The following is a 71145-nucleotide window of genomic DNA, read 5'->3' as shown; positions in this document are numbered from 1 at the left end:
AAACAAAAACTGTGAACATCCTGACCTTTAGGTCAGAGTCTCTTACGATAGGATAGGGCGTGTCTTTGTTGATCATGTGGTGAAAAAGCATTAAGCCCTTTTCTCTACCTTTTGAAATCTATCAGGCAAACCAAGTTGATGTTTAGAATTGATAATTAAGAAGTTTCTATCTAAATTGCTAAAATCATTACCGAGGTCATATGTCTAACGCTCTTGTATTTTGAGAGAAAGGGTATGATGTACGTATCGAGGGGAGGGGGTATCTACGGATGTGTTCCAATATATTGTCTTCTTTGGTTGATCGTCCACCACAAATCTTATATCTAGATATGTTTAAGTTATACTAATAGTATATGTAAACTTGTTGTTAGGACGGCCACCCCACGGTCCGACTACCCCACCCCATGGTCCGACTACCCCACCCCACGGTCCGACCACCCCACCCCAAAACAAGCACACACACCTCTCTTTTGTGAAGTGCCACTAAACCCTAATTAAAAACCATGCATGATTATTCATACATTGTATATCATTTGATAATATGCTGGAAAGTGTAACATACAGTTATTGTACCCCCCCCCCTTCCCCCCAAGAAAAGACCCCAATTCACACCAATGTTTCACAATTTTTATTTTACAATATCCTCGGGCTGAATAGATCTGCCAACCCACCTATATGAAACCATATCTACCCATCTTGACCCAGTAAAAAGTGCATGCACAGCAAAATGTAGTAATTATCTAAAATTACTATATAAGCCTAAGGCTCAATTATTACCAGGTGACCATTAAAGCACATTGGCCTCTCGTAGTTTAAAGAACCTTGTTTGAGTCCAGACAATCAATCTTTTAGGACTTCATAGCTCAATTTTCTCCCTACCAAACAAAACTAAAGTGATTTTTTTTTACCAAAATGCCTTCTACATTATTTCATTATAATCATCATGATAATAAATGAAAAACCTTTCCTTTGATTAATTTTAAAAAAATAATTCCATGAAAACATTTAAACCTGAACCACGATCGCTGTTATAGAGACAATTCATAATTATCTAGTAAAATGTGCGATTACACCTTTTTCAATCCCCTTAATTTTAAAGCCATTATTTTCCTTTATCTATACATTTGTAACTAGCAGGAACATTAGTGATTTTATGTTTTATTTTTTATGATCCAAAATAAGGAACTCGGTTATTAATTTTGCATAGATGTGGGAATTTATGTTTAGATAACTGCTGTTCTAAAAGTCGCGCGTTGAATCGATGTTGTAGATTATCTGATAGACACAAAATATTGGCTCATAACTTGTATCTTTAGGTAATAAATCACAGTTCACGATTAGATATACTTGACCTTTACAAGACCTGTGCATACAAACGTGCTATTAGCCGAATTTTTGAAGTCGTAAGAATGCAAAGTTGGGAATGTTGCGTTATTATTAAATCGATGCTGGACTGTTAAGGGTCATACTTTGGTCATTGACATAGACCGGTACATTGTCAGGCATTTGACGACCCAAGCTGTCGGTTTGCTTTTATGTTGACTTCCATGTTAATTGGGTTTTATACTGTCTGAATAAATATATACCAGGTATTATGATATAGTTATTGAGACCATAGATAATGATTTTAATAAAACTTTTTTTTCTGATATTTTTTTTTTTTTGGAAAAACTTATTTCTGGAAGAAATCTGTTACCATCGGCATATTATGAATTTAACCCTTTAATGGCAACCACTAAAAGATTCAGAAACATTCCATCAAAAGTAAAATGCAATTTACTAGCTTGTATTGTTACATATGTTATCTAACATATATATTTCCGTTTCGATTTTCGCTTTTTAAAAAAGGAATAAAAACAAGTTCTCTCAGTTTTAGGAGACAAATGGGCATTAGAAATTTGACGAAGTTAGCAATCTTCTTTTATTACATGTATAGAGGGACTGATTTTTTGATAATGTTTTTTTAGGTAATTTTGTGTAATGAATGTATAATTAGATTAGTACGAAAGCCCATTGAGCTCATTTTCGTAGGTAAAAAAAATATTTTTTTCGCGAATAAACGCGAAACTTTCGCGATATAACGCGTTAATTTGGCAAATAAACGCAAAATTTCGCGAATAAACGCGAAACTTTCGCGAATAAACGCAAAACTTTCGCGATATAACGCGTAACTTTCGCGAATAAACGCGTTAGTTTTGCGAATTAACGCGTAACTTTCGCGAATTAACGCGAAACTATTATATAAATACTGTCATTTCATACAGAACCCATATGAAGAAAAACGATGGAAAACAAACACATTTTAAGTTTTATATAATAAAATACTTATTATTCATTATTATATTATAATATCCGTGCTACGTTGATTTATGAAAACAAAATTATCTTTTTTGCATACAGATATTAATAAATCTGATAAAACTTTATCATTACATTTGTATATGTTATATGTCCAAAGTAGATAATAGGTTTGAGCATCATATTACGATTTTCAGTTGTTCGCCGACCCTGTGTTCGAACAGGCATTCATTGATGATCTTTTTCTTAAAAAATTGATATAAATTTAACCGTCACAAACCTTTTAAATCTTAGTATTAATTTTTAAATGACATATGTGATAAATTTGGAGGACGAATTTACGTCATCTAGATTTGAACAAAAGCTTGAAAATTTCAATTCACAGTTTGACTTATCTTTCTGATATAAAACTAGACGTTAAGTTATGTTGCAGTTTATATATATATATATATATATATATATATATATATATATATATATATATATATATATATATATATATATATATATATGTATAATATATATTATAACGTTTTAAACAATGATATCCTTTAAATTCTAAAATGATACCTAATTATACGTTTAATTCGAATTAAAATTGTTATAATTAAAATATGTTGCTGCCTCATTTACAATAATACAGCGCCCATTAGAATGTGAGAAGCGCTATGCATTATGTTCTTTGAAAATCAGTACTAAGATTTTGAAGATTTCCTAAGTTTGAATTTATGTTAATTTGTATAAGGTTAAATCTAATTCATTTACATCTTTATATAATATTATATTGTTTTATTTAAATTAATATATTTGTTTTCAGTAATTATTCTTCATAGGGTTTCTTCTATGAAATAACAATATTTATATTTAAGTTTCGCGTTTAATTGCGAAAGTTTCGCGTTAATTCGCGAAAGTTTCGCGTTTATTCGCGAAACTAACGCGTTATATCGCGAAATTTTCGCTTTTATTCGTGAAAGTTACGCGTTAAATCGCGAAAGTTTCCCGTTTATTCGCGAAACTAACGCGTTATATCGCGAAAGTTTCGCGTTTATTCGCGAAAAAAATATTTTTTTTACCTACGAAAATGAGCTCAATGGGCTTTCGTAGATTAGGAATATGTCACAAAAGGATAATTTAATTTTTTTTTTAAATAAAGTCCCGGGGGTCTATATACTTGGGGTGGGGGTGGAAGGGGGGTCAATCCTGTCCTCAAGCACCTGTGAAATATGATACGAAAAAAAAGATGTTGCAGTGCTAACTCTTTGATTATTTACTCTTTGAAATCAAAATCATTGACAATACTGAAGTACGTTCTCCTGAGGTGATGGAACCCAATTTGAAATCCTATCTTGTTGCTTCAAAAGAGCTTCGAACGCGCTTTGCTAAAACAATATTTGTGCTGTTTTGTCTTTCACTTAATTGAGACCACATCAGCAAATTAGGTGTTTTCTCGATCAGTAAGTACAAAATTAATGTATCTTTTATCTCAACAAGACAACCATATCAGATTTCATAGATGTTTCACAATCGATATCAAGAAACAATGAATAAAACATTTGATAATATTTCATACTTTCAGGTGTTTTAAGTTATTTATACGAGAGACATAAAGAGTGTATTCTACAGATACCTACCAAAAACACGTTCATATAAGCTATGCTGTGAAAAAACTGTTTGTTCGCGTAATATTATATAAATTCGTGTTTCCTGTTTACTACCTTAATCATCTTTGCCAGAAAAAGGGCGGACAATTCAGGAAGACACTATTTTCCGTTGATTTCAACACTTTTCTGTTCAGAACAAAGCGCTTGCTTATAATAATAACAAGAAACATTCGCATTATGATGAAAACAAATTTCAAAATTTTATTTTGTGGCAGAAAAGGGGGGCGGGAATGTCTGAAATGTCAAACTCACTAGAGGCTCTCTCTTTCTCTCTTTTAAAAAGTTGATTAACGAGGAAAGGGTTTATCTTTCTTCTTAATTAGTTATATTATGATAAGAATAATCTCCTTGAATATGGTCATAATGTTCAATTGTAAAATTAATTTATCAAACACAGTTCTCGACACTTACTCATATTTCAGAGCTTGTAAGAAGATACTTTCGGTTTTAGAAAACCATCAAGAACCTGTCATTTTCTGTTATAGCATCAATGGCAGGTACTTTAAATAATATTTATACAAGAATGCAAGTAAAAACAGACCTGTCTCAGTTTATTTAAGCGCGCCATGAAAAAAAGGAACACATCAAAAACCATCATTTCGACATCCTGATCAAAACATCATTTTTTTCTCCATTTATCTCAGTTTTTTCCTGGAGGCAACAATTTCTCGCTCCATAACCACATAGTGAGATTCCCCGGTACCTACACCAAAGACCGCTTACATACTATATCCTTATAGTTAGACCCTTGCTGCGATTCCATACATCAAAGAGGAGACTCATTAAAGGGCAACAGAAAAGACGACATACAACAATTAACTCCGGCGCTTGTATGAAAACTTAGAACAGCAGTGTACGATTTCACTGCAGGAAAAAAAACTCATACTTGAATCATTTTGTTTTTTCATCAAATAAGTAAGCAACTGTGATCACCAATTTGTCCTGCAGTTTGATATTGATCAAGGCAATTTTCAAACCTGACATCATATAATCTGTGTGATTAATACGATGGAAAATTAGAAGGCTGTGGAATCTTCGTCTTTGATTTTTAATACCGAATACCAGGAATCGAATAGAATAATTAGTATTGATACACAAATCCGGCATGTTTCTAATTTAGGTAATTTCATAAAGGTGTCTTGTTGCATGATCGTTAATAGTACAATAATATGTAAGGTTACATAATTCATTCAATCAACAATCTCTCTCTCTCTCTCTCTCTCTCTCTCTCTCTCTCTCTCTCTCTCTCTCTCTCAATCCATTTATGCAATATTGGGCGGTGAAGATACATCATTGATTTAAACAGAAGGTATACACTGTTCACGTTTATTATATGGTTGTGAATTGTATTTACTTCTTTTTGAATTGGCCGCTCGTGCTAAAGGCGTCATACAATTAACTACCAATTTTATATTTCTAGGTGCTTCATAATTTTTTTGAAACACCATTACCAACCACTACTGTCATATTTCTGCAGTAGAATCCACACTACTGTCGTTCAACACCTGAATTCGTATAACGAGGTTGATGGGGTGTATAGAAAATTTTCTGAAACAGCTTGAGTGATAAAATCAGTTGTTACTGTTATAGCTGAGTTAAGAACGTAGGAAAATCAATTCAAAATGATCGCATGTCTCTGTGCTCGATGAATTGTTTTGAATAAGTTTAACATCTAAAAACTAATTTTCTTTGGAACTACATTTTTGCGACTGTTTCAGGTACACCGCTTAATGTACTGAATAAACTTAAGTTAAATGAAATAAATTTTCATTTGCAGTATTTCATTTATTTAAATGAACTTTATATATACAACGTTAATTTACTTCAAACTGATGTAATTAATTCATATGGTTCATTTATGATACAGTGTAGTATTCTATGGTCTAGATGCATCTGCTCTTTGCTTCTATTAACATTGAATTCGATAGAATATAATAGAATATAAGAACAAAACTATACAGATGTTAAAACATTTTTTTTAGATAGCTGAAACACTGTAAATCAGTTTGTTAATGTATTTTAGATACATGTAAGTGTCTTTCATGTGTACATGAATAACCATATGCATGATTGTAATAACAAGGCGAAGGTATTAATCCAAAACTTTTATCACAACAATACCAAATGAGTGGATTTTCTTAAACAAATACATGATAATGATAACTTTGTTAAAAAATAGAAATAATTAACTTAGCGAATAATTACCTCATAAACATGACCACGCCCACTTTTGACATGTCCTCCTGAATCTTTTGCCAGGATTGCATAATCAACTCCTTTTGCCGCTCGGTCAGGAGTGGTATGGGAGGGGCGGGCTCCCTCACGTGCGCTGGGGACCCATTTGCCGAGTCCTCATTCGTCTTGAGATACGTTTTTCTTTTTGATGACGAAATATTCAGTCCTTGTCTTAATGCTTCCTTTCGTCTCTTTTTGGCATTTATACAACCCATAGTTATTTTATTTGCTTTCAGAGCATTTACAATTTGAATGTTTACATTTAGCAGGTGCACTTTCCAAAGGAAAAAAACTTTCTCCCCTTCTTTAACACCATGCACGGTACTGACTACTCATACTCTATCGAACCGCCTTAAAAGTTTGAGAAAAGCACGAAATTGGCCAAAGCGCCGATTTTTCAAAATCCTTGTTAACAAATATGAATATCAATTTATATTACGGGTTCACAATTATTCCATGCGTTTGGTATATTAATACTCCTAAAAACCAATTATGCTGGTAAATCAGCAAGCAACGGAATGGATTTACAGTGGTATCATGATCAATACGACGGAACATCTCCCTGTCATACTTAGCCAGCCTCGCTGTAGGAGTGGTTCCCTATTCCAATCGGATTATGGGAGGCAGCTAGAATACAAACGTATATATATTGCAAGTAGGTGTTTACAGAATTCGGTACTAAGTATTGGGTCAGGTGGCTCCAAGCTTGAGACCACGATGAACTATACGGCATTCCAATACACTCCCCCTCCCCTTCGTTTAATGAATTGTGTACGTATACCTTATGGTTGAGATAAACAAGTTTAAAGTAATCACCAGGCGGCAGAGGGATGAATATTGTGTTTAAAAATGTTCACGGTTGTTAATGAATTGCAAACTGGCAGACATGGGAAGACAGATGCAAAACTTTGTATTCAAAAGATAAGATTGACAGAATCTTCGGCTTGTTGCAGTCACGTGTCTGAAACGATTCCTCTTGCCTTGTCGTTTTACGTTAACTATAGGTCATTAGACACATATTTGAGAATTCCTCATTTTGAGAATTCCTCATTTTTGTCTGAAACACTTCCAAGCACGAATTGGGAGATTTGTCTGTCTAGGCCTGGAAGATAATAGTCTCTTTTTGACAAGAACAAATCGTTAGGTAACTGGAACAGTTTCGGCTGTATCTGTTATGTTCTGATACCCATGATTAATTGTCAGCAATTGTCATCGTTTTTCATTTTTTTCTTAAGACGCCAGTGCTGCAACAATATGCATGTTTCTTCAAGATTACGTGTTACATGAAGTAGCATTTTGAGAATTAAAATGCAATTCTTCTGTAAAATCAATCTTCATGGGGAAAACACTTTGGAGTTAAAAATGGTTAACCAATTATAATCTGCAGGGGAAGCTTAGGGTTAAAAAAAAATTTATTCACCTGGGTTATTCTAAGACGGATTAGGAGAAAAAGAAGATACCAATTCAGGATGTTTTCCGTCTAAATCGAAGAGATTTTACTCACCTAGCTGATTATTAAGGTCTTTCAACACTACTGGACCTTTATCGTGCTAAAAACTACGTAGATTTGGACAGGGGGATGCCATTTACTCTTTGTCAAGTTAAACGTGAAATGCTCTTCAATATTACGATAAGGTTCTTTAAGGGCAACTTAAACTTACACATTGAAGTAAAAACCTTTTTTCCGTTATTAAAATTCATTTTCATCCTTTTTCTTTTACCGCAATAACTGGTCACAAACAAGGCGGTTTAGGATCAATGTGCGTTAAAGCCACATTTCTTTGATATCAAGACAGCTCAACAAGCAATTAGATATTCTCATTAAAATATAAACATGCTTATTCCGCCGTCAAAATGAAAAGCGCACGTCTCACAAAAACTATAATAGTTATAAAGTGCCAAAACTGAGTAAAAATGTTTGAACTTCTGCTTGTGCAGAATGTAAATGACGTGTATTTGGAGATAAAGATTGACAAAATGCAAATGGTGGATTTGCGTCGATAAATATTTGATATTTTTCAGGAAGGATCTGGCAATCAACAAAATTCACAGTAGGTTATGAGAAAGATTCTTGCTGAGTTTATATCTACTGACATGATTGTAATATCTACCTCCAAAAAAATATGCAATGGCAATGAAAGTTGATTTTAACTGTAAAGAAACGAACACAGCCCCATCCTACCCGAGTTAAGGAAATGAAAGATTGTTTAAATCAAATACACATTGTAGTATTTTCCTCTTTTTAATTAAATTGCATACATTATCATTATATCTTATTCACCTGATATTATAGGAAATCTTCATGCACCCCCCCCCCCCCCCCCAACGTTTCTTTGCAATCGGGGTTCATTTTATTTTAAAAAGAAGTTTTGTAAAGTTGAATTGATATGACGCGACTTCACAAATTTGCTTGACATCAATTCACTAACTTCAATTCATGTACAAGTAATACTAAATGCAACAAAATAAGATTCCTGCAAGTACAAACGCCTAATCACTTTCCCCTAGTCACTAGTACGACCCCATTGTGCAATTTTACGTTGGGGGGGGGGGGTTAAAAAAAACCACCTATTTATTTTGATTGACATTTACACAGATGAGTCGTGAATGTGCTTATATTAAAAGGGTCCTATAATCCATATATTTTTTCATATTACATCGTTATGAGGCCTATGACCTGTGAACACAATGAATGTGAAATGTATAGAGACGACTGGTGATGAATTTCATTTGCTGTCAGCCTATGTACGTACATACGGTCTAAAGTATATGATATTGTGCCTCTACAAAGATAACTGTTTACTGAAGCGCAAACGCATTACTCGGAACCCATCAATGAGTGAACGAATTGTCGTGTTTTCTGGAAATATCTCACGAGATTTGCATAATGGTAATATATAACAGAAGTATGAGTAGTCCATTGTCAAAAAAAATGAAAAGTCCGAATTTGGCGATATGGATAAAGATTTTGTGATGCATAAAGTTTTATTTTACGTCGGGCTCATCTTATGAATTTAGATATTTTGTTTTTGTTTTTTTTTTTTTGTTTTTTTTTTTTTGGGGGGGGGGTAGGTGTTAATGAATTGGTGATTTTATACCACTTTGTCTTTCATAAAGATATATATACATCCTGCGTGTAATGGGAAAATTATCGGAACTAGCGCTCCGATGGAACAATCTGGTCCGACAGTATATAAATCATTGCTTGGTAATTAAGAAACGCATGGTTCAAAGAGGATATATTTATAACTTCAACACTTAGTGACATTAGTGCGAACATATATAATATTGGAATAAAGGGATCGAGTAAGAACTCGATTTTGGTAATTTTCAAAGAAACTACAAATCCAAACGATTACAAAGGATGAAAGTGACATCATGGGTCAATAACGTTTTACGTAATACGTAAATTAGAGGCATTAGGTACATTCATGTCCTAATTACAGTAGGGTTTCATGGATTCGCATTTCCAGTAAATGCCAATACTGAATATCAACCAAACATTCAGTTATAGACCAAATGCTCTTACCACCATTTTAGACATCTAGATTTTCTTATCGACCAAAAGTAAAGAATTGCATAATATGTTTATGATGACATCATGACAATCATTTCAAGTTTGTTAGTTTGTTCGTTGTTTCAAATAACTTGAGGGTATTGTAAGATCATCAGTGCAGAAGAGGTACCGGTATTTTTTCAGGCGTTTCTTTTTTGGTGTCTTTGCAACTTTAGAACGGAAGTAAACACCAATGAATCGAAAACGAAAGTTGAGCCTGTCCTTAGCCTTTCATGCAGGGCAACTTTAGGGCCTTCCTGACAATCGTGAAAAACGACTTTAAAAGTATTACACATACCGGTGCCGGCCATGACACTCGCGATTGCAATATTTTTCTGTTGGAATTGAGGCTAACCTAATTTCATCCTACGATGTCATCAAAAGTAGTCTACCTAAATTTGTAGTAAACATTTCAAATTGACGGGAATTGACTCCTTTTTGTAATTTAATATTTACCTCCGGTGACATATATACAGTTGTGGCATTTTTCAAAGCTTCGACCGAGAAGTTGTGATTTATGCAACTGAACTGAAAAAAATATGGTAAATAAAAAAGCACTGTTTTGCGCTTCATACTATCTTCTTGTGCACTTTCAATGGTTCTAGAATAGAATTTAAGTCCTAGTACTTTTAGTAAAGGCCCGGAGGTCAGTAAAATTTAAGGTACAGCGCGTTGTTTTGTCTGAGAATTTCTAGACTTACACGGTCATTATCTTGTTGCTCGAGATACCTTAAGCTACTGGGACATTGAACCTTAATATTTATGAAACAACTTTACCAAGTTTCATTGTTCTACTTGTAATGATATCGCCTTCTGTGTCATATTAAATCACAAAATACACGTACATAGATATAATTATGGACTGCAGCAGAAACAATGTTTACCAATATATCAGCTTTTTCTCCTTTCAACACAAAGCCGCGACATTTAATTCCGCTTTCTTGCATGGTTATTTCATATTACACGAGGGACTGCAAACAATAGTATGTCTTTCTATTTATCTTCATTTTTGAAAAAAAGAAAAGATTGATTAACACAACCGTACGAAAGTTCATTAATATGGATTGTTCAAGCAAAAATATTGCTTTTTTTGGTTAATTTAGTCTATTTTAAACAAAATCAAACAACCATTCCTGTGTAACCAATTTACTTCTTTTCTATTGATTATTAAAATTATTATTTAGAAAATAATGCAAAACGTTGTATTATCACGAAAAATAGGGATGGGGAGACTGTTTTTAAAATAAATATGGCAAAAATGTGCATTACGAAATCAAATTAGGGTTCTAAATTATTAAAAGAAAAAAAAAACACGATATGAAATTTTTAATGCTTTAGAAATGTGGCCACACTTAATGCATCTTCGATGGCCAAGGGTTTACGATCTTCTTCTCTCCTTAGAGAAGCGGATCGTAAACCCTTGGCTAGCGAAGAGGCACTTAATGTTACAATATAATTAAATCCTCTGACTATCTGAAGTATCTAATTTCAATGAAAAAAGGTTCACGCCTCCTTTCAACGACCACAAACACACAAATAGAGAGTGAGGTAGTAGTTTATACGTTTAACAAAAAAAGCATCAATCAATTTATGATCTATTTATGCATGAAACGAAATCTGATTTAAGAAATGTGGCGGAAGTAGGTGGGAATCAAGCGTTTGCGTGCATAGATTTTTGTCCATAATTAGTTTCGTATTTTTTTAATTAATACGAATAATTATGATTTTATTTTCATTTTTTTATTATTTTTTTTTTTTGCTTCTAAAAATGAATAAACTGTTCATCTACTTGTACATCGGTCACGATATTTAACGCATTGGCGCTCCAAACGTGCTATGATGTAGCATAATACCAGCACTTCCCGCCCCCTTAAATACTCGTCTGGTGGTATATATTTTTGTATCCTAGGATACTAATCTCGGTCGACTCATCATCACGGTTCTTTTAATTTCTTCATGGGGAGAACCTGTGAATTTTGATCACGCCGGAATCAGTGTGTCGTCTTCCGCGGTGATTTCTGGTTGTCGCAAAAAAGGGGCTTAATGATGAGAAGATGGCGAAATCCGAAATACAGAATGGGGGTTAATGGTATTGTCTCTGGAAGCCTATAAGATCCAATTATGTGGTCGCTTGGATCACGAAATGTGACCAAAATTGGTTAACATCACCGTTACAGCAACCGATTTATCACGTAGAGTATCGATGTACAGACATGTATTAAATTGCTTTTGTTAGATGCCCAAACAGTTTGAATTATGATAGAAATAATTTGATCAAACAGTTAACATACATATAGCTCTTGACTGATGATGTAAATTGAGATAAAGTGATACGAAAATTCTAAGATCACACACAATTTGGTCATCTATGGAAGTCCGTTGTTGCAACATAAGAAAAATATTCAATTTGGAGGCCTCCAGATTAATAACATGGCGGCCCATGGATGGAGTAACATGTATGTTAAAATTATTATATTTTTGGCACCAGTGGACTATCATGCGCTGGAATAGTAATTGACAAAATATGAAAATAGTAATAATGTAAAATATTGATAATTATAATATATTATTAAATATATATAATATATAATTAATTGTCTTCATTAATTTAGTTATTGATTATTAATAGATATTGTATAAAACATTTGTATGCGATAATGATGAAGTTCCAATGACAGTTGACTACAACGCCACAACTAAGATCCATAGACAGGTGGCTAAAACGCCACATCTTACTTGCCTTGAGACTTCAGCATCAAGCTATCTCTTGGATCGCCTCGGCCAAACTTATTCTTGAGTGACATTGAAATTCTTTTTTTTTTAAACTGGGTCTTCGGATTCAATACGGGCTAATTCCGATCTTTGTTACGTGGTCTTTGGATTTCGTTAGATCTCATGTCTTTGATTCACTAGTTATCATTTTCTCTAGAATTCGCTAGTCTTATTCACTATGAATCATTATTTTAATTGAACAGTAACCTAGATCAATGTCTAACTTCTTTCCATTAAGAAAATATTGAAACATGAGCATGCTTTACGATGTAAAACGAAGTCAAATTTTTAATAAAGAAAAAATTCCTATAAGGTCGCTTTAAAATAAAAAAGATAATATTCATGTATTTTTCCCAGCTGGCACCAATAAGCTTCCGTAGTCGTCTGATTATTTTTAGGTGACCAAGGGTATGTAAAAATTATTTGTTTTATAAAGTTTTCTAGGAAATTTGTACTGATTTCAATTCAGTACAAATGTATCCAATCATAAATCTTTTTCTGCGTATATGATTCCCGGAAGGGGGGGGGGGGGGTAAAACATAAGTCGGAACTTTGAAGCTATTCAGTTTAATTCTGTATTCTATTCTAAAGATCATCTCATTTTGGTATCGCTTTTAATAATTCAGTTATTTCAACGAAGGGAGAGAAGCGCCAAGATTTCATTCGCTTTCACAAATTGATGTTCTCTGATAGCACGTGACAATCAGTAGATCTGAAACCGACAAAACACCGACATGATATTCCTATAAACCGCCATTTGGAGAAATCCCGGATTTACGCCAAGACAATTCGTATTTTAGTGGACGTCTTCCAATCACCGATATAAGGGAATGTCCTATAGGTTACGGTTTAAAAGACGTGCTGCTTGAACGGAGGTTAAGAAAAAAGAACTAAGCCGATTAGCTTGCTCTTCAGGCGTAGGAAAGCCTACCCCCCCCCCCCCCCCCCAACCCTTAAAAAACAAACTAAAACACAATACGCCTCAAGCATTATGTAGATCTAATTAAAAACGCTAGGATTGTGAGAATTAAGGGAAATATAGTTTTACGAAGAAATTACCCATAGTTTTACGAAAACAATTACCCTGTAGATGCCGGAATATCAATGAAAGAGCAGCTGTAGCTAATGAGGCAATTTGATGCTCGTGAGATCCTGAAATAGTTCGTAATTTTGTCTTTTGTCATGTTGACATTAACATTCTGCTACTTGAGGCTTCTCTTTTTGTCAATGAACTAGAAATTAAAGCTCAAAGTGAATCAAGTTTTAATTTAAAATTTGACACTCTATACAGATGCTTTGCAGTTTGAATTCATCAAGTACTAGTATCACATATCGGTATATTTTTTGCTACATCCAACGTAGCAATTCTTGTTTTTAATTTTTTTTCTTCAAAATATTACGAAAATTCACGATAGATAACTTTGTTAACTTATTGTTTGTTAAGCGTACTCAAAGAATAAGGAATCATTCTTGGGGCATTTTGATGTTTTTGTCAGGCGTGATCAAATCCTATATTGGACTAAAAATATGCCAGAAAAATCATCATTCATTAAACATATATATATACTTGTTTGGACTTGTGAAACACATTCCGGGGGCCAGGATTCACGGTCGTGAATCCTACCGAATTTGGTTGATATTAACATTCCCACACTTAATTGTTGAGAATGATTTTGTCTGGATGGTCAATAAATTAACCATCAGATCTACCTAAAAAATACGTTATGATTTGTTAAGCTATAAACTTTTATTTCGTAAAGAAAACAATCACATATTTTGCCTTTTAAAATTTGGAATATTCAAATTTTTTTAAACAGAGCTCTTCATTTAGAGGAGACCAATTCAGTCTAAAAAAACAGCCATGACTGTCGAGCCCTCTTAATATACAAGTGGGTTGACAAATGTCTCTGTCGTATATATACGATTGTACAGGACGTTAACTGGATATACTTGGCATTTATGTAAAACGACACATACTGAATAAACCCATCTGTGCTAATTTTACAAGTACACTGTACCCCCCTCCCCCTCCCCTACACATAAATGAACCTTCAAAAACCAACACAAAAGATATTCGGAAAATCAATATGAGTGGCAATTTTATTCACTGTTCCTATTTCATTTGCAATCTAACCGTTAACTATAAAAGCCGTTCCTCGAAAATGTTCCAGGATTCAAAGCTCAATCAATCAAGCTACAACACAGATGCTCATCCGTGTACGTATATATGTGTGTGTGTGTGTTTGAATCATTACTACCAAATGAATATTTCGCCCAGTGAATTTTTCGAACGTGATTCTCCAATGACTAGACCTTTATTGTATCGCCTTATTATACCGGAAACATTTAGCCTTTGGACACCGTGGAGTTTTCAAATGACTGAACAAAGTGGAAAATATAAAACAGCTATAATTGGTCAAAATTTGGCACTCTCATTCTTGTAGCCTAGACTTGGATAAGACAGCAATTTAATACCAGTAAGAAAATCCCATGAAGAATAAGACATTAAGATGTTGGCTTAAGGCCGCGAGAAATGCATTTTTGCTGATTGCTAGAACGATTTCTGACAAAGTACCAAATGAACCGTTTCTTCTGTCCAATTTGTTAACTCTAAATCGGTAGAATCTGATGTATGCTAATGAACCAGTGGACAATTATGCCAGTGATAGAAGAAAGATTCGGTTAATGCCCCCCCCCCCCGCCTTCCCCACTGAAACATCGATTTAGCCCACAAGCACACCCCAACTTTATAAAACATTCCTATTATGATTACAAAAATATGATATTGCTACAGAATCAGAAACTACGGCGATAATGTATTAACATATTAAAAACATGGACATGATGGTATTGGAATTCGCTGAAGATCATTTCCTAAATGATTGCTCCCTATGAGAGAGAGAGAGAGAGAGAGAGAGAGAGAGAGAGAGAGAGAGAGAGATTTGTTTTTGTCCTCATGTGCATACTTTTTTAGCTGCAGTCTTAATACGCGCTGCAAAATACTGATTAGGCATGTCACTTAGAATTTCCATTTTGCTGGCAAAGACTTCAAGCACAGTATTTTCATAAACTGATTTTTAATCAGTAACATCGATGGTACCTTGTTGTGCTTCTGAACACTTTGTCAGTAACACCTCGAAGACATTTACGTAGGGACGAAAATTTCAAAGGTTTCCGAAGACCATCAGTTACAAACTAAACATTCGAACCTTTAATCTTGCACAAACCAATGAAACACACGCTGAAAATCCGATGGGGAGAAAGTTTTCTCAGAATATTTTTAACAAGCCACTTGAAAATCATATTGTATAAATGTTTCGTTTCCAGTTTTATTGGACTTCAGAGTGGAGAGAATCACAATAAGTACTAATGCTCTGATCTGTGAGTAATAAGGTTTCTGCTAATTTGTCTAAGAAAGGTGCTCTCTCTCTCTCTCTCTCTCTCTCTCTCTCTCTCTCTCTCTCTCTTTCTCTCTCTCTCTCTCTCTCTCTCTCTCTCTCTCTCTTTCTCTCTCTCTCGTCATACTCACACGTGGTCGGTAATCACTCAGACTAGAGCAGCATGAAATAAGAGAGATAACTGCGTTCTGTTACGGCAACTATTGAGTGTTCTTCATGTCATGTAAAATGTAACGAAGTTGAAAACCAAGTTGCGCTATTATACATCATATATCTTATACAGTTGTGACAAAGTACAGACTATTTATTGCGACACTCCTACTACATGTAGGACTACATGTATGCCATTAAATTGATTCCACAATCCAGGCACACAGCATAGTTTTTTTTAATTGGGGAGGGGGGGGGGGGGCAGACTCATCGTAAAATTTCACGGATCATCTACTCCGGGGGGCTGGGGGGGGGGGGGGGAAGGGGGGGATCCATTATAATTCAATTTTTATATGTAAATTTAGGAACAATTAAGAAAAATGTTTGCTACGAGGGACACCTTTTTTTTTATCTTTTGTTTATTCAAAGTTATGTATTTGTATGTTAATAAATGAACAGAATTTCACTGTTTTGACGTTTAAACTCCGCCCTCCAAAACCAGGCATCGTATTCGAAAATATTAATCGGGCAGACCTACCGCAACAATTTGAACAGCAATGGGAAGAGAGGGAATGTCCCATATTGTAAAAATGACCTAAAAAGGAACATTCCCTCTAATACCCCCCCCCCCCCCCCGTTACGATGTACCGTGAACCCAATCTTCTACTAATGTAACCATTTGTCCCTCTATGCAAGTCACAAAAATCCTTGCTTGATTTTCGTTCGGAACTGTTATTAATATCGAAATCTAGCAATTAAATGAATTCTAATGTTTATGACAAAAAAAAAAATGTTCAGAATATGATTTTATGATACGATTGCTATCGTGTTAATAAAAAGGCAAAAAGTAACTTTTAAAAATAGTGTTCAAAATTTAATGCATTATTATATATGATGTCGATCATGTAAAATAAAGACAAAAAGTAACTTATGAAGGTTCTTCCAGCTCCCATCCCCCGAATTAAAGTACTTAAGGAGATCGTAAAAAAATAATTACAGTGTTTAAAAAAATGTGTCTAAGATAATTGCTCTCACCAGGAATTTAATATAAATGTTTGTTTTAAATAGGTAGCCCTGCCAATTTATCTTCATTTCTTTCAGAGAGAATTACACAGTAAGCGGTTGGCACGAGGTGGTTTTTTATTTAAAACTCAAACTATTTCATTTTGGCACTAAAATTTTTGAATGATATTGCGTAGAATATCGTGTAACCGTTATACGCTCTCCTCAGTGCTCCGTTTTCTGGGCACCACACTGCTGTTTGGTAAACAAGCTTGTGGTATAGCATGCAGCTAGCGTGGCTTTCAGAGACGAAATTCCGACTGATAGTTCATAAACCCTCGGTTGTTATCGCGCAGATCCAGGAGTAATGCAATTCCGTATTGAAAACTTGTGAAAAAAAAATTTAAAACCGTTTTTTCATTAAATCGAAGTATTCGTCACAACGATGGAGACGATTTTATCGTACATTTTATTCCTGACCAGCGTCGCCGTGATTCTTGTGACCTTTTTCTTCATGAAAAACCGTGGACTCCCCAAGGGACCTTGGACTTTGCCATTCATTGGGGATAGGGCATTTTCTGATAACAAAAAGTTTATATTTTTTCTGAGAAATTTGGAAAGCAAATATGGACACATTTTTCGATTCAGGCAAGGATCCCGTCACGTGACACTGGTAGGTGGACTGGAGAATATTAAACAAGTTCTGGAGCAGAAGTCCTTGCTACCATATTGCCATTGGTCCAACTATATTACGAAAGTCCAAGCAATTCAAGGTACTACTTTACTATCTTCGTTATACTATTTTATTATATAATCTTAAATTAATAAGATATAGAAATGTTGAGCGATAAACATAACAGTCTTCCATATTTCAACGTCAAAACATTTTTTTTTACTTTATGAACATTTTTTTTGGTTAAAATTACTGATCTGGTAAGTTTGATTTTAATAGATTAATTAAATTAATAAATATTAATTAATATAAATGTACAATGTAACATTTAGGCCCCTCCTGGAACGGCGACGAACTTCTGAAAGTCCTTAGTCAGATGTCAACTCAAACTGCCGACAATTTTCTGAAAGAAAAGTCAACATTAGAAGCGACCATACTGGAGGAAGTTCGATTCCTGCAGAGGGAGCTGTCAGCTGACAAATGTCGACCAATCAGCATGCTGAATATTGTATCTGACGCTGTTTACAACATTGTATCGGCAATTACGATTGGCGAAAGGTATATACTCAGTAATTCAGTATAAATGCAAAAGGTTTAAATCATTAGATTTTTACAAGAAAAGATACGTTTTGGACCTTCAATTGTTAGTTATTATTAATGCTATCGTTTGGTTCCTTTTAAATATTTACTGTTTCTAATTCATAAACCCTCAGAAACGAATTTCAGTGTGAATTGAATATGACAGATTAAAATAAACAGACGCGGAAAACGAAAGGCCAGAAAAAATAAAGATAGCATCCATGTGCCTGATTCTAAGAGGATTGCATAATAACTGTCGGACAAAAACGGAAACATAGAAAGTTCTTTATCGAGAAAGTCATACTCCGTTCTAATCGCGACTCAGTTTCTGTCTCAAAGGCACGTAAACACGATCCATGTACATGTATTATATAACATGCAACGGCTTGCGAAATATTGCGACATCAAATACTTATATTTAGAAAACAGACTGTCTGTAAGATAAGAGAAAAGTTAATACGTACGATTAAAGACAAATCTTTAGCAATTATTTTTGTATAGATATGACCACTTAGGTTTGAAAAAAAAAAAATAATTTACTCTATTTTATGACAATTGCAAATGATTGCCATCTAGTGCTGGTGTCGAAAACAAAATGCTACTACTTGTTTTACCCCGTAATAAGAGACAATTATATATAAAAGCACAAAGTTTAGATCTGGCCCCCACCGTCTCCAAAATTTTCAAATCTTTAAACTCAAATCCTTTAAGAAAAGTTCGTGGATTTGAGGTCAGTACTCAGAGGACATTTTCGGAAAACGTAGGTAATATAAGCGCGACCGACCTTGGGTTTCCAACGATGTTCGGAGGATGAGTTTTGTTTCGAGAAACATGGTGACGGCGAGGCAAGGTTGTATATAAGTATGTAAGTTGATCCGATCAGACACCGCCTGATTTTGTAACGATCATGAAGTAATATTATATTGTAATGCAATAACGGATTACATTATTTCACGTTTTCCGATATTTACTGAGTACAAACACATAATAAGTACATTCTCCGATCAGCACATTTTAAAGTTCAACTGTCCTTTAACATGTCTAAGTACTTTGAATATAAGTTATTTCGTGTTACTAGTATAAGAATTGAAAGTTCTAACACGTGCGTGTCTGCAACATACTTAGTCTTGTTTATATAATATTAACATAAGAAAATCACGTGCAGCTTTGAAAGTAAATTTTAAAATTGGCATTTATCAAAACTTTTGAGCATTGGAAAGGCAAGGGGCAAGGTACGTGTATATACTGTAACATGTCACGTGACTGTTATTCCAGACTCGAGTTTGACAGACCATCCTGTCGGCGGTTCAAGCAGTGTCTCCAGGAAATATCAAGGAACAGCAATTTTGGTTTTTCGGAAAATGGTGTTGGTTTTTTACCCCAGGTGTCCCCCAAAAAGGTGCGCCATGTTACTCCAGTTTGAGTAGATAACTTATACCATTTGTTATATATAAGGAGGATGCTCAGCAATTTATCCATCAGATCAGCTTTAAAATTTTACATATTTTAATTATAAGCTATTATCTAGTATAGAAAATTACCTAAAACTTTAGGTTAAAAATTTGAAAAAAAAATTCTATATAGAAACCTCCCTTCTTTTAAAATACAAGATGACATTTAATTCTCATGCAGAGTTCAAAACTCCAGGATTCTGTCAAGTACGTCCAAGAATTCTTGGAACCAAGATTAACCAATCACAAAACGTCTTTGGTCAAGAAAGAAATCCCTGATTACATTGACGTGTGTTTAAATTACAATGCCAGAGAAGGGAAGATAATTAACGGTAGGTCTTAATATCAAAGGGATTAAATATCAAACATGTATATATGATAGTAATGCAAGATTTCCATGATGGAAATTTTTTTTTTTAGAAAGTCGTACAGTATTTTCTTTTGAAGCTTGAAATCCAATGGTAAATTGAAATTCTTAGGATTATTGATATAAAATGAAATCTTTACCTTTAAGATGAAGGCATCCTTCAGGGGGTGATAAATCTGTTTACGAGTGGGTGTGAGCCGACCATCAGTCTAACAATGTGGTTGTTCCTGTTGATGACGCGGTACCCGGAACTCCAAAAGAAATGTCGCCATGTTATCAGTATGCAGATACAGGTACAAAGTAACGCGGGGCTATATAGTTCGTGTTCTTTATCACCAAAAAGACAACTTGTATATACACTTGTTTGAAAAATAACGAGTGTTATAAAAAAAAATCATAATTTTTATTTCATGAGTTTTTACAACTTTTAAATCGAAATCATCAAGGAGTTTATATATACATTGTAATTTATATAGTTTTTATATGTTGCTGTGTCAGTAATTACTAGTAAATCTTGAAGGACGTTTCTAAGCTTAAAATGTCGTTATGTGAAGTAAGATGAGTCAATAACGATCAAATTCACTTTGGTCGCTATATCTGTTTCAATTTTCTGTAGAAAGATATGAATATTATTTACCACCAAGACTCCTAAAAGTTTATATTGTCATGAATTCAAGAAAAAGTTGTTCCAGTTTTCTGAATTACAATTATTTACATGAAGGCTTTTGTGTAGTTATGTGAGTTTATAATACAAAAAAGCACCCTTGTTATTTTCAAAATGTTTATGGCACCAAACGAACCTTTACAGTTTGAAAGATATCAAAAGTTCTCTCGAGATTTAAAATAAAGAATCTAATATGAGTTTTATCAACCTTATAAAAACCCGCCCATCGAAACACTGTCAGTGATTGATTAAATCCGCATATCAGATTATCAGATTGAGTTTTGTTGAATTTCGACACTAAATTTGCCATTTGGTTTTAATGCCGCTTCTAAGATTAGCTTATAACACATTCAAATTTAACCACCATCAAATCAACCCCCTCCCCGTTTCCGTACCTTCTTCGAACACGATCATCACATCTGAGTGAGGTGCATCGGATTCTCTCGGTGTTTTACGACCTTCCAAATAGGTGTTTTCTATTGTGTTTTAGATAAGGGATGATGGATGCGTCTCCTGGGGTGCCCGGGATAAACTTCCGTTCATCCTTGCGACCATACAGGAGGCGCAGAGATTCTCTAATCCTGGTATGTTATGCTCTCGGCAGGGGGCGCTCTATTACAACTAAAACAGATTTTATATTCTATTGGTTTTTTTCAGTTGTTGTTGAATTTTTATTTTGTTTTTATGTTGTGAGATTTTTTTATTTTGGTTTTATTAAAATGTTCGTGCTTTATCTCACAAATTGTACTGTTTAATATTTGTACCGTGTATATGTTAAAAAGGGTTTATTTGAAATGTGTGTAAATGTTATCACCATGATTTTTTTTCAAAATATAATCACCGGTTCTTTAAAAAAGATAAAGATATTTTGCTCTCCTTTTCATCTAAATTGCAATGCAGTGTCTGAGATAGCAGGCGCGTTCCTCGATATTATTGTTAAAAACCACATGAAAATAAATGAAACACTTTTGCCACTTAAGACGCAATAAAGAATGGGCATATTGAAATTAGAGGATAATTTGGTCCTTATCAAAAAAGTAGTTTCTGCGTGGAAAACAAGAACATGCAATAACAAAAAATCACAATTATAGCTTCTTATTTCAACACAGCAAGGCACGGCACTTCACTGATTTTAGCTTGATAGTGTAAAGATAAGTTTGCATTCGTTTTTCTTTTCTCGCAGCGAAGAATTGCTTTAAAGATGTATAATCATTTCCTTTATAACCAGATATAATATTGGGTCATAATAAAATTATACACAACTTTTATTAGTCACGACATAACACTGAACCAGCATTTGATTTTTTTTTTTAATTTGAATTTAGCCCTCAGGTTGCCACTGGTTAAACAAATTTTAAATTTTTTTTTTAAATCAAATTCGTATCAGGCTTTCAGTTTACATCTGATTCATTATACAGTGCCTTACGGATACCCTTACGAAGTTTCCTCTGAAATAGAGGTAGGAGACTACAGAATTCCCGAAGGCGACCTGCTCCTTTTGAACTATCGGTCTTGTCACATGGACTATACCTACTGGAAACGCCCTGCGGAATTCCGACCGGAAAACTTTACTGATTCCGACGGGGACCTTGTCCACCACGAAGCTTTCTTACCGTACGGTTTAGGTGAGTGGTTCTCGTGTTTGGGTATCATTGTTGCAAACCAACACTAAAATACACGACTCTCTCCAATTCTGGAGAACTATCTGCATATAAAACGGACTGTGGCTAGGAACATACAACAGAAATATACAATGACCATGAATGTACTTAATACATCTATGAATACGAAACTTTTGAGGAGAAGAGTGGAAATTAAGGCAATGATTTCAATGTTGTTGTATTAGATTATGATCCTTGTTTTAATAAGGCGTAAGGTACATGTGCATTCAGCTAGCTAAATTTGTCTTTCTAGCTACCGAAATATAATTATACATGTACATGTAGAGTAACAACTTTGAAAATTATTTTCAGGTCATCGTACTTGCGGATATAAAAACATTGCAGACCAAATTTTGTTCATTGTTTTCACCAACATCATCAGTAAATTTAACCTTCGCGCACCAGAAGACAACCCAAACCCATCTCTTACGGCGGAAGAGGGCCTTATACGATACCCCAAGTTGTACCACGTGATACCATACCCTTTAGAAGACGAGAGACAGTGAAGTGGTTCGTGCCACTATCTAATTAAAGCTGAAAAATGGAGGCTGATGTTTTAAGACATAGTGTTGCAATTAGATTGCTTGAAAGCTAAATGCATGCAAAATACTGACACGTTTCAGAGAAAATTCTAGAATAAAATTAACACGACAGAAAGTACTTAACTTTCTGTTTCTTTCTCTTACACTTTTTTTCATGTAAAATTAATTTTTCGATCAGAATTGCACTGAAACGTCTGTTATGTTTTTGCACTGTTCTTATAGAAACAGTAACAGCAGTTATTTATGTATGGAGGGGAAATATAATTGAATCATTATAAGCTTACAACATGGGGTAGCCTGATTAGGCCACAGGTGCCCGTTTGTTAACGAAATGTTGATGCATGAACGTGATCTTTGACATGACTGAGGCTATTGTTTACTAAAGGCTGGGTGTTATAATCTTGGAAATATTTTGCATGTGTTTGATTTATTTTATAATAAAGTACGTAAGAATCAAAAGAAGTTCATTTTTTCGCGTGGTGGTTAATTGAAGCGTTTATCAATGAATATGGCACTGTGAACTCCAACAGGGAGTAAAATATGGTAATCCACAATAATTTGAAGCTAAGTTGTAAGTTTAATTCCCTAATCCCTTTTGCTCGAAGGTTCTAAACGCCATCATTTCATTAGTACGCGGTTTTATAAATTCGTGTAGATAAGAAATGTTGATTACGCGTTTGAGGTCCCCCCCCCCCCTAAAAGCTGCAGGCAAATCAAAAAGTTGTTTTTTTTTAAAATAAATCATATACACTGTTATTACGTCTATAACGATTGCCTCGTCATCGCAAATATTTCTCGCCGCGCGAACAAGTCCTTGCCATGAGGCTGCCATGACCAAAACGGTTGGGGACATGGCAAATGAGTTGTAAACTCGAATTAATGAAATTGGATTTTATCAAAATTATATCCTTTGGTTTCATTCTTTTTTCACATATTAAAGGTTAAATTGACAGACTGTCAGTATTTGCTTACATACAATATCTACATGTATGTTTAAAAAAAGTAAATGGGACAGTAAAATAGACAAAATTTGTAAAAATCAAACGTTTTTATTTAGTGTTGTTTTGATTTGCAAAAGCTATTAGCAATTTAGGAAAAGCACAGCTCGTATCACCCTATTACAACTAATGGATCTCCGACCAAACTGAAAATGAAAATATGCTTGATTAAATCATTATACCAATTACGGTATTTGCAAACAAGAGGCCAAGGGGCCACATCGCTCACCCGAGCAACAATTGCCTTAATTCTGATCAAATTGGCATTACAGTATCAAACTATCTTGACAGTACAGAAGATCTTGCTAAAAAATTTGAAAATCTGCCAATTTTTATCCACCTCTTTTTTTTTTTTTTTTGCTAAATACCAAGCCCCTTTTGTTGTTGTACCTATAAGAAGATTTTTCTCTATTCCTATGTACCCCCCCCCCCTCCCCATTTCGTGGCCCCACTTTTCTCTAGGGAATTATGGTTTCATCAAACTTAAATCTGCATAACCTGTGCTTTCACACTAAGTACTGAGTTTTGGACCGAAATCTTTTCCAGAATATTTTTAAAGATTTTCTTTATAAATTCCTATGTAAACATTCAAACCGCCATTACGGCCCCGCCCTACCACTTGGGACTGGGATTTTGCAAACTTGAATTTACACTACCCGAGGATGCCTCTACACAAGTTTAAGCTTTTCTGGCCAAATAGTCTTTAAAAAGAAGATTTACATAGATGTATCTATGTAAAATTCATCCCCCATTGTGGCCTCACCCTACCCCTGGACTATTATTTAACAAACTTGAATCTATACAATCTGGGATGCTTCCACTCAAATTTGGGCTTTCCTGGCCTAATAGTTTTGAGAAGAAGATTTTTAAAGGTTTTCTCTATATGTAAAAATTTATCCCCCATTGTGGCACCTCCCTACCCCCGGGGACCATGATTTGAACAAACTTGAATCTACATTATCTGAGGATGGTTACACGCCAATTTGAGCTTTCTTGGCCTAATAGTTTTTGAGAAGAAGATTTTTAAAGATTTTCTCTATATATTCCTATGTAAAACTTGATCCCCCCACTGTGGCCTCACCCTACCCCCGGGGACCATGATTTGGACAAACTTGAATCTACACTATCTGAGGATGCTCCCACTCAAATTTGAGCTTTTCTGGCCTGATAGTTTTTAAGAAGATGACTTTTAATTTTTTATTCCTATGTAAAACTTGATCTCCCTCTTGTGGCCCCTCCCTACCCCCGGGGACCATGATTTGAACAAACTTGAATCTACACTACCTGAGGATGCCTCCACACAAGTTTAAGCTTTTCAGGCCGAATAGTTTTTGAGAAAAAGGTTTTTGAAAAAAAAAAAAAATTCAATAATTTTCAATTATCTCCCCTTTAAAGACGGCGTGGCCCTTCATTTGAACAAACTTGAATCCCCCTCACCTAGTGGTGCTTTGTGACAAATTTGGTTGAAATCTGCCCAGCGGTTCTTGAGAAGAAGATTAAAATGTGAAAAGTTTATAACGACGACGACAACGACAGACAACGGACAAATTGTGATCAGAAAAGCTCACTTGAGCCTTTGGCCCAGGTGAGCTAAAAAGGATCGAGAAAAAGCTGAAGAAGCCTTAGACCAAGACAATTCTTTTCCAATGTCATTGTGATTTTTTTTAATCGATCCATGTTTAATGGGTGTTTATTTTACCGATAATTCAATATCTGGCCCAACAATTAACTGCGATTGAGTTCAATCAAAGAAAATCTTCCCAATAATTTAAAGAATCTTACAGGGAAAACCCCAGATTTAAAATCGTAATGGTGCCCGGATGATAACGTTAAAACATCAATTAACAAAAACGTTCCAAATGGTTCTTTCCAAACATTTAGATTTTTATCCATTAACGGGGTTGTTGCACTTGTTGTTAAAAAAAGTAAGTTCGACAAATATTTTAAAGAAAAACCTATTAGATTTCTCCCTACATCGTTTTCGGCAAAGAAAATACTATAATAGCAGTTGCTAAAAGTCATGGGATGTGTTGTCATTTATGATTAGGAACTTATATATAATTACTCCTTACAAAACGCATGTAATAGTGTTCATATGTATACATATGTATTGAAATCATGTACTCAATTTTCTTTCCTATGCACATGCGTTACCTTGTTTTACACAGGAAGTTCATCTTCCACGCGCAACTCTCGTCGTTCCACATGAAGCTTTTGTGTGGCAGCAGGTCCAGGCAGTTCTCGTCTGCTCCTACCCGATGGTAGTGACTCGGCTCTCTGGGCGCCCAGCGGGTGTAGGTAAATGGTCGCCCTTGTTTCACCCACACCCATTCATTCTCGACCAGAAGGTCCGCCCCGCCAAGCCAAACTCCGTCGGTTTGGTTGTCTGTGCAAAAACAATCAGAAAGCTTTAGAATAAACTATCATATCTTGTGTCGCGGGTTGAGGTAGCATTGAGACTTGATACGTGTACAAATAATAAATTTATATGTGTTCCTGAATGATTTTGTAGGATGCGTACAATGAGTCCAGGTACTCTTGAGGTAGGACTCGATCCACATCTGTTCCTCTTCAGACTCAATGACCGCTAGATCACCGCCATAGATCTCGCAAAATTTCTGAACCAGAAAAAAAGTTACTGTTAATGTTTAATATTTGATTTAGAGAAGGGTGCAATTGGTACTCAGGTATATTGTAGCAACAGTGTATGTACACCGTACGGCAAAACAATTGAACGGTACCAAAAATCATTTCGAGAATACTTTGTTTCAAAATCACTGAATGATTAATTTGTTTATAAAATATAATTCTTTTCTACCTCCAGATGTGATGTACATGTAGATGTAAATCATTATATAGTTGCAAGTGACAGTATATATGAATTTTAACCGATGCTAAAAATCAACTGTGATTATGGTGAAATAAATTTGGTAATTTAAAAACGATGGTATGGCCCAATTGCTTACTATTCAGCATCCATAGATATGATTATTGGAAAGTTCAAGTCAGTACTTTCAGTACTTTGATCAATTAAGATATAATAAGCAATGGGTGGTACCATTCAGTACTTTCAGTTCTTTGATTAATTAAGGCAGTGATACCATTGCTTGGATCCAGGAAACTCGTAGAATGGAGAAGAGGTAGCAGGCTTCTCCATGCTTCATAAAGCCATTTGGACAGTTCTGTTGCCCGTTAACATACCCTGTGGTAGAAATTTATATCAATCAAATAATGATTATGTAGTATCATATTACTCGTGTATCGTAAGTCGTCTTATCGCCGTTCTTTATCACAAACTGTCTGGATTGTTTAAAGTGATAAACCGATTCCATGTAAAAGTACATGTACATTGTATGTAGTGTGTAACAAACTGATTACAATTAATGCACGTGCAGTGGTATATCTAGTTAATCTGACCTTTTATTAATTATCATGTATTTTAATAATGGTTTAAATAGACATGAAAGCGATTCGAAGATACTTGAAATATAATTTGTAATACAAATCACAAAAACAAATTTAAAATTATCACATTCAAGTGAAAATCCACAAAACATCATGCATATCTTTAAAATACTTTTAAAACCATGCGTCATGTTTTTGTTACCTATGCCTAGGAGGAAGACAGTCAAAACCAGGACCCCAATTCCCTTCATTGCGATAGAATTGGTGCAATAGAATTTTTGTTCTTATCTCTGCGTGTCAAGGAGGTCTTAATAAATGTCGATTACCAAAAACTCGGACGTACGGTGATAATGAGTGCTCTCTGGTTTTGCGGTTTGGCTCTATGGGTTTCCATTGCTTCAGGTAAAATCCTCGTTCCTGCTCAAAATGATTTGGGGGGGGGGGTGTCAAGAAAAGTATACACTTGGGGGAAGGGTATATGAAATAATGCCTTCTTCCTAAAATGTCTTAAATATTTTATAAAATTATCATGTAACGTAAGTATATACATGTTCAAAAAGTCAATATCCGATGGGTTAATTGCAGAATGGTATACTAAATCGTTTACAAAGAACAGATGTACTGTATAAGTAAAATAGTCAATAGAAAGTTTTAACGTATAATTATGTTTTCATCCCTCGGTAATGTTCGAAGAACTTTTCCCCCTTTAAGATAATTATGTTTTATAACATAACACCTGGTGTTTGTGTTAAAATCTTTTGGAGTTAATGAGGATTTTTTTTTTTTTTTTTTTTGGGGGGGGGGGGTTCGGTATACTGTCCTTTCCAAAAGATTAACGATTCTAAGGTCTGTAACACCAGTATTTAAAAACTGAAACCGGATGGAGAAGTGTAGTACATGTCTGATTATAAACGACTTTTCAATTAAAAAAAAACCCAAATTTTTTTACTCAAACAAAAATTTGATAAATGCGCAGATCAAAACTTGCAAATGACCAACGTTAACGTTAACGTCCTTGTAAGAGTTGTCTCTCTTTTCCAAAAAAAACCCTCTTTAACAGGCCTATACAGAGCTATAATTTGAAAATCAAAATTTTAATTTGTTTTATGTTTATGCATTCTGAATGATTGACAAAAGTTTGAATGGTAGACGTCAAGTTACAAGCAAGATACTATATATACCGGGGTATGAACTTATACAAAATCGAACACGTTTAATTCTGTGTGAACTTTTTACATGGTGTTACAATGAATACTGCACCTGTTTATCTTTTGACAGTTGCATTACTGCAAACCTAAAAACACGGTTATATTATAATAATCCTAAACGATTTGCCTTTCTCAAACGTAAAAATAAGTAATAAACAGCATTGTTACAAAGTTCACCGGGATAGACTTCTCAGAACTACTTGATTACGTACTAACCAAGTTCATATTCCTGTGAACTTTTAAACTTGAGTAAACAAAGCTCGAGTCCTATATTTATTTACAAATAATGTTAGAACCATTTTAAGAAGAGCCTTGACTTTGAGTAGTTGTGTCAAACAGTAATGTGACTTAGGCCTGTCTATTTCATTGCTAGCCACTCTGTCATGGCTCTTTGGAATCAACAAAATTTGTCTGGCTTTTGAGCTACGACTACGCAATCGATGCATACATTTTTACGGGCCGCCGGAAGGCGGTCCGTTATTTGATACACATTTAAATATTGTTACTGCGTTTCTGCGGGATAGTTCTTTTTTAGTAGAATTAATACTATGCTTATTTTTATGAATTAAAGGTAAATTTGCATGTAGAAATATGTTTTATGCCTTTTAGAAAATATCACATATTTTTGTTTATACTCGGAAATGAAAAGTAGGTCATACTTAGCAGATTGTCGTATTTGGCGCGTTTTTATCGAGACTATAATCTATTCGGAAAATTTCGGAGTTCTTCATTCTGTTAAAATCGGTATGCGGGACATACTAAAGACCTGAAATACTAAAGACCTGAATGTCATTAAATTTTATATAAATGATATACATGTATTTGAATTTCTATGTGCCGTGTCAAATAAAATGACTTTGCGTTTGTATTTATTATATTTCCATGTAAAATTTTGGTAGAAAATATCATGGAATGACATTATATCAATTATTTACGCAAGAATATGACAGAAATGAAAATTTGAATTGACTGGAAAATTTGAAGTAATCCATTTTTATTTTAATATGAGGTCCCTAGAAATTATATATTAAACTAATGCATTAAGTTTACATTCAATACAATGCAACAACAAAAAAACCCCACAAAATGGTTAAAAATACATAATCTCCACCAGAAATTTCAAATGATGAGTTGAACTTTGTATTAGAGTAATGTACAAATCAATGTGTTCTCCATTACTTCATACTATGGCAATGATCAAACAATTTCCGTTAGAAAAGCTTACAGTAAAATGATAATAGTAAAATGTTAAACTTCAAAACAAGTTGCTGAAAGTATATTAACATTTACCAAAGTAGTACAACCAACTCTAATTTTCTTCTTTGTGGTGTGTTTTTATGTAAACAATCAATGATTCATACAACAATTATATTTTTTGCGGCCCATTTGACGCTTGCGTCAATAAGATTTCTTGTTAACTTATTTTGACACAAGGAATAGATAGCTATACGGTTGTAAGTACAGAAATAACACTTTTCTTACAAAATAACTCGTGCCAACAAGATCAGCTGATTCAAAGGTGTCCATAAGTAATACAAGTACACGTATCATTATCAACAAAAAGCAACATTATATTGAAACTAATACCGCATATTTATGTGTAAACAATAACAAGACTCGAACTTTGTTTCCATAACAAAGAATTTCAAACCCTGTATCTTGCTTGTAATTCAATATTTGACCTTTGACGAATTATTGATAATACATGTACAAATATCTACCGTTTTGAATACTACATATTGGAAAAATGAAATTTGAAAATTTGAGCTCAGATCGTGTCTAAGTCGCATTAAATGCTTGAACCGACATTTCAGTAAACGCCGTCGGATGTCCGAACGGGTTTCTTCAGCACGATGACTCCTGTTACAAGTTCTTTCACTCAACAAGAGCAACGTGGGCGGAGGCCATGGTAGGTATAACTATTATACAAGTTACATGGAGATAATGAAAAGTGCCCATACACTTGACGATCGAAACTAAATATTACACATTCCAAATGGCTAGAATGCAGAGATGTGGCTGGATCGGGGGGAAGGGGGGTATAAAAAATAAATATTGACGTTCATTCATATTTGTATTGATGCTATAGAAGAAATAAAAGACATTATACAAGTATACATCGGCAGAAACCTGTACCAGTTGAGACGTGTTGCATCAGAAAACTAAGGAACCCTCTCCTTTGCATTCATGCCTAGACTTTTTTGTCACAATATCATTTAGAAAAATAAAAGTTACCACCCTAGCCCCCATTACGAATACAAAAACACTTTTACATGTAAATTATGAATATTTGATTATTGTAAGGAAAATAAGGTCTTACACTCGTCCACATTCCCTTATGAAAAATAGTACAACGTTCTTTGTCGTATTTAGACTTAACAAATTGACAATCAACTATGTCATTCCAAATTTTAGATGTCCTCTAAAATCATAAACTCTAATGTGGTTTTGTTCACTTTTTTCAAAATCCGTTTCTAGTGTTTGAACTTACGACAGATCAAATTCATTCCAACTAAGATGAGATAACGCGTTCTCAAGGAGCTATTTATACAAATAGGGAAAATTCTTTGGAAACTAAGAGCAAAGAGAAATTATTCATTGTATTTTTTAGCTCTACTGTCAGTTATTCAAGTCACACCTTGCCGTTATTGAGACCCAAAGAGAACAGAACTTTGTTGAAGGACTGCTACGTCGAGACTATCAGACAGGTAACCAGGCATGACCCTCCATTATCACCTTAATTTACCACTTTCTACAGCTATAGTAATAACGTCACATGTAGCATTGGAATCAGCATGTTAATAAATTATTTCTGTCCAACAAGAACCAATCCCAGTAAATTCAACCTGCATCTTATTTTGCATGGACATATTTAGGATTAATTTAACATTGTTACCCAGGTGAGCGATCTGGCCTCTAAGCACATGGGGCATATCGTTTCGACCATCAGGCATGTTGAATTTCTTTCCGACCAGAAGCAGCCTAAGCAAATTAATCTGTATCTTATTTTAAATTAATTAATTTAATTTTGTATAGAAAAGTATGTTACCCTGGTAAGCGATGCGGTATGTAAGCCCATGGGGCATTTTGTTCTTTCTATCACTATTTACAGCCTACATACCTTATAAATTATCAATTATTTTAAAATTCATGTACGTGTGGAAACGAAGGTTTGCCAGATGGCTGTTGGATCGACGGGACAGACGCCCTTGTAGAAGGCGAGTGGATCTGGACAACCACGGGTAAGGCCATCGCCACTGATGACTACCAGAAGTGGTTCCCCGGGGAGCCCAACTCTAATGGGAGGGGCGAGGACTGCATGGGCCTCCTCCATCACGAGAACTACAACTGGAGCGACGAGAGCTGTGAGGTCATGAATAACTTCCTCTGTGAGGCAAGGTATGCAGGATAAGCAAGCCTTTGTATGAGTAATGTTATAGAAAACACAAAAAGGTTAAGGAAGGATATGTTAAGTTGATACAAAATGTTTTATACAGGCAATTGTGCTTCCTGTGAATTTCAATTGATTTTCACATGAAGCTTCATGTACAGACAAAGGTCCATGCGAGGCTCTTTACACACAGTGTATAATCAATGTCGTATTTTGATTAGAATTCAAATATTTTATTATAAGTCCTCATTTTACAACAAAATGTGTTGTGTGGTGAAACAATACTCTGCACTAAAATGTATTCAGCCATGAACTTTGTGCTGTTCTCTTAAGGTATTAGTGTGCTACATTCTGTACCTTATTATTTTTTAAAACTTACACATTATTCTTTGATGCATGTGTAAAACATGGCAAGTTTCATTTAAATTTAACACAGTTATTACTTGTACAGAATTAACATTCTTGTTTCAGCTTAGTTGAGACGGATACAGTCATAGGATAGACCTATCAAAGTGACACTGAAGGAAATTCACATTATAAAAACTTTTTTTCGAAATAAAAGATTTTGTTGTGTCTTTGTTGTTTTCTATTCCTAAAACATGAATTTTCAAAAATGATCAATCATCTGTTTGGCTTTGACAATTTTTTTTATATAAATGTATGTTTCATAATGAAAATCACATTTCTATATACATGTAGATGCACATAACATATAAAAATATTTTAACAAGACCTTGGATTTTCAGTAGGATGTAACTATCTTTTTCTTGCGTCAAAACAAGTTAAAATAACGCTGGTTTTTAGTGAAACATACCTTTGTTCAAAAGTTAAATTCAAAGACCAATGAAATAGGCAGGCCTATGTCACAATGATGTTTAACACAACGAACCAAAGTCCAAGCTGTTGTTAAAATAGTTGTACTACTAATGTAACTGGTACACTGAACAGTACTGGGCTCTGTCACCGTAACATTACTCCTATGTTATAACCAGTTCATTCCGTTATACTCGGTTCATTCCGTTATACTCGGATCATTCCTTTATACTCGGTTCATAGCTTTCCTTCTCAAAGACTCTCTCAGCATGTGGATTCTTTCGTCAATGTCCGCTACATCCATATTCTGTCAAAATCAAAACAAGAAACAAGTTCATTTCTATACCACATGTAAATTAATGTCAATTCCATATTGAAGTTAAAAATCTTTAAAACGTACGTGAAAAGTAAAAATCATGATCATTCACACTCAGAGAATTGGTGCAATAGAATTTTTGTTCTTATCTGTGCGTGTCAAGGAGGTCTTAATAAATGTCGATTACCAAAAACTCGGACGTACCGTGAAAATGAGTGCTCTCTGGTTTTGCGGTTTGGCTCTATGGCTTTCCATTGCTTCAGGTAAAATCCTCTTTCCTGCTCAAAATGATTGGGGGGAGGGGGGTGTCAAGAAAAGTATACAATTGGGGGAGGGGTATTTGAAATAATGCCTTCTTCCTAAAATGTCTTAAATATTTCATAAAATTATCATGTAACGTAAGTATATACAAAGTTCAAATAGTCAATATTTAATGGGTTAATTGCAGAATGTTATGCAAGATCGTTTCCAAAGAACAGATGTACTGTATTAGTAAAATAGTCAATAGAAAGTTTTAACGTGTAATTATGTTTTCATCCCTCGGTAATGTTCGACGAACTTTTTCTCCTTTGAAATAATTATGTTTTATAACATAACACCTGGTGTTTGTGTTAAAATCTTTTGAAGTTAATTAACATTTTGGGGGTTTTTTTTCGGTATACTGTCCTTTCCAAAAGATTAACGATTCTAAGGTCTGTAACACCAGTATTTAAAAACTGAAACCGGATGGAGAAGTGTAGTACATGTCTGATAATAAACGGATGACTTTTCAATTTAAAAAAAACCCAAATTTTTTTACTCAAACAAAAATTTGATGAATGCGCAGATCAAAACTTGCAAATGACCAACGTTAACGCTAACGTCTTTGTAATAGTTGTCTCTCTTTTCCAAAAAAAACTCTTTAACAGGCCTATACAGAGCTATAATTTGAAAATCAAAATTTTAATTTGTTTTATGTTTAAAATTGTTTACTTGTGCATTCTGAATGATTGACAAAAGTTTGAATGGTAGACGTCAAGTTACAAGCAAGATACTATATATACCGGGGTATGAACTTATACAAAATCGAACACGTTTAATTCTGTGTGAACTTTTTCATGGTGTTACAATGATACCTGCACCTGCTTATCTTTTGACGGTTGCACTATTGCAAACCATAAAACACGGTTATATTATGATAATCCTAAACGATTTGCCTTTCTCAAACGTAAAAATAAGTAATAAACAGTAGTGTTATAAAGTTCACCGGGATAGACTTCTCAGAAGACTTGATCACGTACCAACCAGGTTCATATCCCTGTGAACTTTTTAACTTAAGTAAACAAAGCTCGAGTCTTATATTTTTTTTTCAAAAAATATTAGAACCATTTTAACAAGAGCTTCGACTTTGGGTAGTTGTGTCAAACAGTAATGTGACTTAGGCCTGTCTATTTCATTGCTAGCCACTCTGCCATGGCTCTTTGAAATCAACAAAATTTGTCTGGCTTTTGAGCCACGATTACGCAATCGATGCATATTTCGCTTGAAACCGCGTCATTTATAACTTATTTTGACACAAAGAATATATAGCTATACGCCCACCTGAAAGTCCAAGGTCTTGTTAAATGGTTTTAAGTACAGAAATAACCACGTTTTTTTTTTTTTACAAAATGACTCGTGCCAACAAGATCAGCTGATTCAAAGTCTCCATAAGTAATACATGTACACGTATTATTATCAACAAAAAGTAACATTATATTGAAACTAATACCGCATATTTATGTGTAAACAATAACAAGCTTTGTTTCCATAACAAAGAATTTCGAACTCTGTATCTTGCTTGTAATTCAATATTTAACCTTTGACGAATTATTGGAAATACATGTACAAATATCTACCGTTTTGAATACTACATATTGGAAAAATGAAATTTGAAATTTTGAGCTCAGATCGTGTCTAAGTCGCATTAAATGCTTGAACCGACATTTCAGTAAACGCCGTCGGATGTCCGAACGGGTTTCTTCAGCACGATGACTCCTGTTACAAGTTCTTTCACTCAACAAGAGCAACGTGGGCGGAGGCCATGGTAGGTATAACTATTATACAAGTTACGTGGAGATAATGGAAAGTGTCCATACACTTGACGATTGAAACTAATTATTACACATTCCAAATGGCTAGACATCTTTCCAAGTCAAGGGTTTCTGATCGCTAGAATGCAGAGATGTGGCTGGAGGCGGGGGGAGGGGGTATAAAAAATAAATATTGACGTTCATTCATATTTGTATTGATGCTATTGAAGAAATAAAAGACATTATACAAGTATACATCGGCAAGAACCTGTACCTGCTGAGACGTGCTGCGTCAGAAAACTAATGAACCCTCTCCTTTGCATTCATGCCTTGACTTTTTTGTCATAATATCATTTAGAAAAATAAAAGTTACCACCCCAGCCCCCATTACGAATACAAAAACACTTTTACATGTAAAATATGAATATTTGATTATTGTACGGAAGAAATTGTCTTACACCCATCCACATTCCCTTATGAAAAATAGTACAACGTTCTTTGTCGTATTTAGACTCAACAAATTGACCATCAACTATGTCACTCCCTCTAAAATCATAAACTCTAATGTGGTTTTGTTCACTTTTTTCAAAATCCGTTTCTAGTGTCTGATCATACGACAGATCAAATTCATTACAACGCGTTTTCAAGGAGCTATTTATACAAATAGGGAAAGTTCTTTGGAAACTAAGAGCAAAGAGAAATTATTCATTGTATTTTTTAGCTCTACTGTCAGTTATTCAAGTCACACCTTGCCATTATTGAGACCCAAAGAGAACAGAACTTTGTTGAAGGACTGCTACGTCGAGAATATCACGCAGGTAACCAGGCATGACTTCATTTACCACTCTCTACAGCTTTCCAAACACAGCTATAGTAATAACGTCACATGTAGCATTGGAATCGGCATGTTAATAAAATATTTCTTTCCGACAAGAACCAGTCTCAATAATTTTAACCTGCATCTTATTTTGCATGGACATATTTAGGATTAATTTAACATCGTTACCCAGGTGAGCGATCCGGCCTCTAAGCACATGGGGCATATCGTTTCGACCATCAGGCATGTTGAATTTCTTTCCGACCAGAAGCAGCCCAAGCAAATTAAAACTGCATCTTATTTTAAATAAATTAATCTAATTTTGCATAGAAAAGTATGTTATTCTGGTAAGCGATGCGGTCTGTAAGCCCATGGGGCATTTTGTTCTTTCTATCACTATTTACAGCCTACATGTACATACCTTCTAAATTATCAATTATTTTAAAATTCATGTACGTGTGGAAACGAAGGTTTGCCAGATGGCTGTTGGATCGACGGGACAGACGCCCTTGTAGAGGGTGAGTGGATCTGGACAACCACGGGTAAGGCCATCGCCACTGATGACTACCAGAAGTGGTTCCCCGGGGAGCCCAACTCTAAAGGAAGGGGCGAGGACTGCATGGACCTCCTCCATCACGAGAACTACAACTGGAACGACGAGAGCTGTGAGGTCATGAATAACTTCCTCTGTGAGGCCGGGTATGCAGGATAAGCAAGCCTTTGTATGAGTAATGTTATAGAAAACACAAAAAGGTTAAGGAAGGATATGTTAAGTTGATACAAAAATTTTTATACAGGCAATTGTGCTTCATGTGAATTTCAATTGATTTTCACATGAAGCTTCGTGAACAGACAAAGCTCCATGCGAGGCTCTTTACACACAGTGTATAATCAATGTCGTATTTTGATTAGAATTCAAATATTTTATTATAAGTCCTCATTTTATAACAAAATGTGTTGTGTGGTGAAACAATTCTCTGTACCAAAATGTATTCAGCCATGAACTTTGTGCTGTTCTCTTAAGGTATTAGTGTGCTACATTCTGTATATTGTCATACATTATTCTTGGATGTGTAAAACATGGCAAATTTCATTACATGTATCAGCAACACACACAGTTATTACTTGTAAAGAATTAACATTCTTTTTTCAGCTTAGTTGAGACGGATACAGTCATAGGATAGACCTATCAAAGTGACACTGAAGGAAATTCGATTTTATAAAAAAAAATTTCGAAATAAAAGATTTTGTTGTGTTTATGTTGTTTTCTATTCCTAAAAAATGAATTTTCAAAAATGATCAATCATCTGTTTGACTTTGACAATGTTTTAATCTAATGTATGTTTCATAATGAAAATCACATTTCTATATAAATGTAGATGCACATAACATATAGAAACATTTTTTCAAAGCCTAGCACTTTCAGTAGGATGTAACATCAAAACAAGTTAAAGATGACGCTGATTTAATAGTGAAATATACCTTTGCTTAAAAGTTACATTCAAAAGAGCCATGGCTGAGTGGCCAACAATGATGTTTGACACAACTACCAAAAGTCCAAGCTGTTGTTAAAATAGTTGTACTTCTTATGTTTCTGGTACACAGAACAGTACTAGGCTCTGTCACCGTAACATTACTCCTATGTTATAACCAGTCCGTTCCGTAAAACTTGGTTCTTTCTGTAATACTCGATTCATTCCGTTATACTCGGTTCGTTCCATTATACTCAGTTCATTCCATTATACTCTGTTCATAGCTTTCCTTCTCAAAGACTCTCTTAGCATGTGGATTCTTTCGTCAATGTCCGCTACATCCATATTCTGTCAAAATCAAAACAACAAAACAAGTTCATTTCTATACAACATGTAAATTAATGTCAATTACAGTTGAAGTTAAAAATCTATAAAACGTAAGTGAAAAGTAGGAATGATGATCATTTACACTCAGAGAACAGGTTGGTGATGAGGAAGAGGACACAATATTCAAAGGAATACAAAATGCATGTGCTCAAAGGCCAAATATCCTAATGTATGGTTCTTGTATGATAAATATTATTGGAAAGGGGAACAACTGAAATTTAATTTCAAGTCAAAATATGAAAAGTGAGGTGTTTCCTTTTATCTTGCAATAAAAATGAAATACCGGCACCTGTTTGTTACATTTCTTTTTTAATTTGGCATGAGAATCAAAAATTAATTTTCGTTTAACCAAATCTACATTCTTTTCAGTGAGTTATGATAAAATTGACACATGTAGCTTACCTGTAAGTCCTGATATCTCACGGATATATTGTCTTCCATTCTTTTTCTTTTCCTTGAATGGGGAACAGGCTGTCAAGAAAATAATTTACTTCAGGAAAAAAGGCCTTATCAATTTTTCACTATTGCGCATAATATCTTTTTCTCAAATTTCACATACCATCTTATTATATTTAAGGTCTTCCGTTTCCAACGGAAGACCTTCTTGTTATTCTTCGGTTTCTTTTTCCCTATTATTAAGGTCTTCCGTTTCCAACGGAAGACCTTCTTGTTATTCTTCGGTTTCTTTTTCCCTATTATTAAGGTCTTCCGTTTCCAACGGAAGACCTTATTGTTATTGCTTTGTTTCTTTTTCCCTTTTATTATTTTTTTTTTTCTTACGCTTTTTTGTACAAGCGATTTTTTGAAAACGACTGGACCGATTTTCGTGAAAATTTCAGATCTTGTAGATATTGATAAAAACCTTATATATAATTTTTTATTTTGATGACGTCATTTCCGTTCGGGAGATATTGACCTTTTAGTGATTTTTAGAGGGTCATTTTGTCCTGCTATCTCCTCCTAAACGAAAAAAGATATTGAATTTAAATTTTCAGGGATTGTAGACAAAAGATTGTAGATGTGTTTAAAGGCATTTGTGGTTGTCTGGCTTCAAAGGCGTTGAAGCTCGCCTGGACCCGAAAATCGAGTTTAAAAAAACGACGTAATTTTTAATGGATTTTGTTCTTTATCTCCTTTCCTGAAAATATTTTACAACAACATATAGAGCAAATAAAATTTATATTTACAAGATCTTCCGTTTGATAAAAAGAAAAAGGGGCTGGTCCCTCAAATAAGGGGCCAAAAGGGCTCTAAAGTCTTTCTCCCATAGCACTTTACTGAGAAATATTTTGTAATATGTTTAAGAAGCAAAAATGTTCATCTTTTACTAATAAAACTATACATTATAAATTTTTTATTATGCATTACGTAATTAGGGGTTTTAAGGGGCCAAAAATCCAAAATTTCGATCGAATATATCTCAAAAAGGACAAATATTTTGAAAAGCAATATAGAATAAAAGATGCTTAGAATGCTGTTTTAAACAATATTCAATCATAAAATTTTCGTTATCTGGCCCCAATAAGGAGATGAGGGGTCGGCCCCTAAAATGTCCTATCCCAGATAGCTCTTAAACGGCAAAGAATTTCTAAACACTTGTTGAACAAAATATGTTTAATATCAAAAGAACTTTCGTATGATGCCAAGAAAAAGGGGCTGGCCCTTCAATTTAGGGGCCAAAAGGGCTCTAAAGTCTGTCTTCCATAGCACTTTACTGAGAAATGTTTTGTAATATGTTTAAGAAGCAAAAATGTTCGTCTTTTACTAATAAAACTATACATTATAAATTTTTATTATGCGTTACGTAATAAGGGGTTTTAAGGGGCCAAAAGTCCAAAACTTTGATCAAATATATCTCAAAAAGGACAAATATTTTGAAAAGCGATAAAGAATAGAAGATGCTTAGAATGATGTTTTAAACAATATTCAATCATAAAATTTTCATTATCTGGCCCCAATAAGGAGATGAGGGGTCGGCCCCTAAAATGTCATATCCCATATAGCTCAAAAACGGCAAAGAATTTCTAAACACTTGTTGAACAAAATATGTTTAATATCAAAAGAACTTTCGTATGATGCCAAGAAAAAGGGGCTGGCCCTTCAATTTAGGGACCAAAAGGGCTCTAAAGTCTTTCTTCCATAGCACTTTACTGAAAAATATTTTGTTATATGTTTAGGAAGCAAGAATGTTCAATTCACATTTATTTAACATCATTTTATAATTATTTTATCATGTGTTCCGTATTAAGGGGTTTTAATGGGTTTTAAGGGACCAGAAGTACAAAACTTTGATAACATACCTCAAACAGAACAAATCTTTTAAAAAGCATTATTTTGAAAATCAATATTGAATAAAATGCTGAGAATGATGTTCCTAACAAAATTCAACCATCAATTTTTTTTTGTAGCCCCAATAAGGAGATAAAGGGTCAAATATCAAAGTCAAGTTCATATAACCTTCAAAAAATCGCACGGAAGACCTCCTCGTTGCTCGCAACGAGATCGTGTCTAGTTATTATTATTATTTTTCTTCCTTTTTTTGTGCACGCGATTTCTCCGAAACGGCTCGGCCGATTTCAATCAAATTTTAGGATGTGATAGATAGTGGTCTGAACTTGATTGGAAATTTTTTGTATTGATGACGTCATATCCGTTTTTGAGATATTGAGATTTTTCTAATTTTTATATGGGTATTTTGTCTTCTGTTGTTCTCCTAAACTATAAGAGATATTCAGCTCAAATTTTTACAGTAGGAAAACAAAAGATTGAAGTTTTGCATGATTGTTGTTTTGTATGTTTAGCACTACTGGCGCCAAAGCTCGCTATGGCTCGAAAATTGACATTAAAAAAGCGTCGTGAATTTTTGTGCTTTTCTCTCTCTATCTCTTTTCTGGAAAATATTTTGTTAAAACATGTAATGTAATAAAAGTTTATTTTTGCAAGACCTTTCTGCTGATATCAAGAAAAAGGGGCTGGCCCCTCAAATTAGGGACCTAGAAGGCTCTAAAGTCTTTTACCCATAACTCTTTACCGAGGGATATTTTAAAATAATTTATAGAAGCAAATATGTTTATCTTATAATTATGAAGCCAAGCAGTATAACAATTTTCTCATATGTTACGTAATTAGGGTTTTTTAGGGGTCAGAAGTCCAAAACTTTGATCACCTATATCTCAAAAAGGAAAAATATTTTGAAATGCAGTATAAAAGAAAAGATGCTCAAAATGATGTACTTAACAACATGCAACCTAAAAAATTTGGTTCAGCGGCCCCAAAAAGGAGATAAGGGACCGGCCCCTAAAACATTCTGTCTCAGATATATCAAGAATGGTAACGAATTTCTGAACACTTCTTGAACAAAATGTCTTTATAATCAAATGACCTTTCATTTGATACCAAGAAAAAGGGGCTGGCCCCTAATATTAGGGACCTAGAGGGCTCTAAAGTCTTTTACCCATAACTCTTTACCGAGGGATATTTTGTAATAGATTATAGAAGCAAATATGTTAATCTCACAGTTATGTATTCAAGCAATGTAATGATTTTATGATGTGTTACGTAATTAAGGGTTTTTAGGGGCCAAAAGTCCAAAATTTCGATCACCCATATCTCAGAAAGGAAAAATATTTTGTAATGCAGTACAGAAGAAAAGTTGTTCAAAATGATGTCCTTAACAAAATGCAACCGTCAAAATTTCGTTAAACGCCCCATAAAAGGAGATAAGGGACCGGCCCCTAAAACCTTCTTTCTCATATATCTCTAGAACGGTAACAAATTTCTAAACACTTGTTGAACAAAATTTGTGTAGAATTAAATGACCTTTTATTTGAAATCAAGAAAAAGGGGCTGGCCCCTCAAATTAGGGGACCAAAGGGCTCTAAAATCTTTAATCTGTAGCCTTTTACTGAGAGATATTTTGTGAAATATTATAGACGCAAATGTGTTTATCTTATAGTTCTGTATTCAAGCAATGTAATGATTTTATTATGTGTTACGTAATTAAGAGTTTTTAGGGGCCAAAAGTCAAAAATTTCGATCACCCATATCTCACAAAGGAAAAATATTTTGTATTGCAGTAAAAAAGAAACGTTGTTCAAAATGATGTTCTCAACAAATTGCAACCGTCATAATTTCGTTGAACGGCCCCTAAAAGAAGATAAGGGACCGGCCCCTAAAACCTTCTTTCTCATATATCTCCAAAACGGTAACGAAATTCTAAACACTTGTTGAACAAAATTTGTGTAGAATTAAATGACCTTTCATTCCATATCAAGAAAAAGGGGCTGGCCCTAATAAAAGGGGACCAAAGGACTCTAAAGTCTTTAATCTGGAGCCCTTTACTGAGAAATATTTTGTGAAATGTTATAGAGGCAAATGTGTTTATCTTATAGTTATATATTCAAGCAATGTAATGATTTTATCATGTGTTACGTAATTAAGGGTTTTTAGGGGCCAAAAATTTTCTAAACACTTGCTGACAAAATGTGTTCAGAATTAAAAAAATGTCCTTTCATTTGAATCCAAGAAAAAGGGACTTGCCCCTTAAATTAGGGGATCAAAGAGCTCTAAAATCTTTTATCTATAGCCCTATAATGAGAGCCATTTTGTGAAAGGTTATTAAAGCTAGATTAGGTTAAAAAAGCAAGAGAACTTATACAAAAACAATACAATAAAGCATTAGTACTTCACTCCTTTTCCATAACATGTTTGCTGTCGAAAATCAAAGTCGATGATGTCATATTTCATTCTAAAAATCGAACGGAAGACCTCCTCGTTGCTCGCAACGAGATCGTGTCTAGTTATTATTATTTTTTTTCTTCCTTTTTTTGTGCACGCGATTTCTCAGAAACGGCTCGGCCGATTTCAATCAAATTTTAGGATGTGATAGATAGTGGTCTGAACTTGATTGGAAATTTTTTGTATTGATGACGTCACATCCCTTTTTGAGATATTGAGATTTTTCTAATTTTTATATGGGTATTTTGTCTTCTGTTGTTCTCCTAAACTATAAGAGATATTAAGCTCAAATTTCTACGGTTGGTAAACGAAAGATTGAAGTTTTGCATGATTGTTGTTTTGAATGTTTAGCACTACTGGCGCCAAAGCTCGCTAAGGCTCGAAAATTGACATTAAAAAAGCGTCGTGAATTTTTGTGCTTTTCTCTCTTTATCTCTTTTCTGGAAAATATTTTGTTAAAACATGTAATGTAAAAAAAGTTTATATTTACAAGACCTTTCTGCTGATATCAAGAAAAAGGGGCTGGCCCCTCAAATAAGGGACCTAGAGGGCTCTAAAGTCTTTTACCCATAACTCTTTACCGAGGGATATTTTGTAATAAATTATAGAAGCAAATATGTTTATCTTACAAATATGAAGCCAAGCAGTATAACGATTTTGTCATATGTTACGTTTTTAGGGGTTTTTAGGGGTCAGAAGTCCAAAACTTTGACCACCTATATCTCAAAACGGAAAAATATTTTGAAATGCAGTATAAAATAAAAGATGCTCAAAATGATGTACTAAACACCATGCAACCTAAAAAATTTGGTTCAGCGGCCCCAATAAGGAGATAAGGGACCGGCCCCTAAAACATTCTTTCTCAGATATCTCAAGAATGGTAACGAATTTCTGAACACTTCTTGAACAAAATGTCTTTATAATCAAATGACCTTTCATTTGATACCAAGAAAAAGGGGCTAGCCCCTAATATTAGGGACCTAGAGGGCTCTAAAGTCTTTTACCCATAACTCTTTACCGAGGGATATTTTGTAATAGATTATAGAAGCAAATATGTTAATCTCACAGTTATGTATTCAAGCAATGTAATGATTTTATGATGTGTTACGTAATTAAGGGTTTTTAGGGGCCAAAAGTCCAAAATTTCGATCACCCATATCTCAGAAAGGAAAAATATTTTGTAATGCAGTACAGAAGAAAAGTTGTTCAAAATGATGTCCTTAACAAAATGCAACCGTCAAAATTTCGTTAAACGCCCCATAAAAGGAGATAAGGGACCGGCCCCTAAAACCTTCTTTCTCATATATCTCTAGAACGGTAACAAATTTCTAAACACTTGTTGAACAAAATTTGTGTAGAATTAAATGACCTTTTATTTGAAATCAAGAAAAAGGGGCTGGCCCCTCAAATTAGGGGACCAAAGGGCTCTAAAATCTTTAATCTGTAGCCTTTTACTGAGAGATATTTTGTGAAATATTATAGACGCAAATGTGTTTATCTTATAGTTCTGTATTCAAGCAATGTAATGATTTTATTATGTGTTACGTAATTAAGAGTTTTTAGGGGCCAAAAGTCAAAAATTTCGATCACCCATATCTCACAAAGGAAAAATATTTTGTATTGCAGTAAAAAAGAAACGTTGTTCAAAATGATGTTCTCAACAAATTGCAACCGTCATAATTTCGTTGAACGGCCCCTAAAAGAAGATAAGGGACCGGCCCCTAAAACCTTCTTTCTCATATATCTCCAAAACGGTAACGAAATTCTAAACACTTGTTGAACAAAATTTGTGTAGAATTAAATGACCTTTCATTCCATATCAAGAAAAAGGGGCTGGCCCTAATAAAAGGGGACCAAAGGACTCTAAAGTCTTTAATCTGGAGCCCTTTACTGAGAAATATTTTGTGAAATGTTATAGAGGCAAATGTGTTTATCTTATAGTTATATATTCAAGCAATGTAATGATTTTATCATGTGTTACGTAATTAAGGGTTTTTAGGGGCCAAAAATTTTCTAAACACTTGCTGACAAAATGTGTTCAGAATTAAAAAAATGTCCTTTCATTTGAATCCAAGAAAAAGGGACTTGCCCCTTAAATTAGGGGATCAAAGAGCTCTAAAATCTTTTATCTATAGCCCTATAATGAGAGCCATTTTGTGAAAGGTTATTAAAGCTAGATTAGGTTAAAAAAGCAAGAGAACTTATACAAAAACAATACAATAAAGCATTAGTACTTCACTCCTTTTCCATAACATGTTTGCTGTCGAAAATCAAAGTCGATGATGTCATATTTCATTCTAAAAATCGAACGGAAGACCTCCTCGTTGCTCGCAACGAGATCGTGTCTAGTTATTATTATTTTTTTTCTTCCTTTTTTTGTGCACGCGATTTCTCAGAAACGGCTCGGCCGATTTCAATCAAATTTTAGGATGTGATAGATAGTGGTCTGAACTTGATTGGAAATTTTTTGTATTGATGACGTCACATCCCTTTTTGAGATATTGAGATTTTTCTAATTTTTATATGGGTATTTTGTCTTCTGTTGTTCTCCTAAACTATAAGAGATATTAAGCTCAAATTTCTACGGTTGGTAAACGAAAGATTGAAGTTTTGCATGATTGTTGTTTTGAATGTTTAGCACTACTGGCGCCAAAGCTCGCTAAGGCTCGAAAATTGACATTAAAAAAGCGTCGTGAATTTTTGTGCTTTTCTCTCTTTATCTCTTTTCTGGAAAATATTTTGTTAAAACATGTAATGTAAAAAAAGTTTATATTTACAAGACCTTTCTGCTGATATCAAGAAAAAGGGGCTGGCCCCTCAAATAAGGGACCTAGAGGGCTCTAAAGTCTTTTACCCATAACTCTTTACCGAGGGATATTTTGTAATAAATTATAGAAGCAAATATGTTTATCTTACAAATATGAAGCCAAGCAGTATAACGATTTTGTCATATGTTACGTTTTTAGGGGTTTTTAGGGGTCAGAAGTCCAAAACTTTGACCACCTATATCTCAAAACGGAAAAATATTTTGAAATGCAGTATAAAATAAAAGATGCTCAAAATGATGTACTAAACACCATGCAACCTAAAAAATTTGGTTCAGCGGCCCCAATAAGGAGATAAGGGACCGGCCCCTAAAACATTCTTTCTCAGATATCTCAAGAATGGTAACGAATTTCTGAACACTTGTTGAACAAAATGTCTTTATAATCAAATGACCTTTCATTTGATACCAAGAAAAAGGGGCTAGCCCCTAATATTAGGGACCTAGAGGGCTCTAAAGTCTTTTACCCATAACTCTTTACCGAGGGATATTTTGTAATAGATTATAGAAGCAAATATGTTAATCTCACAGTTATGTATTCAAGCAATGTAATGATTTTATGATGTGTTACGTAATTAAGGGTTTTTAGGGGCCAAAAGTCCAAAATTTCGATCACCCATATCTCAGAAAGGAAAAATATTTTGTAATGCAGTACAGAAGAAAAGTTGTTCAAAATGATGTCCTTAACAAAATGCAACCGTCAAAATTTCGTTAAACGCCCCATAAAAGGAGATAAGGGACCGGCCCCTAAAACCTTCTTTCTCATATATCTCTAGAACGGTAACAAATTTCTAAACACTTGTTGAACAAAATTTGTGTAGAATTAAATGACCTTTTATTTGAAATCAAGAAAAAGGGGCTGGCCCCTCAAATTAGGGGACCAAAGGGCTCTAAAATCTTTAATCTGTAGCCTTTTACTGAGAGATATTTTGTGAAATATTATAGACGCAAATGTGTTTATCTTATAGTTCTGTATTCAAGCAATGTAATGATTTTATTATGTGTTACGTAATTAAGAGTTTTTAGGGGCCAAAAGTCAAAAATTTCGATCACCCATATCTCACAAAGGAAAAATATTTTGTATTGCAGTAAAAAAGAAACGTTGTTCAAAATGATGTTCTCAACAAATTGCAACCGTCATAATTTCGTTGAACGGCCCCTAAAAGAAGATAAGGGACCGGCCCCTAAAACCTTCTTTCTCATATATCTCCAAAACGGTAACGAAATTCTAAACACTTGTTGAACAAAATTTGTGTAGAATTAAATGACCTTTCATTCCATATCAAGAAAAAGGGGCTGGCCCTAATAAAAGGGGACCAAAGGACTCTAAAGTCTTTAATCTGGAGCCCTTTACTGAGAAATATTTTGTGAAATGTTATAGAGGCAAATGTGTTTATCTTATAGTTATATATTCAAGCAATGTAATGATTTTATCATGTGTTACGTAATTAAGGGTTTTTAGGGGCCAAAAATTTTCTAAACACTTGCTGACAAAATGTGTTCAGAATTAAAAAAATGTCCTTTCATTTGAATCCAAGAAAAAGGGACTTGCCCCTTAAATTAGGGGATCAAAGAGCTCTAAAATCTTTTATCTATAGCCCTATAATGAGAGCCATTTTGTGAAAGGTTATTAAAGCTAGATTAGGTTAAAAAAGCAAGAGAACTTATACAAAAACAATACAATAAAGCATTAGTACTTCACTCCTTTTCCATAACATGTTTGCTGTCGAAAATCAAAGTCGATGATGTCATATTTCATTCTAAAAATCGAACGGAAGACCTCCTCGTTGCTCGCAACGAGATCGTGTCTAGTTATTATTATTTTTTTTCTTCCTTTTTTTGTGCACGCGATTTCTCAGAAACGGCTCGGCCGATTTCAATCAAATTTTAGGATGTGATAGATAGTGGTCTGAACTTGATTGGAAATTTTTTGTATTGATGACGTCACATCCCTTTTTGAGATATTGAGATTTTTCTAATTTTTATATGGGTATTTTGTCTTCTGTTGTTCTCCTAAACTATAAGAGATATTAAGCTCAAATTTCTACGGTTGGTAAACGAAAGATTGAAGTTTTGCATGATTGTTGTTTTGAATGTTTAGCACTACTGGCGCCAAAGCTCGCTAAGGCTCGAAAATTGACATTAAAAAAGCGTCGTGAATTTTTGTGCTTTTCTCTCTTTATCTCTTTTCTGGAAAATATTTTGTTAAAACATGTAATGTAAAAAAAGTTTATATTTACAAGACCTTTCTGCTGATATCAAGAAAAAGGGGCTGGCCCCTCAAATAAGGGACCTAGAGGGCTCTAAAGTCTTTTACCCATAACTCTTTACCGAGGGATATTTTGTAATAAATTATAGAAGCAAATATGTTTATCTTACAAATATGAAGCCAAGCAGTATAACGATTTTGTCATATGTTACGTTTTTAGGGGTTTTTAGGGGTCAGAAGTCCAAAACTTTGACCACCTATATCTCAAAACGGAAAAATATTTTGAAATGCAGTATAAAATAAAAGATGCTCAAAATGATGTACTAAACACCATGCAACCTAAAAAATTTGGTTCAGCGGCCCCAATAAGGAGATAAGGGACCGGCCCCTAAAACATTCTTTCTCAGATATCTCAAGAATGGTAACGAATTTCTGAACACTTCTTGAACAAAATGTCTTTATAATCAAATGACCTTTCATTTGATACCAAGAAAAAGGGGCTAGCCCCTAATATTAGGGACCTAGAGGGCTCTAAAGTCTTTTTAATATAGTTCTTCACAGAGGGATATTTTGTAATAAATTATAGAAGCAAATATGTTTATCTTACAGTTATGAAGCCAAGCAGTATAAGGATTTTCTCATATGTTACGTAATTAGGGGTTTTTAGGGGTCAAAAGTCCAAAACTTTGCTCACCTATATCTCAAAAAGGAAAACTATTTTGAAATGCAGTATAAAAGAAAAGATGCTCAAAATGATGTCCTTAACAACATGCAGCCTAAAAAATTTGGTTCAGCGGCCCCAATAAGGAGATAAGGGACCGGCCCCTAAAATATTCTTTCTGAGATATCTCAAGAATGGTAACGGATTTCTGAACACTTGTTGAACAAAATGTCTTTATAATCAAATGACCTTTCATTTGATACCATGAAAAAGGGGCTGGCCCCTAATATTAAGGACCAAGAGGGCTCTAAAGTCTTTTTCCTATAGTTCTTTACCGAGGGGTATTTCGTAATAGATTATAGAAGCAAATATGTTTATCTAACAGTTATGTAGCCTAACATTATAATGATTTTTCTCATGTGTTACGTAATTAAGGATTTTTAGGGGTCAAAAATCCAAAAATTTGATAACCTATATCTCAAAAAGAAAAAATATTTTGAAATGCAGTATAAAAGAAAAGATGCTCAAAATAATGTACCTAATAACATGCAATCCTACAATTTTTGTTCAGCGGCCCCAATAAGGAGATAAGGTCCGGCCCCTAAAATATTCTTTCTGAGATATCTCAAGAACGGTGACGAATTTCTAAACACTTGATGAACAAAACTCTTACACCTGAAACAAAATAGTATCAGGCACTTAAAATGAAGATCCTCTTTTCCTGTTTTAAATTATGTATAGCTGTTAAATAGCAAAATCAAGATCGAACATAAATCTCAATTTCTAAAATCAGACGGAAGACCTCCTCGTTGCTCGCAACGAGATCGTGTCTAGTTGACATTATATTTATACAGAAGAAAAGGTAATTTTGATGATGTTAAAGCTGTTGATTAAATTTATAAATGTTTTAAATTGCTGCTGATTTTTAAAAAAAAAACAATATAAAACAGCAATATACCAGTAAATTTAAAGCTGCTTGGTCCGATTTTATATCAAATTTTATGCACGCTTTTAAACGACGGCTATGCTTAGTATATGTATATTAATAGACATTGCAGTAGCTTTACCCGTCAATTATGCCAAATTTCAATGAAGAAAAATACGTACAAAATTTGTTAACAAAACAAACGACATTAAAAGGTACCGCGTTATTTCGCCTCATGATAAATTTCACCCCTGACGACGAGACGGGTATGGTTGTATTACGAATTGACATCGCTTTAAATAAAGGTCGAAATGATCAGACAAATTACAAATAAACATGTGTACGTTTTGTTAGCCAATATTTCTACAATCTGCTTTCTTTACAATCGATGCATAGCATGTGGGTTGAATAACCCCAATCATTCGGGGGACAAAACCATGCGGTTTGCTTATCTAAACATTCCCGTGATGCATTTTGGTTTGTTTTTTCATTTGCCCAAAGAGAAATTACTTTTATTTACTTTGAATATTTCTAACTTTGAAAGGAGACTGATTCTGCTGGTGTAAATAGGAGAAAGTCCATAACTTTCTAAGATAAATGATTTGTATGAAAAAATTTTGATACTGTAATTACAAAAAAAATCGGACCAAGCAGCTTTAAATTGTCAATTTTTTTCTTGACAAAAATATGGAGGAAAAAAATCACTGAACATTCTCAAACTAAAAAGCATTTTTACAAGTATCATAATGAAATAATATTTAACTTTTTTGAAATGTACAATTGCTGTTTTTATGCTTACAATGCCCCCTCTGAAGTATTCAGGTGACAGGCTCTCTAGGTAAAGAATTCTTTCTTCCATCTTCTTCACTCTGCTAAATAAGTCTGTTCTCTGGTCACCTGCAAAAAAGTGTAAAGAAATCGTGTCAAGGTGTAGAAAAAATTCATCATACAGATGTGTGTAATCCCCTCATAAGTATTGTGTTACAAAATGCAATGTAGATCTCTATCATGGTATAAATCATTGAAACAGACATTCATAGGCTTTGTTGCCTTTGTTTAAAATGCTGCAAAATTTATTCTATTTGGTATTTTATCCCAAGAACTCACATTTGTCAAGTTTAAGGTGTGTCTCTATGTTCTGAAGTCTCTCTTCCATGCCTCCTGAGAACCCTGGATCCTCCATCGGTTCTTTCTTGATCACAGGGAGAGGATCCAACTGACTGACCTGTGTCTGGGGTCCTTGAAGATTTACCACTCGAGTCACTGTGAAAACCAATGTTTGAAGAAACATTTAATCACTACTCCACGCAATTAACAAATGATCTGATTAGTGCACATGTAAAAAGGTACATGTATAAAGACTGCTTACAAAGATTGGGAAAATGTTCATGCTTAACAGCCATCATGCACTGGCTACTTGGCTAAACAGTCACATAGATACATATGTAGTTTCACTGGTTTGATAGTGGAAAGACCTGGGAATATGTTGTTTATATAGTGCCACAATCCAATTACAAATAACTTCTATAATGATTGATGTGAACAAAGGTTCCTAAGAATACTACTATATTACTGGTATAACAGAGAAATTCCTATTTTGATTATTTCTGCCAAATTCACCCTCAAACTGCAATGGGCCAATGTAAAATGGGACTTATTCAAAGAGGTAGGTTTTCTCCTGTTTCAGAGAAAATGTAAAACAAAATCTTTTACAGTATACAAGCATACTTGGGCTAAAATAAATCATGGTGAAAATAACTCAGAATGTATTTAATCTAGCAAAGTCCTGTTTGCATATATCATGCAATGCAATTCTAAATGCGTTACTCATGTACATTTGTTAAGGAGACTTATTAACTTCATTATTTTGCCATCAATTTGAGAATCATCTTTTCTTAATGAAGGGATACAAATCTAACACTGGCTAGCATAAATCATCATTAGATGAGTTAGCAAAAGAAATTCTTATCCAAGAATTATCCAAGGGGGTGGGATGGGGGGGGGGGTTCTTCTTATCCCACACCCCTTTAGATCTGCACGTGGTTAGAATAAGTTAATATGTTAGCATGTTAATTTCTACAGTTCAGCAGTTATAACAAGCCATAAAATATCAAAACACTGAGTTGATACCTTTGATATGACTTTTCCCTCCAATTCTTGTGTCAAATACTGAATCCACCCGAGCACAGCTACTGTCAGCTTCTGAGGAATAAAAAACAACAAAATTTATACATGTATATGGTGACATGGCCTTAATCTTCTGCTCTCTAAGTATTAAAAAGGCTTTACTGCTTTATTAAAGATGTTTTCTACGAACATACTTTAATCTATATGCATGAAATACATTGTTTTAGCATAAAACCTATCCGATGATGTGTCACAATCGTTATAAATCATTTTAAGACTTCAATGTTAGTGCATCAATAATCATATGATAATTCTATTAGTCTCATTAAAAGAAGTACACACATTTTATAATTTTTATACAAATCATATAACCAGTGGATCATAAATTACATTTAAAGGCCTTTATAATAACGCAGATTAAGGCTACCTATCTGATGATAATTTGGCAGAATGAAATAAGACCTTTTTGATGTCTATACTTTTTAATCCTATCTGTCATTTACATGTAGGGTGATTTAACCATGCATCGGACACATACCTTGGATCGGACAACTTTGTTTATAAATATACAAATAAATGTGCATGCGCTCATGTGTTGTTTCGTATATTCCTGAATTAGAACAAATGAACTTTATCATTATTAAGAATTTGACAGTCACATTGTCAAAGAAATAGCAATATAGACATCGTAAAATGACATCAAATACGCCATTATTGAAAATTTAGTTACGAAAATTTTACACTAAAGCATTATTTGAATGTTGTGCGTTTGATTGTGAATTAGTGAAAATGCACTCTCTGCCTAAAATAATTAGAAAGAAGTAAGTTTTGAAACAAAATTTGATTAAAATAAGTCCAAGAAATTTGAACAATTAATGTCAAGGTCATTATTGCACCATATGTTCATTTCACCATGGATCGGACAAAAGTTAACCATGCATCGGACAGTTTTCACTGCATGATTTTTTCTAATAATATGGATATTATGTGCCCATTCCTTGTGATATACTTTAAATGTGAAGTAAAATATAAATTTAAAAAATAATTGATACAAACATTTTCCTCAAACCACTTAAAAATCGAGTTTTACGGACAAACCCTTTTTAGTCCAAAGTTCCTGTAGGAGCTGGCACGATAAAGAACCCCTTATGGTAAATATTCCTTTAAACAGAAGCACTAGTCTAAATTCCTATATGTAGATTTAAGGACTTACATTAAAAGAAATATGAATTGCAATTGAATAAATTAATATTTCCGAACCTTTGTATTTTTGCATTAAAACCAGAAAAAATGTTATTTTTAATCTCTACTGTACTGCTATAGCTGTCCAATGCTTGGAAAATATTGTCCGATCCATGGTGAAATAGTTCAACGCTTCATTAATTTGCTTTATTTTCTACATTTTTAACAATTTCACAATTTTTTCTTCAATAATTAAGCAAGGGGAAAACCTGCAACTTTTAAAACAAGTTTTATTTATATTTGGACGATATTTGATGCGTGAACAAAGGGAAAAATCCAAAGGTGTCCGATGCATGGTGAAATCACCCTAAGTCTTACCTGATGAGGGAGTGACAGTTGAACAGAATTCTCTGATGTTTAGTTCATCCACTTCCTGTCTCTTCTGTTCAATGAAGGCAGAAATCCTTCTTTCTATCTAAACACAAACAAGTATAAATTAAAAACCCCATTGCATACAAAAATAAAGATTAGCAGAAAACCATTAGGTAAGTGTACAGGTAATGGAATCTGCACTGTATTGATGAAAATTAAACTACATCTAAGAACTTATTCTTTGTATTCTACTGCTACACTTAAATTACGCTACAGTTATGATAATTTCATTACTACAAAACTGAATGCATGGATGTTGTTTACCTGTGTTAAAATTGATCTAAATGATAAGCTCTACGACAGTAAAAGTTTTCAAAATTTGTGATCACAGATGTTGTACTCTTGACTAGAGGCCTTGATCTGTATGTTGTTACTGAGCAGCTTGTGTTTAACACTGGGCGCAAGTAAGGGAGCAAAATGGCCTCCTCCTTGTTCCTTTATCTTGGATTTTGTCCCATCCTCCTCTGGCACTACCATCTCAATATCGGTGTCCTTCGACTCAACTTTGGTTTCACTGCTGTTAATATTACTACTCTCCTGTTTGTTCTGCAACTTTGTATGGACATCCTTTTAAAAAAAATAGTAAATAGTAACTAACTGTTACAATATAATGATAGTTATAAAGGAGTCAGGAGAAAACGTACCCAGGAGAAAACGTACCCAGGAGAAAACGTACCCAAACTCTAGGGTACGTTTTCTCCAGGAGAAAACGTACCCGGGTACGTTTTCTCCTGGAGAAAACGTACCCTATGAAAATCATAATTATACTACTTAATAGTTTTTGATACTTTTAAATACTATTTTACATAATAAATATACAGAAATGTAAGAAATTCATAGATAAATAAATTTAATACTTTATTACTTTGACTGTTGAATGTTATATCTCGTAGTATTTTCCATATATATGAATCAAACAAATATTTAAAAGACTTGGACTTGGTTTTATTAAGCAACTTTGTTTTATAGATAATTTTCAAAAGAATGTTTTAAAAAACGTGATATCGACTTCTGGCGATACTCATCATTTAGTTCTCCAAATGAGATTGCAATAAAAACTAATTATTTAACGGTTTAGTTTATGGTTGATTAATTGTCGACTAATTAAACTGCTCAGGCCACGTTCGTATATGTGTATGTTACAAATTATTGTCTTAATAATTTAAGTATACGTGCATGACCATGGTGACTATGCATTTAAAATCTACAGCAACAAATGATACAAATGTTCATTGTATATTTTATTTTATTTTATTTAAGAATATCTATGAAAACCATTATTTATTATTTCCATAGGGTACGTTTTCTCTTGGAGAAAACGTACCCGGGTATGTTTTCTCCTGGAGAAAACGTACCCTATGAAAATCATAATTATACTACTTAATAGTTTTTGATACTTTTAAATACTATTTTACATAATAAATATACAGAAATGTAAGAAATTCATAGATAAATAAATTTAATACTTTATTACTTTGACTGTTGAATGTTATATCTCGTAGTATTTTCCATATATATGAATCAAACAAATATTTAAAAGACTTGGACTTGGTTTTATTAAGCAACTTTGTTTTATAGATAATTTTCAAAAGAATGTTTTAAAAAACGCGATATCGACTTCTGGCGATACTCATCATTTAGTTCTCCAAATGAGATTGCAATAAAAACTAATTATTTAACGGTTTAGTTTATGGTTGATTAATTGTCGACTAATTAAACTGCTCAGGCCACGTTCGTATATGTGTATGTTACAAATTATTGTCTTAATAATTTAAGTATACGTGCATGACCATGGTGACTATGCATTTAAAATCTACAGCAACAAATGATACAAATGTTCATTGTATATTTTATTTTATTTTATTTAAGAATATCTATGAAAACCATTATTTATTATTTCCATAGGGTACGTTTTCTCTTGGAGAAAACGTACCCGGGTACGTTTTCTCCTGGAGAAAACGTACCCTATAAATTGGGTACGTTTTCTCCTGGGTACGTTTTCTCCTGGGTACGTTTTCTCCAGCATTCGTTATAGCGAGCGCAGCGAGGCGGCGCGAAGCGCCGCTCGCGTAGCGAGCTCCATAGACAACGTGTACGAACGGAGGAAATTCGAGTTGAAATCTGCACATTGTTCAAAGAAAATTTTGTGGACCCGCGTGAAAACGTTCTACTATCCCAGTGATCCTTTGCGGTGCATAGCAACTTGGCGGAACGGAAAGCGTTTCTAAGGAAAATCTTTACCTGTAAATCGCATACATCATTTTCATTTAACAATAAAAAATCCCTTTAAAAACATTAAAGTAAACAACACATATGCTTACGTAAAAAAATGTACGTATGACGTCATTTCCTTCCCCGAATTTGTCCGACAATTTACGAAAACTGTCGAGCGCAGAAAGTTAAGTATGACGTCACAGTGATCTCGCGTTTTATATTCCCGCGATACATTTAGAGGTGGATCAAGCATCTGTACTGAATGTAACGTGTAGGAAGTACACAGTAGGGAGTCACCGTTAATACTGATACTGCGCTCACTATTAACGGGAACTCTTTTGCTGATTAGTTTTGTTTTGATGTTTTTTTTTTGCTGAGTAAATACACATGCAAGTTCCATGCTAAATTTATTGTCATATTGATCCAATCATTGTATACGTTAGGTAGGTGACAAAAATTTATTAAAAAAGAAAAGTCTATAATCATAATCATTATTAGATCTACGTGTAGCCACGTCATTTTGTAATGAATAAATAAAAGAAAAAAATTAAGTGTTAAAATATCTACATGTATTTGTTATACTTGCGTATGTGGTCAAACCTTTCAATAATATTGGATATCACAAACTAAAAAAAGGGAGAGGGCACATGTCTACAACGCTTATATAGCGTACAAAAATTAAAAAGATTAAAAACAAAATTGATGTCACAGAGGAAAATTAAAACACCGGTAACAACAAGGAACAAAATGAGAAATAACACAGACACAAATTTATTGATTTTAATGATCATTATTAAAAGGTAAAGAAGAGATAAAAAATAAAAAAACCGGCTTTGTGTTTATCAAAATATTTTAACAAGTCTGTTTAACATTTTATTAATGCTCAGTGGTAGTTTTTTGTTTAAGTGTATAAACCTAGGAAGGGACCATTGGAATAAAACTTTGATATCTTCCGGTTCCTTGCGGTGGTAAAAGTTTTCGAGACAAAGCCAAAGTTTTTTGGTTTGGTTAAGTCCACGGGTTGCATTTAATAATGATGACAGATGTGTGACTCCTTCTGCGCTCGCCCCAACGGTCACACCGTAAAACATATTAAATACATGTTAATATGCATGTAGTATTCAACTTTCTAAAAATTATTTTTATTGAAATTTCAATGCGTTATTAATCATAAATGACAATCGATAATTTAAATAAATTAAGTAATTTAACTGATACAGGACATGCAAGGTCATGCATGATGTTCAGGGTCTTTTTATACAAAATAAAATTGAAAATATATTTATCATGAATTACAACCCAAACAAACATGATGATTTTCACCTTAAGACAACCAATAAGCTTTTCCAGCACGTTGATAAAGTTTTCTCCGTTATCCAGTGAATCTTTAATGTCGACAGAGCTGGCTGGCAAAACTTCAAAAAGATCAAAGTCTTTGTAAACTGCCTACAAAAATACAAATTACACAAATTATAGTCAGATAGCTGCATGATACTAAGAAACTTGCATCAAATTTAATTCATGAATGTCCTTTTCTCTCTGTGTGTGAACATCGAAGCATAAAACTTTATTATAGCAACGATCATATATGTCAGAAAGGAAACAAACTTTTAAAAACTCAGCAAACAATTTTAACACAACTTGCAAATCCATTTTTCCCGGTGTTGCCTCAGATTTGTTGTTAACTCGTTCATTTACCAATTCTGAACAAAGTAAATGTAGCAGTTTGAAATGAAAAGCCTCAAATATTGACATATTTGCATTACCATGATTACTATTGATTTATGAAGTAATTTTTTCTTGGTTTAAATGGTCTAAACATCATTTTTAAGGAATAACGAACAATGTGTACGAAATACTCCAAGCTCGTGTTAATTTCATTTTCTTTCAAAAATGGTGACGTTTTTATCATAACAGACTCTTTTGAACGCGCGGATATCAAATTTTTGTCGAATGACACAAGAAGGGTTTACAGTTGGGCTCATTAGAGTCGGCGACAACGTTAAGAAATACAAGTTGATAGATTTTCGTGGAAGAGATGAGGTAAAAAAGGACATAAATAGCAAATAGATTAAACTTGCTGATTTTTTAAAAATTTCTCGAATTTCCTCGATCAATGAGCTCTATTATTACTATTTACAAGACTGACATAAATATCGGAATTCATTTGTTTAGGTTGGAACAATTGCTGATATGGCAATTTAAATGACAAACAATTTATACCCTTAAACATGATTTGCAGTATAGGTTACATCAACATATCATTTTGCAATTGCTTTTATAGATCATTTTTGTTTTGTTTCTTTTAACATTGTAACTATTGTTTCAATTTGCTGGAAATCTCTTAATATGTAACTTTTTCGATTAAGGTTACGATTGGAAGATCTCAGGATGCCACATTTTGTATTTTATCCACCATGATTTCACGCTGTCATGCAGTGTTGAAAAAAGAGGGAGCTGTATGGAATATTAAAGACAACAAGGTATTGCATATTTGTGAGGCATGATCATTCTGCACATCTATATATTTAATATTCATGATTTTTTCTAATATGATTTAATTGTAGATAGTCCAAATTTAAAAAAAAAATCTTTTTATATCTGTGAATCTTTAAGTAACATTATCAATTCATTGTAGAGTCTGAATGGAGTTTTTGTAAATGGTAAGAAATTGGAACCTCACACGCCGTGTACATTGCATGAAAATGACACCATCCAATTTGGAGTCCCTAAAACTGGAGAGGAGGTTGCTGAGTTCATCTTCAAGTTCCATTACAAGATAAAAGTAAAAAGGGCACGACCCAAAAGCTCTGATGAAACTGACAGTTCAACATCAGCACAAACAAATGTCAATCATTATCCATTGAAGAGAGTAAAACTGAACACTAGTGACAATATAGCGACTGATAAACCTTCATGTTCCAAGGAGAACTTCCTGAAAAAACAGCAGCCGTTTGACGATTACAAAGAGAAGCAGAACAGACAGCAAGAAGAAGCCGATATGAAACTGAAAGAATTTGAAAATAAACTTGCCGAGATGCAGAAGATGTTGAAGGAGAAAGAGGAAGAGCACGAGAAGATGAGGAGGTGTTTGGAGGAGGAGAAACAGGAGCGAGAAAATCAGACATTGCAGATGAAAGAGAAGCTGAAAGAAAAGGAGGTCCAGCTAGAAGTTCAGACCAGTACAATGAGGGAGAGGTTAAAAGAGAAAGAACAAGAACTGGCTGCAGAAGTCAAGAAACGAGAGGTAAGCAAGGAAGAATTTATATTGTAATATCAGAGACATGTGTGCCTGCATATCTGTACATGATTGTATCTACATGGAAGCAAGTATGTATTTGATTCCTCCATGTGCAAAATAAAACTTCTTGAACATTAATAATTTTTTAATTACCGGTATTAATATTCTAGCTTCAGTACCTCCTCATTAAAAACTAAAGGCATTGTTTATCCATCCATTTATATGTCTAAGCTCTTTGTAAAATCAGATCATTGCAATTACGGTAAATCCTACGATCCAAAAGGAACAAAATATAGTTTAAAGTAGAGAAAATTTGTCACAAACTGTTTCAGAACTGACACACGTTTTAATCTTCAGTGAATTCTTTAATTTAATTTAGGAAGATGAAAAGAAAATGAAAGAGGATTTAGAAAACCAGTTGATGAGCAAGGAGGCAGAGCTCTTGGAACAACTCCAGCAGCAGAAGGATGCTCTCATTACTGAGAAAAAGAAGGTGGAGGAAGACCTGCAGAAATCCATGGAGAAAGCTCTGGAGGAGAAGAACAAAGAACTGGAGGACCAGCTACACAAAGAAAAGGAAAGGTTGGAGAAGGTAATGGGATTTACAGTCAGAAAAGCTATTTATATTTTAAAGGCAAATGTACAAAAAATCATTTTAAAAAATAAGAAACATTAATGGACTCAGTGTCTCATGTCAAGAGCAATTTTCATTTTAGAATGCTTTCTTAATAACCTATGTGTAAGAATCAACATAAAATCTGTTAAAACTCGGCATAAGATAAGGGTGCACAGTTTGATAAACACACTGGTTGAAGCTGATTTTTCTGAGGTAAGCCGACAAGTCATGGGCAAGTGCTACAGTTAATACAAAAAGATTTGGAAACGGAAATAAACAAATGAACTATAAGTTATTAGTAATACTGCACAATGTTGTGATGCAGTATTAATATCCAATGCCTACTCTATTCACCAAATTTTACAACATGCAAAGAGATATACAGGCTTCATTAAAGTAGTTTTATGAGATACTGTGTTTGAAGACAGAATTTTATATTATATAGTTATTTAAATGGGATAAAATATTCATAAAAAAACAATCAATTTAGAAATAAAGTGAATATAGATGAAGGATTAGAAAGATGAAGTATCTTTTATTGATCTATATAGCATCCCTGAGCAGAGTCTCTTATACATGTTAAATGACTGAGTATTTCGGATCCCATATGTATATTGAGGCTAGTCTCCTTATCAGCACTGTGTATGGGAGATTTTTGTTAAATGGAGTAGAGCAGCAGGAAACTTTTTACACATTGTTATCAGATGTACGAATTGATGAATAAGCATGATAAGAGAGATATTTGTTGTTTTTATGTCATAAATACATTAAGAAGCTTAGTGTAATCCGTTTAACTCTTTCAACAACAACAGCAGCAAAAAGGATAACAGGCAATTGTATTTTGTTTCATATATGTGCCTCAGTGCTTGGGATAAGAAATTAATTAATCTTTTAATGGACATTCGTACTTGTATTTAGTATCATTTAATTATTAATGAAACCAGCAATTTTGACAAAAACCAGCAATTTTACTACATGTATTTACAGGAAAGAATGTAATTATATATTACGGGTATAACAATTTAGAAATATACAAAAAAATTAATAATTTGAATAACTGTAAAGTTGTAATATTTATTAGGTTATAACAGAGAAAGAGACAAAACAGAAAATGCTTGAGGCTCAGCTGCAGGAAACAAAAAAAGAACCTGACCAATCAGAGGCCATCCTTCAGGCTCGGCAGGACATCCTGTCCAACTTCTCTGACCTGATGGAGACTGAGCTACAGTGCAGTATTTGTAATGAACTCTACATACAGGTAAAAACACATGTTTGATGTAAATTGTTGTGAAGGGAAAATTCTCTAGATGTGAAGAGATCTTGTTATTTGTCATGTTTATTTGTGTTTTAGTTATAAGTAGCATCCTGTTTGCAGGTTTTACTCTTAGCATATAAATTATTATGTTGAACCTATAAGTCATTGACTTTTTAACAAGTTAACTTGGATTTGAATTAGAGCATTTTTTAATATAACTGTTCATATATATGCATGAAATTTTACACAGTGGAACTTGCTTTCCACCCCCATAAGACTGTTAATTAAATGGAATACACAGCAAAATTATATAATACATTTACAGTTTTCATGTAGGTAATGCAATTTGTTAAAGATATGTTTTTTTTCAAATTTTATATTTTGAAGCCATTTTGAAATATTCACATGATGTTTTACTTTCATCATTTCCCAAGTGAATTCACGGAGTAGGATTTTAAAAATGAAATGATGCATGCATGTTCACCTAAGCATTTCTTTACTCTAACCAAAAAATCTTTCATTAAAATTTTTCAATATGCATTAATTGCTGAGCTCCTGAAATTCATAAAATAAAGCTTGTTACAAACTATTTCTGTATTTTGAAAATCTTTGCTTTATAGGCAACATCTTTAGGCTGCTCCCACTCCTTCTGTGCACTATGCATTGCGGAGTGGATGAAGGTAAAGAAAGAATGCCCCATCTGTAGAACCCCTGTCACCTCCCAGCTCAGATCCATCGCCTTGGACAATTACATTGACACCATGGTGGAACACCTCAGTGAGGAGTTAAAGACTCGCCGGAAACAACTGGTGGCATCAAGGAAAGGTATGGGAGTTCTATGAAATACCCTTACATGTACTTCCGCTTTTAGCCCCCCCCCCAATTAATGTTTAGACTCTTTTATGAAAAATTAAATATAAAAAATGCAGCAGGCAGGTACCCAAATCATGTTCAGCAGAGTAAGTGCTGATGAGCATTCCGTGCCGCCGCAAAATCATCTATACCTACAGCACAAATTTTGGCGAGGGCTTGCGAGTACCTGCTCTGCTGAACAATGCCTCTAGTAGTCTTTTCTTTATTGCAAGACTTGAAAAGAGGGAAAATTTACTTTTAAAAGCTAAAAAAAAATTGTGAACTTCTGTTAGTCAGGGCATCTTTATGATTTTAATCTAGGTGCTGTAGTTGCTTGGTTATGTACTGATGCATCATCATTTCCTCAAAAGTTTATAAAGCAGAATTGTTAAAGTACTTGAGATTTAACAGGTCAAATTTTAAATCAGTGAGCGGACAGAATCACATTTGTATTGTATGCAATAATGATAATCAGTTTAAATTGATTGTCCTGATTAACTACAGGAACGTGATTTGAAAGCATTAGTGAAAGACCACGTACATGTAAATTGTGAGGGATTTTCATATTTCACTCCTAATATTTTATATGATACAATTGAAATTGTAGAGGAACAGGAAAAAATTGAGAAGGCCAAACAAGAGGCAGAGAGAGCCAATCAGAGAGCCAACAACGCAAGGGGAGGGAGGGGCCGGCGAGGAAGGAGGGGTCGAGGCGGGAGAGGCCAACGCCAGGCCCAGCAGACCACCACCAGGAACAGAGAGGGGCATCAGCCAATCATCATCGAGAGTGAGGACGAGGCAGATGGAGGAGATGTTTATGTTGGATTGATTGAAGAGGAGGTGGTGGCTGAGGATTTGAGTGACAGTACCAGGAGTAGTGACAGCGACGACCATTTTTACACAGATTCTGACGAGGATAGTGATGGGGTGTCGGGCGATCCCGATGCATATTATGGAGGATATGGCCATTGTTACAGATGCGGTTAGTTAATAGCATTGCATGTTACTTGAGTAAATCTATCTTGAATATACATGTTCTTCTTTAGTTGTCTTATCATATGAAACTGCAGTAGAATATTTTTTTTTAATTATGTACATCTCTTATATATATGAAACGTCAAAAAAATTATGTGTAATTTTTTTTTAACTGAACCATTATGGATAATATTTGAAAATTGATTTTATATTATCAAAATGTGAAACAATCACTCCCTCTTCCTCTGATGTTGATTAGTTGTCAGAATTACTCTAATGTAGGATTCTTATGTTTATTCATATTTTTCAGGTCACACAGGACATTGGGCCAACGGATGTCCCTTCCGATAGTGAATATTCCATCGTAATGCCAAACCTGTGTTCTTTTACATTTCTGTTGGTTTATTATTTTAGTACAAACAATGGAACTTTAAAGCATGTTATACAAGTTGTCTTACTATTTTTTCGGTATTTTACAATTTTTCAGTAAAATGTTGAAACAAAAAAGCAGTGTTGTTTTATTTTTGGTGCCCCTGTTTTAATTCAGACAAAAAAGTTTTAGGGGAAGGAAAGGGTAATTTCAACCAGGGATCACCCTTGTCTGTCGACTTTTCTGTCTATCATTGTATCTGTCTTTGCAGAAAAGAAGACTGGTAATTAAGAAATTATCCTTTTTGGCTTTATTTTGAAGGAGCAGCATTTGTTATAGTATCAAATCATTGGTATTTTTCGAGGTACAGCAAAACTCGTTTAGTACGAACACGAATATAGCGAATTTTCGGATATAGCAAAGTTTTTTTGAGTCCCCGGTAAAATTCTTAACAAATCTTTTGAAAATTTTACGGTTATAACGAATTCGGTAATAACGAATTTACGGATATAGCGAACTGATTTTGAGTCCCGTAGAGGTGAATAAGAACGAAATTTAAAACTTTTATAACGATTTTCTTTACAGTTTAAAATGTTTTCACTACCATTTAAGATAATAGTTGGAATGAATTTAATTTCATATACTAGTAATTTTTTCAATTCACAATCCGATTGTTAAAAGTATCAAAGTAATGCATATTTTTTTAAGCCTCAATTAGCAAAAAAATGTAGTCTTGTAAAAATGAAAAGAATACATGTATATAATGAATTCGTTATAGTTATTATTGCGAATTCGTTATACGGATTTCTACTACAGTTATTGTCGAGATCAAAGAGATGCCGCGGACATTATTCTCCAATATACCACGAACGTCATCAGTAAATTATCAGATCAGAAATACCTATTTGTCTTGCACTGACCATGAAAGTACAACTTCAAACCGTAAAAAGATTTAAAACTATGTCATTTCACGTGTTAGTTCCAGTCAAAACGATGTGTATTGCCTCAAATGTTTATTTTTAAGAGATCAGTGCGGCTGTTCCTAGCACCTCCCTAGCACATTTTCACTGCGTGTTTTTACATAAAACATATAACGTGTAGTAGTAATGATCCAAAGAAAAATTATGTCGTCTGTATGTGATACCTTTGATCGATACACATAAAAACATTACCAACAAAACCATTAGGGTTACACGGAACAGCCGTCAAAATGACCTAGATCGTCTTTCTATAGGAGAAACGATCTGTAGAAATACTGGGCTGTTAGTAGAATAGAAATAAAGTACGAGTTTTCGTGAATGTTGCAGGATAACCTCCGATGTCGAGAAATATTGTTTGAAATATAAAAGCCGGCTTTTATATTTCAAAACAACATTTCTCGACATCGGAGGTTATTCTGCAACATTCACGAAAACTCGTACTTTATTTTCAAAGAACGAATTACGGATATAACGAAGTAAATACACTGATCCCTAGGACTTCGGTATAACCGAGTTTTACTGTAATATATTTCTCGTTATCCTTTTTTAAATATGGCCTGCAAATCTAAGTTTTACATTCGTTCCACATTCTTGCATAATCAGATAATTGCGGGGAAAACTTATACAAGGTACTTTGATCGAGCCAAATCAAGACATGACATTATTGAAGTAATAATTTGCAAATTATTATCGATAATTTGTTGATACACTGATTTTCCAAGCTTGTAAGTTTCATGCTTTCCTTTAGAATCGGTAACTTGCATAAGCAAATGTCATATTTCATTCTATGGTTGTCCCTTTTTTATATACCGGTAATACATAGTGGTATAATTTATACACTAAATATTTTTTCTTCTTGTATAGTATTTTTCCAGAAAGAAGATGGATGGATAAGGCGTGTAAAATGCCCATACACGGTCGGACAAGCTACTGAAAAATTAAAATATCAATACATCTTATATATTTTTTTTAAATCATGTAAAACAATACATGTATATACGCCCCACTTTCTCCTCTCGCAACACTCTCTCCTCTCGCCTCACTCTCATCTCTCACCCCACTCTCTCTATCTCTCGCCCCTCGCTGTGAGACCTCTGTATGAGTCCTGGAAGTAAGGGGCAGGGTCAGGAAGCCCATCCCTGGCCTCTCGTAAATACTAGGGGCAGTGTTGCTCAGTATTCATAGCCACAATAAACTACTCGGTATCCCACCTTCTCTTACCCCACTCTCTCCTCTCGCCCAACTCTCTCTCGCCCACTCCCATACTCTCTCTCGCCCTACTCTCTCCTCTCGCCCCACTCTCTCTTCTCTCTCAACCACTCTCCTCTCATCCCACTCTCTCCTCTCGCCCCACTCCCGCACTCTCTCACCCCTGTCTCTCTCCTCTTGCCCCACTCCCACACTCTCTCGCCCACTCTCTCACCACACTCCCCCACTCTCTCTCACCCACTCCCATACTCTCTCTCGCCCTACTCTCTCTCCACTCGCCCCACTCTCTCAACCACTCTCCTCTCATCCCACTCTCTCCTCTCTCACCCCACTCTCTCACCCCTGTCTCTCTCCTCTCGCCCCACTCTCTCTCCTCTCGCCCCACTCCAACACTCTCTCTCTCTCGACCCACTCTCACCACACTCTCTCGCCCACTATCTCACCACACTCCCCCACTCTCTCGCCCCACTCCCACACCCCTCTCGCCCCACTCCCTCTCCTCGCCCCACTCCCTCACAACACTCTCTCTCCTCGCCCCACTCCCACTCTCTATCGCCCCACTCTCTCCTATCACCCCACTCTCTCCTCTCGCCCCACTCCCTCTTCTCTCGCCCGCACTCTCTCGCCCCACTCCCACACCCTTCTTGCCCCACTCTCTCACAACACTCTCTCCCCATTCCCACTCTCTATCGCCCCACTCTCTCCTCTCGCCCCACACTCTCTCCTCTCGCCCCACTCCTTCTCCTCTCGGCCCACTCTGTCTCCTCTCGCCCCACTCTCTTTCCTCTCTCACCCAACTCTCCTCTAGCCCCACTCTCCTCTCACCCCCCACTCTCTCTCCTCTCGCCCCCTCTCTCTCCTCTCGCCCAAATTACCACTCTCTCCTCTCGCCCCACTCTCTCCTCTCGCCCCACTCTCTCCTCTCGCCCCACTCTCTCGTCCCACTCTCTCCCCACTCCCACTCTCTTTCGCCCCACTCTCCCCTCTTGCCCCCAATCTCTCCTCTTGCCCCACTCTCTTTCCTCTCTCACCCCACTCTCCTCTCTCCCCACTCTCTATCCTCTCGCCCCACTTTCTTGCTCTCCTCTCGCCCCTCTATCGCCCCACTCTCTCTCTCCTCTCGCCCCACTCTCCTCTCACCCCCACTCTCTCTCCTCTCGCCCCTCTCTCTCTCTCCTCTCGCCCCACTCTCTTGCCCCAGTCCCTCTCGCCCCAATTCCCACTCTCTCTCCTCATGCCCCACTTTCACACTATCTCACCCCACTCTCCTGTCCCACTCTCTTTCGCCCCACTCTCCTCTCGCCCCACTCTCTCCTCTCACCCCATTCTCCTCTCACTCCACTCTCCTCTCACCTATTGGGAGGGAAGAGAGTAGAATTGGTTAAGAGAGCTTTTGAGAGGTAAAGAATGGGTGAAAGTGTTTAAGTGAGGGTCATGAGCAAATGAGTGGGGGGAGGGGGGTCAACGTCTCCCTGATCCCCCACTCACTAACTTCCTCTTTCAAAGAAAATAACAAACTAAAGAACTTTATTCATAGAATCTCAAATATGTAAATACATGTAAGTCTTAAACAAACTTTCAACATTAGATAGATTACACTCTTTTAGACCAACGATGGATAAGTTCCATTGTCAATCGTTTAATACAAGCAAGAATGTCTATGCGTACAAATTTTATAAGTAGCAAGAATTTCTCTTCTTCAAGTCTGTAATTTTTCCCGAATTCAAAGGCACGCAATTAAGCATCTTAATGTCTCGAAGAATTCTAATACAAGCAGTTGCGTTTGGAGGGTCATGAACTATAACTTCTATTATGGTGAATAGGTTCTGATGTCCAGCTTTCTTCGGTAGCTACAATGATATAAATTATAAAATACATGTATGTAGAATTCCTTTGTTAGATACTCATTCATGGAGAAATTAAATTCAAATTCACTGGTCACTGTTTCTAAACGTATTTGGTTGTTATTTAAGGTGAAATATCCCTCTGATAAGAGAGATAACTTCTGTAGAAAATAATCTCACTTAGTTTCTCTTAACTCACAATTATTACGGCATGGAGCAATAAGGGAAGCAGTGCTGGGCCCGAATTTATGTTGGAAGGCGACATTTATTTATTATTCAATTATAAAAAAAGAATATTTGAACAAAACGAACTGAACCCAAACATTTGGCAAGTGAAAAAAGTAAAGAAATCTTTTACCCCCCAAAAAATGCAAGAAGCGAATTATTTTTATCGAAATTTTAATGAGACAATGTATACATGTACATGTATACCCTTTCCCCTCCCCCAATGGATTAATTTGTTTTTTTAAATATTAAATCGTTTAAATCTTATAACATTTCAATTGTTTAAAACTGAATAAGGATTTTCTTATCTGAGAAAAAAGATATTGGACAACAAAATTAAAAAATAATAATATTGCATTTTATTTAAGACAATATATCTCTATAGTGAGATGATACCAATTACCGGAAGATCATTCATTTGATCCCCTTTTTGTGTTACAACAAAATGCTCTCAAGACTGGTTTACATTTTTAGCATTTCCAAAACATATGGATCCATTTACATGTACTATTATCTTATCCAAATTTAAAAACAGAAAACCTTTCTGATTAATTAGAAACTGTAGCAATTTATCATGTACTGAAAGAATGTATGTAAAACCTTCAATAGTCTATGATAATGAAAGATAACTCTTGCTAATTGAAGCAATTTTTGATACAAACCTATGCAACAAAGTGCTATTCTGAACTAAAAAGCAGCGCTTCATATAGTTTTCTTATATGAATAGGCAATGTATATAACTATATATTATTTTCATATATAGTTTGTATTTTTAATTTTATGCTGCGATGATAAAAGTTTGCTTTTTATATTCACTACTGTATGTCTAGTTTTCTTCATATCATGATTAGACACAGTATCAATTTTTGAAAAATCTAGCAGCGCTTCATCACTTCAACTTTGTATCATTTGAATCTATTGATATTGACTTTCATGAAAATCAATATGAGATTTTTAAAGATATGGTAAAATTAATAGCAGAGGGATATTACACCTTAATATTACACCTTAATATGATTCAGAGAAAGTCAGAATGGAATTTACCGGTGCCTTTCACCTTACTTACAATTTTCATTTATTTATTTATTTTAATACATGTATTTTTTTTTAAATAAAATTTAAAATTGCATGCATTTATAAGATTTCTGCAAAGCAGGGACCATGTCTAAATCTATGGTTTACGTACAAATCTTAGTTTACTCGTTAATATATATTTCTTATAATTCATTTGTCTTGAAAAATGAAACAAAACGTGAGTTAGTTCACATACCCCGTCCCTCCTATACTTAACAATGCTGCTCATATTAATTTTGAATGCATTAAATGCACAATTAAAATAGTTTGATAAAGGCATAAAACTCGCAAAAATCATCAGCTCAAAACTCCTGACAAAGAAACACATCTATACCTTTGTCTTTAACAAAAAAAATTCTAAATTCAAATGGACCAAAATTCCCAGAAAAATAATGGAATCAAAATTTCATGGAAAATGGAAACTTACACAATGTGTCCTTAATGCCTACAAAGTTTCACTGAATTCCATGCAGCACTTTAGGAAGAGCTGTGCTTACAGACTGTTTTTAATTATATAAAATAAAGATAAGGTTAACAAGAGGCCTATGGGGCATATCGCTCACCTGAGGAACAATAGGTATGATAAAATCAGCTTCATGGAGTCATAATGCAAACTATCTGGACAATGTACAATAATACATGTAGATCCTGTATAAATAAAATCCATTTTCCCCCTGGATATTCTTATGTTTATAATCATTAGTCCCTTTTCTAACAGGATGATTTTACAGTCATATCATATGTTGAGTATTGCAGTTCTCAAAAAGATAGTTAACAAAAGTTTATATATGGGATATAAACGTACATCAAACTCTGAACCTTCTTGTGAGGCCAAAGAATTGTGCTGGGGCCAAAGTCTTAACAATTATAAAAATTAACTGGCTGATAAGTTTCTGAGAAGAAGATTTTTAAAGATTTACCCTATAATATTCCTTTGTTAAACTTTGACCCCCCCCCCATTGTGGCCCCACCATACCGCTGGGGATCATGATTTTCACAACTTTTTATCTACACTACCTGAGGATGCCTTCACACAAGTTTCAGCTTTCCTGGCTGATTAGTTTCTGAGAAGAAGATTTTTAAAGATTCACTCTATATATTCATATGTTAAACTTCGACCCCCCTCCCCCCCCTATTGTGGCCCCACCCTACCCCCGGGAGTCATGATTTTCACAACTTTGTATCTACACTACCTGAGGATGATTTCACACAAGTTTCAGCTTTCCTGGTCTTGTGGTTCAGGAGAAGAAGATTTTTGAAAAATTCTCGAAAATTTTCATAAATTCCTAATTATCTCCCTTTGCAAAAGGGTGTGATCCTTAATTTTCACAACTTTGAATTCCCTTAGGCTAAGGATGCTTTGTGCCAAGTTTGGTTGAAATTGGCCCAGTGGTTCTTGAGAAGATGTTGAAAATGTGAAGAGTTTACAGACAGACGGACGGACAGCTGGACAGACTGACGGACGACAGACAAAATGTGATCAGAATTGCTCACTTGAGCTTTCAGCTCAGGTGAGGTAAAAAGTCCAAAATCCCCCCAAAAAATAATGGATTGAAGATTACAATAAAACTCAGTTATAGCGAAGTCCTATGGATAAATGGATTAACTTCATAATATCCATAATTCGTTAAATCCATATAACGAATTAGTAATAATAACTATAGCGAATTCACTATATACATGTTTTCTTTCACCAAACTAAAATTTATGCTAATTGAGGCTTAAAATGAAAATAGATTACTTTTATACCTTTAATAATAGGATTGTGAATTGAAAAATTTATATGAAAATAAATTCATTCAAAGTATTATGTAAAATGGTAGTTCCAACTTTTTTTTAAACTGTAAAGAGATTTGTTAAAAAAAAATGTTAAATTTCGTTATTATTCACTTCTACGGAACTCAACTCGGTTCGCTATATCCATAAATTCGCGATATCCGAATTTGTTATAACCGTAGAATTTTACCGGGGACTCAAACAAACTTCGCTATATCCGAGAATTCGCTATATCCGTGTTCGCACTTGACGAGTTTTACTGTACGTGGTAACGTGGTAACATGCATGCACATCTACCTATTGTGTCCTAAATGCCTACAAAGTTTTTTCTAAATTCCATGCAGTAGTAGAAGAGGAGTTGCACTAACAAACATTCCATTACTATATTCAATATAATTATGACAAAAAAACTAAATTCAAAAGGGTTCAAAATCCTAATTTCCTGGTAATAATGTGTCCAAAATGCATACAAAAAATTCACAAAAGTCCATGCTGCGGTTTAAGAGGAGTTGCGTTAAAAAAAAAAAATTAAAACCAGGTCTGACAGACCGACTGACTTATTGATTGACTGATAGACTGACGGACGAGTCAAAATCTTCGTTATGGGGGGGGGGGGGGGGGGGGGTATGAATATTAGGATGTCATTCTCAACAACTTTTGCAATATAGAATAAATTCATTTTCATACAATTTCATCCCAATGGTTCTGTAAAATATTTCTTCTCTTTTTACGAAAACCGGTCCCTATGAAGTTAGTACACGGCATATTATACTTATTTGATTTGGATTAATAAATTCAGTTTATTTCTTAGATAAAATCTAAACAAACATGTTTCAAGATGAATGTATAAAACCGTAAAGATTTGATCCAGGGAACGACAAGTCTTGATCAGAGAAGCTCACTTGAGTTCTTATAAAGCAATTGTATCATCTTATCTCATCTCTTATGTGGAGATGAAAAAAACGAATCGGACACTTGGTTAGCGAAGATATAGCATTCCTAAAATTATAAAAACAATCTCGATACAATTTTTTTAGTGTAAAAAAAAAAAAAAAAAAGAAAAAATGTCAAATTCAGAACTTAACAGTAAATACATATGTTTGGGTTTTTTTTTAAAATCTGTTTTAGAAAAATAAAATACACAATTATAATAACCCCTCTCCTTGCAGTTAATGAAAAAAGTCATGCAAATCTCTTCTTCAGGTTAACACCTTGAACATATTCTTATCCGAGTCTTGACAGATGCAACTTGTTGTTTTTTTCAAAATGTTTCTCATAATTCTCCTAAAATGCAAATTCACATCTCAGAAAATGGATCCCATAGGACTATGATTTTTTTTTCATGGGCTTGTTAACTCACAAAACGTCATTATCAGAATTTGCATATTTTTATTAATTAAATGTAAAAAGACGAAATAATATTACCAACAATTTTAATTTTTGCCAAAACACAACAATCACATCAACGATTTTGAATACATATAAATGCCCTGTATGTCTAAAAAGCTTCTAATTATCATTTAATTCCAAAATGATGCATATTTTTTTTT

General features: G+C 34.4%; 7 protein-coding genes and 1 long non-coding RNA gene across 11 annotated transcripts in view; 4 read left to right on the top strand and 4 right to left on the bottom strand.

Annotated features, from left to right (window-relative positions):
* LOC105347934 (neuroglobin) overlaps nucleotides 1–6741 on the bottom strand; it is an 18764-nt gene extending 12023 nt beyond the window's left edge. The window contains exon 1 of the mRNA XM_011457189.4: nucleotides 6165–6741. Within this exon, the coding sequence (XP_011455491.2) occupies nucleotides 6165–6409 (245 nt within the window). The 5' untranslated portion in view covers nucleotides 6410–6741. The remainder of the gene's footprint in view (nucleotides 1–6164) is intronic.
* A 10515-nt stretch (nucleotides 6742–17256) lies between these two features.
* Nucleotides 17257–23485, top strand: LOC105347933 (cytochrome P450 2J1). Of its 2 annotated transcripts, none has more exons than XM_066087620.1 (8): nucleotides 17257–17845; nucleotides 18078–18303; nucleotides 19600–19723; nucleotides 19957–20107; nucleotides 20290–20432; nucleotides 21300–21390; nucleotides 22225–22431; nucleotides 22780–23485. In XM_066087620.1, exons 1-8 carry the CDS (start codon nucleotides 17518–17520, stop codon nucleotides 22971–22973), a joined length of 1464 nt encoding a protein of 487 aa, XP_065943692.1. In that variant the 5' UTR covers nucleotides 17257–17517; the 3' UTR covers nucleotides 22974–23485. The 2 variants fall into 2 exon arrangements, with proteins under 2 accessions (XP_065943692.1, XP_019930731.3); XM_020075172.3 differs by having other exon boundaries at nucleotides 20290–20435; nucleotides 21297–21390.
* Nucleotides 23486–24018: 533 nt separating this feature from the next.
* Nucleotides 24019–27772, bottom strand: LOC105347932 (perlucin). The gene is made up of 5 exons (XM_011457187.4): nucleotides 27615–27772; nucleotides 27109–27209; nucleotides 26529–26625; nucleotides 26162–26393; nucleotides 24019–24153 (listed from the first exon to the last, which is right to left on the bottom strand). Exons 1-5 carry the CDS (start codon nucleotides 27661–27663, stop codon nucleotides 24120–24122), a joined length of 513 nt encoding a protein of 170 aa, XP_011455489.3. The 5' UTR covers nucleotides 27664–27772; the 3' UTR covers nucleotides 24019–24119.
* On the top strand, nucleotides 27671–32584 carry LOC105347931 (perlucin). Its single transcript, XM_011457185.4, has 5 exons — nucleotides 27671–27814; nucleotides 30435–30529; nucleotides 31232–31328; nucleotides 31791–32019; nucleotides 32483–32584. Exons 1-5 carry the CDS (start codon nucleotides 27763–27765, stop codon nucleotides 32511–32513), a joined length of 504 nt encoding a protein of 167 aa, XP_011455487.3. The 5' UTR covers nucleotides 27671–27762; the 3' UTR covers nucleotides 32514–32584.
* On the bottom strand, nucleotides 32495–56859 carry LOC105347929 (MAP3K12-binding inhibitory protein 1). Of its 2 annotated transcripts, none has more exons than XM_066087618.1 (9): nucleotides 56787–56859; nucleotides 56502–56624; nucleotides 53306–53531; nucleotides 52911–53009; nucleotides 51354–51425; nucleotides 50331–50486; nucleotides 50023–50120; nucleotides 38270–38338; nucleotides 32495–33131 (listed from the first exon to the last, which is right to left on the bottom strand). In XM_066087618.1, exons 1-9 carry the CDS (start codon nucleotides 56829–56831, stop codon nucleotides 33051–33053), a joined length of 969 nt encoding a protein of 322 aa, XP_065943690.1. In that variant the 5' UTR covers nucleotides 56832–56859; the 3' UTR covers nucleotides 32495–33050. The 2 variants fall into 2 exon arrangements, with proteins under 2 accessions (XP_065943690.1, XP_065943689.1); XM_066087617.1 differs by lacking the exon at nucleotides 32495–33131 and adding an exon at nucleotides 37255–37828.
* On the top strand, nucleotides 33276–37263 carry LOC117680306 (perlucin). The gene is made up of 5 exons (XM_011457184.4): nucleotides 33276–33403; nucleotides 35111–35205; nucleotides 35913–36009; nucleotides 36479–36707; nucleotides 37162–37263. Exons 1-5 carry the CDS (start codon nucleotides 33352–33354, stop codon nucleotides 37190–37192), a joined length of 504 nt encoding a protein of 167 aa, XP_011455486.3. The 5' UTR covers nucleotides 33276–33351; the 3' UTR covers nucleotides 37193–37263.
* Nucleotides 56860–57072: 213 nt separating the features above from the next.
* Nucleotides 57073–62579, top strand: LOC105347930 (E3 ubiquitin-protein ligase rnf8). Its single transcript, XM_011457183.4, has 8 exons — nucleotides 57073–57221; nucleotides 57548–57661; nucleotides 57817–58425; nucleotides 58799–59011; nucleotides 60117–60293; nucleotides 60911–61115; nucleotides 61750–62124; nucleotides 62428–62579. Exons 1-8 carry the CDS (start codon nucleotides 57132–57134, stop codon nucleotides 62466–62468), a joined length of 1824 nt encoding a protein of 607 aa, XP_011455485.3. The 5' UTR covers nucleotides 57073–57131; the 3' UTR covers nucleotides 62469–62579.
* A 3609-nt stretch (nucleotides 62580–66188) lies between these two features.
* The window catches only part of LOC109621157 (uncharacterized), a 9276-nt gene continuing 4319 nt past the window's right edge, over nucleotides 66189–71145 (bottom strand). For both annotated transcript variants that reach the window (XR_004601436.2, XR_010714871.1), the window contains exon 3: nucleotides 66189–66526. This is a non-coding gene — a long non-coding RNA (uncharacterized lncRNA). The remainder of the gene's footprint in view (nucleotides 66527–71145) is intronic.

This window comes from Magallana gigas, chromosome 6 (genome assembly GCF_963853765.1).
Source record: "Magallana gigas chromosome 6, xbMagGiga1.1, whole genome shotgun sequence".
In the NCBI taxonomy this organism is placed as follows: Eukaryota; Metazoa; Mollusca; class Bivalvia; order Ostreida; family Ostreidae; genus Magallana; species Magallana gigas.
Note: the sequence above shows the minus strand (reverse complement) of the source record. Positions and strands in the feature narration are given on the sequence as shown.

What these genes read in the sequence shown, in the direction of transcription:
- LOC105347932 (XM_011457187.4), bottom strand. Translation starts at nt 27,663, where the DNA reads ATGAAGGGAATTGGGGTCCTGGTTTTGACTGTCTTCCTCCTAGGCATA. An exon ending in CAAGAGTACCTGGACTCATT is followed by an intron (nt 26,394 to 26,528) that starts GTACGCATCCTA and finishes GTTTTTGCACAG; the next exon opens with ACAACCAAACCGACGGAGTT. An exon ending in AACTTCCTGTGTAAAACAAG is followed by an intron (nt 24,154 to 26,161) that starts GTAACGCATGTG and finishes TTTCATTTTCAG; the next exon opens with TTTGGTCGGAGATCCATTAG.
- LOC105347933 (XM_020075172.3), top strand. Translation starts at nt 17,518, where the DNA reads ATGGAGACGATTTTATCGTACATTTTATTCCTGACCAGCGTCGCCGTG. An exon ending in TTATCAGTATGCAGATACAG is followed by an intron (nt 20,436 to 21,296) that starts GTACAAAGTAAC and finishes ATTGTGTTTTAG; the next exon opens with ATAAGGGATGATGGATGCGT. An exon ending in TTTCTTACCGTACGGTTTAG is followed by an intron (nt 22,432 to 22,779) that starts GTGAGTGGTTCT and finishes AATTATTTTCAG; the next exon opens with GTCATCGTACTTGCGGATAT.
- LOC105347931 (XM_011457185.4), top strand. Translation starts at nt 27,763, where the DNA reads ATGAGTGCTCTCTGGTTTTGCGGTTTGGCTCTATGGGTTTCCATTGCT. An exon ending in ATGGGTTTCCATTGCTTCAG is followed by an intron (nt 27,815 to 30,434) that starts GTAAAATCCTCG and finishes CCGACATTTCAG; the next exon opens with TAAACGCCGTCGGATGTCCG. An exon ending in ACGTCGAGACTATCAGACAG is followed by an intron (nt 31,329 to 31,790) that starts GTAACCAGGCAT and finishes GTGGAAACGAAG; the next exon opens with GTTTGCCAGATGGCTGTTGG.
- LOC105347929 (XM_066087618.1), bottom strand. Translation starts at nt 56,831, where the DNA reads ATGGATTTGCAAGTTGTGTTAAAATTGTTTGCTGAGTTTTTAAAA. An exon ending in AGCTTATTGGTTGTCTTAAG is followed by an intron (nt 53,532 to 56,501) that starts GTGAAAATCATC and finishes TTTTTTTAAAAG; the next exon opens with GATGTCCATACAAAGTTGCA. An exon ending in ACACCTTAAACTTGACAAAT is followed by an intron (nt 50,121 to 50,330) that starts GTGAGTTCTTGG and finishes ACTTTTTTGCAG; the next exon opens with GTGACCAGAGAACAGACTTA.
- LOC105347930 (XM_011457183.4), top strand. Translation starts at nt 57,132, where the DNA reads ATGACACAAGAAGGGTTTACAGTTGGGCTCATTAGAGTCGGCGACAAC. An exon ending in GGAATATTAAAGACAACAAG is followed by an intron (nt 57,662 to 57,816) that starts GTATTGCATATT and finishes AATTCATTGTAG; the next exon opens with AGTCTGAATGGAGTTTTTGT. An exon ending in TGGCCATTGTTACAGATGCG is followed by an intron (nt 62,125 to 62,427) that starts GTTAGTTAATAG and finishes CATATTTTTCAG; the next exon opens with GTCACACAGGACATTGGGCC.
- LOC117680306 (XM_011457184.4), top strand. Translation starts at nt 33,352, where the DNA reads ATGAGTGCTCTCTGGTTTTGCGGTTTGGCTCTATGGCTTTCCATTGCT. An exon ending in ATGGCTTTCCATTGCTTCAG is followed by an intron (nt 33,404 to 35,110) that starts GTAAAATCCTCT and finishes CCGACATTTCAG; the next exon opens with TAAACGCCGTCGGATGTCCG. An exon ending in AACTTCCTCTGTGAGGCCGG is followed by an intron (nt 36,708 to 37,161) that starts GTATGCAGGATA and finishes TTCTTTTTTCAG; the next exon opens with CTTAGTTGAGACGGATACAG.